Source organism: Mastacembelus armatus, chromosome 21, assembly GCF_900324485.2.
Source record: "Mastacembelus armatus chromosome 21, fMasArm1.2, whole genome shotgun sequence".
Taxonomy (NCBI): Eukaryota; Metazoa; Chordata; class Actinopteri; order Synbranchiformes; family Mastacembelidae; genus Mastacembelus; species Mastacembelus armatus.
The window spans coordinates 1,079,180-1,151,268 of NC_046653.1; the positions used below are offsets into that span (position 1 = coordinate 1,079,180).

The 72,089-nt window shown below is 41.1% G+C and overlaps 2 protein-coding genes across 2 annotated transcripts; both read left to right on the top strand.

Annotated features, from left to right (window-relative positions):
• The first annotated feature begins 18,544 nt into the window (after positions 1 to 18,544).
• arglu1a (arginine and glutamate rich 1a) lies at positions 18,545 to 28,758 on the top strand. Its single transcript, XM_026295231.1, has 4 exons — positions 18,545 to 19,113; positions 21,805 to 22,030; positions 26,645 to 26,728; positions 27,459 to 28,758. The coding sequence occupies exons 1-4, from the start codon at positions 18,782 to 18,784 to the stop codon at positions 27,621 to 27,623; spliced, it is 807 nt and encodes a 268-aa protein (XP_026151016.1). The 5' UTR covers positions 18,545 to 18,781; the 3' UTR covers positions 27,624 to 28,758.
• A 2,880-nt stretch (positions 28,759 to 31,638) lies between these two features.
• efnb2a (ephrin-B2a) lies at positions 31,639 to 56,280 on the top strand. Its single transcript, XM_026295999.1, has 5 exons — positions 31,639 to 32,454; positions 41,586 to 41,869; positions 49,602 to 49,694; positions 50,671 to 50,781; positions 52,346 to 56,280. Exons 1-5 carry the CDS (start codon positions 32,342 to 32,344, stop codon positions 52,750 to 52,752), a joined length of 1,008 nt encoding a protein of 335 aa, XP_026151784.1. The 5' UTR covers positions 31,639 to 32,341; the 3' UTR covers positions 52,753 to 56,280.
• The last annotated feature ends 15,809 nt before the right edge of the window (positions 56,281 to 72,089 follow it).

A 72,089-nucleotide genomic window follows, 5' to 3' on the forward strand; every position in this document is an offset into this window, starting at 1 on the left:
CACTGATTATTACACATCTGTACATCTATTACAACATCTGTATCATATATTAAGCCTAAAAGTGACTGTTTCTTAACATTTCATCTTTCACAGTGCTCATAGTTCCTTTTTTTCCATCTTTCCTCCTGCATTCTGCATTCTTATGGAACTCATTAGCCAGCCCTTCTCTCCACTCATGATTCCCAAACACACCAGGGTCACACACCTTTTAACAAATTATTTTTTACAGCATCAGGACAATGTGTGTGTGGTCCCTGCAAAATTGCCAAAAGGATTTTCAATTGCTTTCCTGCAATTGTCTTTATGCTCAACATATGCATTGTCTTGATTTTTCAGAGACCCTGCCCATCTGGCACCCCAGACAGGTCAAAGTAAGCACAAGAATGATGCAAACACAGCAAATATTATTTGACTTGAGCTCTTTTTATATTTTCTTTCCTCCTATTTATTTTATTTCCTCTGCTAAATCAGAAACTATCACCCAATAATAAGTCTTACATGTGAAGAAAGAATAACATTTGACAGGCACCTCACCACATTTATTTTTTATTGTTTCTTTGACAGGGACTATACACGGACATTGCGATACACAATGTTGGCAGATTATCTGGCTAAAGCTAATTTACAGACCCCATCCCTTAACAACATATAATTTTCTCCATGGGAATGCATGTTTGGCATTCACTGCATGGAATGAGATTCACTAACAGTAACAGATCATAGATTCTAATCCTAAAAACTAGCATAAAATTGGTTTTGACATTCAGCTGAGAACTGCCATAAAAGTTGTTTGTTGTAACTAGCCAGTCCACCAGTTTGCTCCAGACTGAACTGGTTCAACATCAATGGATGGATTGCTATGGAATGTGGGCTCGGCTTTCTCCCTCAGGTTGAATGTTAATAACTGGTGATTTGCTGATGTTGTCGCTAGCAGGTCAAGCTTTCACTTGGTCCAGGACTTTGATTTATGACCAAATAGCTTTAAGGCTAATCTCATTCCCACCATATTCAGGGGTACTTGGTATTTAAGGTTAATTATCAAATGCTATTATACTAACACACTGTGCATATTAGCATTATTACTGAGAACACCACTATGGTTGTAACTTCATTTGCCACCATATGATTAGCCAATTAACTTGCAGTCCATGTTTCCTTGCACCTTCATGTATTTCACCAAACCCAAAAAGAAATTACAATGTCACCCAATGTTGATACATTTTGTGTGTTGCTAATATTACCTGATGATAGGTAAGCCAAAAACAGCAATGCTTGCTTTCTGTTATTGCTGTTATCTTGAGCTTATGCGTTAAGTTTTTTTTTTTTATCTCAAGAAAACATAGTTAAAAGTTCAGACAACAGCACATTATCTCAAAAATCAAAATGTTGTTTTCCCAATTGTACCCTACAAGATATTTTACCAGGAGAACTTAATTTTCTCAAGATCCTGGAATGTTTAAGGTGAACTCACAGATGAATGCGATTCAGTAAACAAGGACTTGATAGTTGCTGTTTGATATAAATTCAGGTGCAATTCGTTTTCACGTCTTAGCTTTTCTCTTTTCCATGACTTTTGCATCAGGCACAGTGAAGGAATATTAATGTTTATTTATTTTTATGTAAAACTTAACTACTGAATGTTCTAGCTGTGCTAGACAATAACTATCTATGACAAAGTAAACTCATTGTCTTGGAGATTCATCAAGGGAGTGCACCCACATTCAATTGTGAATAAAGGAAATTAGAAAGACAAACTGCTTAAATCACATTTTCCAAATTCCACCACATCTGGTTCATATGAATACATCTCACTGTCTTGACTATTGGGAAGGATCCATAAATGAGGTAAACGTATTTATAATTGTCTCTATTTGAGCAGCTACTGCTTGAAACAGAGAGATGGGAGTTGGTCAACTTCTTATCTATAATATTATCTGTTGTTTTGTGTCACATGCAGCAAACAGACCACGCAAATTCAGTTTAAAGAACACAAATTTATTTAAAACAGGAACTAAGGACCTAAACGTATTGTGAGGGTCTGTTGGGAATGTTTGGCCAAACCCTCTGTCAGAGAGGTTTTCAGCTCCCATCTGTGAGATAGCTCCAACCAGATCCTGAGGGAGGTTGAGGAGATTGAGTCAGAATGGACCATGTTCTCCACTTCCATTGCTGACGCAGCAGCTCAGGGCTGTAGTCATAAGGTCTCTGGTGCCTGTTGTGGCAGCAACCCCCGAACCCAGTGGTGAACACAGGAGGTGAGGGGATGCTGTCAAGCTGAAGAAGGAGTCCTATCAAGTCTGTCTGGCTTATGGGATTCTAGAGGCAGCAGACGAGTACTGGCAGGCCAAGCATGCTGTGGCTTGAGTGGTGGTGGGGACAAAAACGCAGGTCTGTGAGGAGTTTGGTGAGGCCATTGAAGAGGACTATTGGTTGGCCTTGAGGAAATTCTGGCAAACTCTGGAGAGGGAAGCAGTGCTTTGCCAACACTGTTTACAGTGGAGGTGGGGAGCTGCTGACCTCAACTGGGGACAATGTCAGACAGTGGGAGGAATACTTCAAGGATCTCAGAACTGCATACTATTCATCACTAATAGAGGAAAATAAGAATAATCCCAAGTTTCTTTTCAGCACTGTAGCCAGGCTGACAAAAAGTCACAGCTCTGTTGAGCCCAGTGTTCCCTTAGCTCTCAGCAGTGATGAATTTATGAGTTTCTTTACAAATAAAATCACAACTATTAGAGATAAAATTCAGCAGATGCTTCCTATACCTGCAATAAATGAATCTTCTACTACAGTAGCTCTTGAATCATCTGTAAGACCTCAGTTATGTTTAGACTGCTTCTCTCCATAGATCTCTCTGAATTTACATCAGTAGTTGCTTCATCGAAATCATCAACGTGTCTCTTAGACCCCATCCCCTCTAGACTGCTTAAAGACACCCTGCCATTAATGAACTCATCTTTATTAGACTTGGTAAATTTATCTCTAGTATCAGGCTACGTACCACAGGCCTTTAAGACTGCAGTAATCAAACCTTTACTCAAAAAGCCTAGTCTTGATCCAGGAGTCTTGGCTAATTATAGAATCCAACCTGCCATTTATTTCTAAAATCCTAGAAAAAGCTGTTGCTAAGCAGCTATCAGACCACTTACACAGGAATGAACTATTTGAAGATTTTCAATCAGGATTTAGAGCACATCATAGTACAGAAACAGCACTGTTAAAAGTTACCAACGATCTTCTCTTAGCCTCAGATAATGGACTTGTTTCTATACTTGTCCTCCTAGACCTTAGTGCTGCATTCGACACCATTGACCACAACATCTTATTACAGAGACTGGAGCATGTGACTGGTATCAGAGGAACAGCGTTAAAATGGTTCCAATCCTATTTATCGGACAGATTCCAGTTTGTTCATGTCCATGATGAACCTTCCACACGTACAAAAGTTAGTTATGGAGTTCCACAAGTCTCTGAGCTTGGACCGATTCTGTTCACCCTGTACATGCTTCCTCTAGGCCAGGGGTGTCAAACTCATTTTCACCGAGGGCCACATCAGCATAATGGCTGTCCTCAAAGGGCCAGATTCAAGTTACAAGTATAACAGTTGCACAGAAAAAATATGTTTGCTCGTTCCTCTGTTATAACATAAATCCTTTTAATTTGTCAGGTTATGAAACCCAGATAACTCCATCAATCAAGGATCAAACTATCCAAGTGAATAAAGAAAAATAATATCAAACACAAGTTATGACATTAACTTTGTTCAAACATTCAACAGCTCCTCAGTGACAGAGAGATCCGACTTCACGCCTCTAATAAAAATTGATAACTGCGCTGTATCCGTGTTATCTGTGCTTTCATCAACAGCTAATGAAAAAGCTGTGTAGCTGCGTGTCTCCTCGGCCAGCTGTGTTACCAGGTTTTCTGCTAGTTCCGTAACTCGGTCCGCGATGGTGTTTCTTGATAAACTGACATTTTTAAAAGTCTGTATCTGGTTGGAACACACCTGCTCACAGACGTTCAGCATGCACTGCTTCAAAAACGCTCCCTGCCGTGTAGTGGCGGGGAGCCGTTACCTCGCGGGTATCACAGTCGACAGGCACTGTGGGAAATGTAGTTTTTGGTCAAAGCACACTTTTGACCTATTTTTTTTAGACACTCAGACCTTTTATGCTCTCGCGGGCCACATTAAATGACGTGGCGGGCCACATTTGGCCTGCGGGCTTGAGTTTGACACCCCTGCTCTAGGCTATGTCATTAGGAAGCATTCTATTAATTACCACTGCTATGCAGATGGCACTCAGTTGTATCTATCTATTAAACCTGTTAACACAAACCAGTTAACCAGACTTCAAGCCTGTCTAACTGACATAAAGGCCTGGATGACCAGTAACTTTTTACTTTTAAACTCAGAGAAAACAGAAGTCATTATATTTGGGCCAAAAAATCTCAGAAATAACTGTTCTAAAATTATAGCTACTCTAGATGGCATAGCCCTGGCCTCCAGCACTACTGTAAAAAACCTTGGAGTTATTTTTGACAAGGACATGTCCTTTAACTCACACACAAAACAAATCTCTAGAACTGCATTCTTTCACCTGCGCAACATTTCCAAAATTAGGAGCTTCCTGTCTCAAAATGATGCAGAAAAACTAGTCCATGCATTTGTTACCTCAAGGCTAGATTACTGTAACTCATTACTATCTGGATGTCCCAATATCTCCATAAAACGCCTCCAATTAATCCAGAATGCCGCAGCCAGAGTCCTGACAGGAACTAGCAAGAGAGATCATATTTCTCCTATATTGGCTTCTCTTCATTGGCTCCCTGTAAAATATAGAATAGAATTTAAAATCCTTCTTCTCACATACAAATCCCTTTATAATCAAGCTCCTTCATACCTTAAAGACCTCATAGTACCATATTATCCCAATAGACCACTTCGCTCTCAGAGTGCAGGTCTACTTGTGGTTCCCAGAGTTTCCAGAAGCAGACTGGGAGGCAGAGCCTTTAGTTATCAAGCTCCTCTCCTGTGGAACCAGCTCCCAGCCTGGGTTCAGGAGGCAGACACTCTGTACTTTTAAGGCTAGACTTAAAACCTTCCTCTTTGACAAAGCGTATAGTTAGGGCTGGCTTCAGGCAACCCTGAACCATCCCTTAGTTATGCTGCTATAGGCCTAGACTGCCCGAGGACCATCGGTGCACTGAGCTCCCCTACCCCTACTCCTGAGCCCGGTTCTGCTGGAGGTTTTTTCTTCCGTTAAAGGGAGTTTTTCCTCTCCACTGTCGCCAAGTGCTTGCTCATAAGGGAATTGATTTGTATTGTGATTTGGCGCTATACAAATAAAATTGAATTGAATTGAATTGAATTGAATTGAATTGAAAAAGGTGGCTTGGCATCTCTGAGTCAGAGGAGAGACACCCTTGCAACACACTGGGCGCTTCCTTAGAAATAGGGTGAGGAACTTGGTCATCCAGGAGGAGCTTGGAGTAGAGAGGCTGCTCCTCCACATCAAGAGGAGCCACCTGAGGTGGCTCGGGCATCTGTACTGGATGCCTCCTGGACGCCTCCCTAGGGAAGTATTCCAGACATGTCCCACTGGGAGGAGGCCCCAGGGGAAACCCAGGATACGCTGGAGCACTGGAACACCCAGCACTTTGCTGACCTGGGAATACCTTGGTGTCCCCTCAGAAGAGCTGGAGGAAGTGACCAGGAAGAAGGAAGTCTGGGCATCCCTGCTGAGAGGCACAGAGAGAGAGAGAGAGAGAGAGAGAGAGAGAGAGAGAGCGAGCACAAGGTTAGTGACATTCAATGGTGGAATGTACATGTGGGGGGGGAGTGGTAGGGTTAGGGTAGGGGAGCTCAGTGCACCAATGGTCCTCGGGCAGTCTAGGCCTATAGCGGCATAACTAAGGGATGGCTCAGGGTTGCCTGAGGCCAGCCCTAACTATACGCTTTGTCAAAGAGGAAGGTTTTAAGTCTAGCCTTAAAAGTACAGAGAGACAACAGGACTTGCTTTGTCTCATTTTCACCCATTTTCCTTATTAGAAAAAACATCAAATAAGGCAGAAAAAAAATAGATAAAAATTTGTGAAGTAGAAAATCTTCCTTGTGTCTTAAATATCAAGAACTGCAACACACTGGCATCTGAAGGGTATCTTTGGCATCCTTATGAGATGCCACTTGGTGTGGTGAAGGTAATTCACAAAAACTATCTGGTTAAGTTTAGGCACAAAATCTATGTTGTTATGTTGGGTTTAGTAACTCCATTTTACGTACAAAAAGACCTGGTTGAATTTAGGATAAAAACTCCATGGATAGGAATAGAAACAAAAGCTACTTGGTTAAGTTTAGGAACAAAGAAGGTACTTCACATCGCATCAGTGTTTGAGGCTTTGGTAATGAGAACAGGCTGAGAATTGCTTTCTGATGTACTATTCATAATGTATAGGCAAGATCATGTCATTGCGTTGTGACTGATCCCCATTGTGTCAACTAAACAGAAGGTTTTTGAATAAAATGAATAAATTCAAGGTTGAACATTTTTGTAATCATGCAATATATTTTACAATAGTTTCTGATGGTCATAATTGCAGACAGAAATGCAAAAAAATTGAAACATTATAATTACCAAATTTGATGCTTATTGTCATTTTTGTGATTAAGCCGACCTGATGTCCACTACAAGGGACATGTTATTATAAAAGAATAAAAAACTCTTTGGAAAACATGTCTTCCTCATGTTTCTTACCTCCTTAATACTTAAGTTATAATTAAAAAAAATCAAAATATTAAAACATTTTTTTCTAGTGTGTATACTGTGATATCTAAAATAACACAAAGTGAGAGGGTTATTTCATATTTCCTAGTTACTTAAACAGCACTAATTTGTATTAGTATCATTTAAAGCTCTGAAAAATGGGTGACCAATAGGTGCTAAAATATCTAGTACATAGCAGCTCAGTGCTTGTCCATATATTGTGGAATTCAACCCAGTGACAGTGGGGTGTCCTCCATAAGTTAGCCCATCTGTGAAGAGGCTTTCTCCTGTGAACAAGGCTTCCATACATAGCAGGCATGGCCACCTACTGTTAGCGGAGGACCCTGCAGGAGCGCTGAGGGAAGCTACTGTTTTTGCCACTGTCAGGGAGATGAATGAAGGAGGAAATGCAAAAGGAGGGAGAGTCTATTTAGGCCTAGTGACATCAGTGTTTGATATGTGAACACAAAATTTCACATCCCTCAATTTCACTTCTTCTGATACAATGAATATATGGTGTTCCCAAACACTTAAACACATATCACATACAAACACATACAAATTAGATTACCACTGATGGTGATGACCAAAATTAGGTTTGTCACACTCTCACATGGGGATAGAGAGTGCTTTGCACACGTATATGGCAGGAAATTAACATGAATGCACACACACACACACACACACACACACACACACACACACACACACACACACACACGTGGAGTACAAAGGTTAGAATTCTGCACAAAGAAGTAAAGTGATGATACCATACTGTGCCACTGACAGGCAGCATGATGGATATGATGGATCAATCACCCTCTCTTTTTAAGCAGGGAATCAGTCATGGGGATGGGGTGGTGGGTAATGTGGCAGTTGGGGTAAGAGTGAAAAAGAGAAAGAGGGGTAAAGCTAGAGGCTCTTTAGAGCCACGTTTAACTCCTGATGGAAATTTTTATGGGTTAATGGAATGAGGATGCCATATATTTAAAGTGGCAACAAGCAAACAGTGGTCTTGCAGAGTGCTCTTACTTAACACAGAGTGAACTCTCTGGGTCACAGAGAAGGACAACTTGTTGTAGATGCTAAGGACAAAAATAACATAATTCATAACTGTATTAGCATGCTTACATTTAGTATACTAGCACTAAATGCATAGTCGAAGCTGAGGAAAATATTATAACACTGAAGAATGTATTTGAGTAGTAGCTGAGGTATTGCAATGTCATAAATTATTTAAATTAGTTGCCTAACTAGTTAACTCTGTTGATTCTTTTGAATGTATTACAAGTCTTTTAAATGAATATTGATATCTGTACCACACATTATGCCAATCTGTCTAGTATATGTTGCAATTTTTTACTGGGTAAGTGAAAATCTGTATTCAGTCAATATGTTACTAATGATATGAGAATATGATTTTTTTGCAGAGCCAAAGGGTCCACTGGAAAACTTTTTTACATTAAATCCGTGGAATTGCAGTTAACTTCAATAACTGAGTGCATAAGATGGTCTTAGAAGTTTTTCCTGCTAAGTCTGTTTCTATGTTCATTTACGGGTTATATGCTAAGAAAAAAAAGACAAACAAATAAGATGTGGATAAGACAGAATTGATTTCTGCTCTTGGTATGTGAGGTGAACTGGCAAGAGTTACATTCCATCCCTTATCACCATCTCAACTGCCTCTCCAACTAACCAAATTAGCCCATCTCTGACCTCCATGCATTCCAACAGACGGGTGTAAATAAAAATTAACAACTGGCCAAACAATGGTAAAAAAAATTTAATTTATTTGTATAGCACCAAATCACAATAAAAAATATCTCAGGCCATTTTACATAGAAACCCAAGAAATCCCTTATGAGCTGCACTTGGTGACAGTGGAGAGGAAAAACTCCCTTTAACAGAAGAAAAAACCTCCAGCAGAACCAGGCTCAGTTTGGGCGGCCATCTGCCTCGACCGGTTGGGGTGAGTGGATAGAAGAGAGAGAAAAGAACAGCAACAATAAACAACAACTTGTTTTCATAGACCTGGTTTGCTTGTAAACCCCTCTTTATTCATACTAACCATCGCAGCTGTCAGTGCTTTGTAAGACTGACAGAAGAGCTTAGTTAATGCAGATGAGAGCCTGAAGGGCAATCTCATGTATTTTGTTGTTGCTCTAAAGGTATCAAACTAGTCTGAAGATGTCAGTGTTCGGTGCTTTCATATCTCTATGATTAATTATCCTTCTTCTAACCTGAGACTACTAATACCAGTCAGAATGAGGTGATTCCTGAACAGCAGCCAGAAAGTGCACATTTGAGGGTGAAGTTGTGAACAGATAAAAATCTACTGTTTCTATTGTGCTGATTAAACTGAGTCATGGAGCCACACCTACCATTGAGAAACGTTTGTCTAGTGTTGGAGTGTTGAGTGAGGAAATAGTGTACGAATATGAAAGCAATTCACTTGTGCGGACTGAAGACAAGTCTTGTGAGTGATGTGTGGATGTTGAATAAGACCTTGGCTCCTTCCTATTCGCCGGTTCTTAAGTTTTCACACACCAGCGTCACTGTGACCCAGTCTTCAGGAAACAGCCATTGTTAAAGTGCGAGCCAGTGGCAAGCAAGGAGAGTGTATTCTGCACTATGTGTGTTTGTTGTTGGGGGTAGGGCATGTCCTTGTGATGGATGTGTGTCTCATCCTGTTTGTTCGTTCTCAGGAGTGCTCTGAAGTGCATGGTGTGAATCGCACACACTCACTCACACACATGCTGTCTCTGTTTCTCTGTGCATACTGTGGAAGAAAATCAGGAATGAGAAGAAAGCAAGGAGAGAGATGAAAGAGTCACAACAGTAAATAACATTCTCTTCTGACCAAAGGATAGATCAAAGAAACACTGAGGAGAACTGGAGTGTCTTCTAAAATCAATTCTTAATCCCTCTGTCCAAGTTTTGACATGAATCAACAGCGTTCATACTAAACATGGTGCTCCAGCACACAGTGCTTCTCGTGCTCCTGTCAATCTTTTGCCCCTTTCATCATTTTTTTTTTAGTTGGGTACCCTTCTGCATTCAGCCACAGTTTTTAATATCAGCTGATAATTGCTTCAATACCAAACTGTGGCTCATTTCACCTCTGAATGGCAGGCAAGGGAATGAGCTTCAGGATGCTGTGCAAGATAAGAAGAAAGGCTGACTGCTTATCTAACATGAAGATAGAGACAAGAGCTTAAAGAGATCAGCTTCCCCGCTAGCCAATACTTCAAACCCAACCCTGACCTCCCTGTTTGGCCTGTCAATGTCCTCCTCTCTCTCTTCTGGTCTCTTCATCATCAAGAAAGATGATTCTTGACAGTCACCATTGTTTCTCACATATGGAGGTGATGGCAGCCAAATTCCCTCTGAATCTTTGTTGCAGAGGCCATCTCTGATGTCCTCTATTACTTTATCATGTACATCTCTTAAGAGGATGTGCACATAGTGTTCACGCAAGATGGGTTTAAGCTCTTCAATTGCCCAGACACAAACTAATTGTAAAAAAGGAATACGTTAGGCATATGGTGCTCATACTGAATGGGGAGTGTTACGCCCCAGCCTAGGTGTTGCCGGAGCGTAACACAATTGTTGAGTTTTCCTCCTAACCTCTTCCACTTTCAACAACCACGAACGATACGAACTACAATTAACAAGAAATTTTATTCTGTTGAAACACAGAATACAATACAGAATATTTATTCTGTCGAAACACAGAATACAATACAGAAGGTTCAAACAAACAAAACGCTCCGTGAGCCCTACGATATTACGAATAATGGAAAACAAACACAAACGCTAAAGATAGCCCTACTCAAACAAAAACGCTAGATTTAGCCCTACGGTATCAAACAAACGAAAATCAATAACAGAAAAGTTATAATAGCCCTACGATATCTAATCTAAGAGAAACAACACAAAATCACAGGTCGCTAGCCTGGAAACTCCTAAAACAAACAGGAGAAAACAAAACACAAATGTAGCCTAAATGTCTAAGTATTTCTAATCTAAATAATGAAAATCCTATCAATACTAAACCTACAAAATCGAAACAAAAATCTAATCTCTAACTAACTAATTGCGAAAACGAAGTCTTTATCAAAATCTTTGGAAGTGGCAAAGGTGGGAGAATAGCTCTCCTGAACAGTAGTCCGTGGGCTTCTTATAGTCCTTCCGGGAAGTGTTGGACCAATCCCGGAACACCAATCCAATTTGACTGGACCAATCCACGGGCTTCTAAAGTTCACGCCTACTCATTTCTCCATCTCACACACACACACATACACACACACGAAATGGGGAGGGGAGATCCAACAACACTAACCACACACATAATGACCTAGGGTCATAACAGGAGCTCTTTTAAGGATTAGTGATTCTGAATGGAGTGCATAGTCATGATTTTTGAGTAATGGTCATTCAAAGTGTGTCTCAACTGCTCTGTGATTCAGTGGAGGTGTTCAAGGTCACATGAACAGAAAGGGTGTGACAGTAAGTGGCAGAACAATTCAGTAGGTAGTGGCTCTAGAATGCTGACACTCGGCTTCACTGAAGCCGAGAAGTTCTTAATGCACAACAGAAATCTTGAGAAAATGAATCATGCCAGTGTATTTACCTACATTTGTGACTGATCATGGATGTAATGTATTTGTCACTTCTTATCAGATTTTAACCTAGCAGAAATATGTTTTGTTTAAGTGACATAATTTGTATTAAATGTATGAATAATAAAAGTATGGATCAGACTCCCAGGACCTGTACTGTTCATTCTGAGTAAAGGAACACAATAAAAAGCTTTAATGAGGAGGTAATGAGAGTAATGTTGCCACTGGTTAGTGCTCTATCAGACTCCCTGCAACTCCCCACTCCATTCACCACCTGAAGTACCTTCTCTTCTACACATTCTCACTTTCCTGGGTTTCCTAAAATCTCCACCTCCACCATCTTGCCACATTATCTCCCCATATCCAGCCTGAGATGAAAGAACTATTCCCATTCAGTGGTGGGGTGGTGACCTGTAGGGGGGGGGCACTTGAGGTCTCCTCAGTGGCTCTTTATACCAGGACTCCTGGGCTATCAACATGACAATGTGACAATGCGGGCAGGGCTTTTTAAAACATATCCTATTTTTTAAGCATTTTCTCCTTGAAGAAGAACCTCAGCACAGGGTCAAACCTGAAAAGTGTCTATGAAAGAAGGGGGCCAACTCTTATCACGCAGTGTGAAAGCAATTAACTTTTTGATTAACTTGAGCTGGGAGAGCTGGGTATTTGTTTGTTAGATTGGAGTGCATCCATCCATCCATCTTCTTCTGCTTATCCGGGACCGGGTCGCGGGGGCAGTACCCAAATCAGGGATACCCAGACTTCCTTCTCCCTGGACACTTCCTCCAGCTCTTCCTCCCCCTTCTTAAAAAGAGGAACCACCACCCCAGTCTGCCAATCCAGGGGTACTGTCCCTGAACGCCACGCGACGTTGCACAGGCATGTCAACCATGACAGCCCAACAACATCCAGAGACTTGAGGTACTCGGGGCGGATCTCATCCACCCCCGGTGCTTTGCCACCGAGGAGCTGCCGAACTACCTCAGTGACCTCCGCTTGGGTGATGGATGGATCAGCCTCCGAATCCCCAGCCCCTGCTTCCCTTATGGAACACGTGTTGACGGGATTGTGGAGATCCTCGAAGTATTCTGTCTGACAATATCCCCAGTTGAGGTCAGCAGCTCCCCACTTCCACTGTAAACAATGTTGGTAGGGCACTGTTTCCCCCTCCTGAGGCGCCGGACGGTTTGCCAGAATCTCTTCGGGGCCGACAGGTAGTCCTTCTCCATGGCCTCACTGAACTCCTCCTGTCACCACCTGGGCTGCAGCATGCTTGGCCCGACGGTACCTGTCAGCTGGTTCGGGAGTCCCACAAGCCACCCAAGTTCAGTAGGACTCCTTCTTCAGCTTGACTGCATCCCTTACCTCCGGTGTCCACCACCGGGTCCGGGGATTGCCGCCACAACAGGCACCCGAAACCTTACGGCCACAGCTCCTAGCCGCCGCATCGACAATGGAGGTGGAAAACATGATCCATTCGGACTCAATGTCCCCAGCCTCCCCCGGGATCTGTTAGAAGCTCTCTCCGAGGTATGAGTTAAAGACCCCTCTGACAGCGGGTTCGGCCAAACATTCCCAACAGACCCGCTCGACCTCCCTCACAAGCTCAGACTCCTTCCCTCCCAGTGAGGTGATATTCCATGTCCCTAGAGCCAGTTTCAGCATCCAGGGATCGGGTCGCCGAGGTCCCTGTCCTTGACCACTGACCGATCCACTAAGCACCGGCCCCTTATGGATCCTCCTGCGGGTGGTGGGTCCACAGAAGGGCGGCCCCACGCCGCTCTTTCGGGCTTTGCCCGGCTGGGCCCCATGGGGGAGACCCAGCCACCAGGCGATCGCCAATGTGCCCGAACCCCAGGCCTGGTTCCAGGGTGGGGCCCCAGCTTCGCCACACCGGGCGACGTCACAGTCCTCGGTTTTCGCTTCATAAGAGGTCATTGATTGGAGTGCAATTAGAATTAATCTGATTGTAAGGATAATAATTAATTCACTGGAATGTTTCAGGCTTAAACTTGAAATTATTAGAAGAGTTTACACTTAAAATATAAATGTTCCTAGAGGATCTTATAAAGAATGACTTAAAGTACACTGAAAACACTTTCAGGTTATTTGGTTTTAATATTCTCTAGACTCGTGACTGATGTGTGCAGTTTGAAATTATGTTGACTTGGGAGATTGATGAGTTTTATCTTAATTCATGGATGTCAAGGGGATCAGTAGAAGCTTCCCTTAGAAGCAGCAGCAGATACCATCTGTAGAACTACTGTTTCCACTGTTCATGCAGTAAGTACATGCAACCAGGAAGTGGTGTAATCCCATTTGATAGATTGTTATAAAATCTGTGAGTATAAAAAATACCTAAATTCCAACCTGTAGTTACAACCCGCTGTATAGTACCCAGGAGACAGTTACAATATGAAGAACATACATATAGTGTTAATGCAGTAGTTTACCTTTTTCACAGAGCCCCATTCTTGGCTAAGAACTTTTAAAAACACATCAATCAGCTACAGTGGGTGTATTTCTTCATTATCATGAACACACAAAATAGTTTATTTTGCCTTGATTCCAAAAACACTACTATGATGGTGGGAATACTCATTAGTGCACCAAATGTGGATAAATCTTACAGCTGAAAGTTCTCAACAAATGGCCTATTTTCTCTGTTTGAGTAAAGCCAGACAGGAAAGAATAGTCTTTATGCTGAAGAGAAAGATTTGAATACAGATTCTTTTAAATTCAAATTAAAAAATCATACATAGTACAAATACCTCCCCGGTAAATACTACACCTGAAATTACCTACCGAATTAACTTGCTATTTACATATAATTAACTTTCTATTTACATATTTGTACCTTAAAGAAGGCATCACGAAGGCTGGAAAGGAAGTAGCGTTCCATAAATTTAGGGGAAATTTTTCTAGCCTGGAAAAACAGTCTATTAATATATAAAAAAGCTCTCCGTGAAGCCAGAACTGCATACTATTCATCACTAATAGAGGAAAATAAGAACAATCCCAGGTTTCTTTTCAGCACTGTAGCCAGGCTGACAAAAAGTCAAAGCTCCGTTGAGCCCAGTGTTCCCTTAGCTCTCAGCAGTGATGAATTTATGAGCTTCTTTACAAATAAAGTCACAACTATTAGAGATCAAATTCAGCAGATGCTTCCTATACCTACAATAAATGAATCTGCTACTACAGTAGCTCTTGAATCATCTGTAAGACCTCAGTTATGTTTAGACTGCTTCTCTCCCATAGAGCTCTCTGAATTTACATCAGTAGTTGCTTCATCGAAATCATCAACGTGTCTCTTAGACCCCATCCCAACTAGACTGCTTAAAGACACTCTGCCATTAATTAACTCATCTTTATTAGACTTAGTAAATTTATCTGTAGTATCAGGCTATGTACCACAGGCCTTTAAGACTGCAATGATACAGCCCTTATTCAAAAAGCCTAGTCTTGATCCAGGAGTCTTGGCTAATTATAGACCAATATCCAACGTACCATTTATTTCTAAAATCCTAGAAAAAGCTGTTGTTAAGCAGCTATCAGACCACTTACACGGGAATGAACTATTTGAAGATTTTCAATCAGGATTTAGAGCACATCATAGTACAGAAAGAGCACTGTTAAAAGTTATCAGCGATCTTCTCTTAGCCTCAGATAATGGACTTGTTTCTATACTTGTCCTCCTAGACCTTAGTGCTGCATTCGACACCACTGACCACAACATCTTATTACAGAGACTGGAGCATGTGACTGGTATCAGAGGAACAGCGTTAAAATGGTTCCAATCCTATTTATCGGACAGATTCCAGTTTGTTCATGTCCATGATGAACCTTACACATGCACAAAAGTTAGTTATGGAGTTCCACAAGGCTCTGTGCCAGGACCGATTCTGTTTACCCTGTACATGCTTCCTTTAGGATATGTCATTAGGAAGCACTCTATTAATTACCACTGCTATGCAGATGACACTCAGTTGTATCTATCTATTAAACCTGTTAACACAAACCAGTTAACCAGACTTCAAGCATGTCTAACTGACATAAAGGCCTGGATGACCAGGAACTTTCTACTTTTAAATTCAGAGAAAACAGAAGTTATTGTATTTGGGTCTAAAAACCTCAGAAATAACTTTTCTCAAATTATAGCTACTTTAGATGGCATAGCCTTGGCCTCCAGCACTACTGTAAAAAACCTTGGAGTTATTTTTGACAAGGACATGTCCTTTAACTCACACACAAAACAAATCTCTAGAACTGCATTCTTTCACCTGCGCAACATTTCCAAAATTAGGAACATCCTGTCTCAAAATGATGCAGAAAAACTAGTCCATGCATTTGTTACCTCAAGGCTAGATTACTGTAACTCATTACTATCTGGATGTCCCAGTACCTCCATAAAAAGCCCCCAGTTAATCCAAAATGCTGCAGCCAGAGTCCTGACAGGAACTAGCAAGAGAGATCATATTTCTCCTATTAGCTTCTCTTCATTGGCTCCCTATAAAATACAGAATAGAATTTAAAATCCTTCTTCTCACATACAAATCCCTTCATGATCAAGCTCCTTCATACCTTAAAGACCTCATAGTACCATATTATCCCAATAGAGCACTTCGCTCTCAGAGTGCAGGTCTACCTGTGGTTCCCAGAGTTTCCAAAAGCAGAATGGGAGGCAGAGCCTTTAGTTATCAAGCTCCTCTCCTATGGAACCAGCTCCCAGCCTGGGTTCAGGAGGCAGACACTCTCTGTACTTTTAAGGCTAGACTTAAAACCTTCCTCTTTGACAAAGCGTATAGTTAGGGCTGGCTTCAGGCAACCCTGAACCATCCCTTAGTTATGCTGCTATAGGCCTTGACTGCCCGAGGACCATCGGTGCACTGAGCTCACCTACCCTAACCCCTCCCTTCCCCTCCCCTCTCTTCTCTCCTCCCACCTCATGTATATTCCACCATTGAATGTTACTAACCTTGTGCTCTCTCTCTCCCCTAGTTTGTGCTCTCTCCCTCTCTCTCTGTTCTCTCTGTACCTTCTGCAGGTGTCCCTGGTCCTGGAGCTGTATATCGCTGATGTGCAGTTACTGGTCCCACCAACCTGCAGTGTCTATTTGTTGTTTATTGTTGCTGTTCTTTTCTCTCTGCTCTATCCACTCACCCCAACCGGTCGAGGCAGATGGCCGCCCAAACTGAGCCCGGTTCTGCTGGAGGTTTTTTCTTCCGTTAAAGGGAGTTTTTCCTCTCCACTGTCGCCAAGTGCTTGCTCATAAGGGAATTGTTGGGTTTTTAGTTTTAGTTTTTGTAAAGTGCCTTGAGATGATTTGTATTGTGATTTGGCGCTATACGAATAAAATTGAATTGAATTGAATAGATGCTAAAAGCTGCAGAAGACACCAATTGACAAAAATTTAAGAGGTGTGACCTTACTAAAGCTGATCCACTATGAGTTTGAGTTATGCGTTTTTAAATATAGCAATGCTGGTTTATTTCAAGTGCAGTACTCTTGGGAGGATTATCACAATGGCTTCATTTTGCCAGAGTGGGATAAGTCTTTTCATGCTAGATTGTGTTATTGTCAAGTTGTGATTTTTTTTCTCCCTTGTTTTGTCTATTGGATGTTATCTGATGTTCTTGTTACATGTATTTATAAGCCCAGATAGGGTCTCATTTTAACCTCTGGCAGTGCATGAAAACATTTAACATGGACAGAGGCAAAGTTAAATACTGGTCTAATAGGTAGAAAAATTTTAATCAGTGTGAACTTCTGCTCTCCTTGCTGTCAAAGGCAGCTAAGCATTACATGAAATTAATCATTAGCCTACGGTTAACATTTTCCACCCAGATTTGTGATATTGACGCATGTAACATAATTAAGTAAGTAAGAAAACATGTACAGGAAAAAATAATTCTTCTGTACAATATTCAAATTAAATTTAAACGGTAGATATAAATTATGGTGTGCCCATTATCCCATATGGATTTGCCCAAATAAAAAAAATAAACTGCATTAAATTGGTTCATTTAGATTAGCCTGTGTACTGTGGTTGATATGGACTCTACGGCAGCCAAAGCTGGCCAGTGGGTTAAGAAACAATCTCCATTTTGGCATCACAAGTGAATATGATCAAGTGTAAAAAAATTGTTAAGGGGACATGTAGTATCCACATGTAACATTGTGATATCCTACATTATTACAAGTCACGAATATTGTATTTGTAGTCTTATCTAGAGATCGACCAATATGGGTTTTTCTATGATTTTTAAAATCCAGTTCAGCTGATGGCTGATAAAAAAAAAAGACGATTATTTGGAGCCGATATGCATGGCTGATTTTCTTAATTTTAGGAAAGAAAAACTATTTAATATAGACATTTGTTTAATGGATTAACTGTTAAAACACACATAGCTCTAAATGACAACATTTTAACCAGTGAATCTATTGAAGATATGGCACATTTCTACTTGAGCGTCAGCAATTGAAGCTGATATGCCTACTGTAGGCTTGGTACAAAGACTTTTGAGAATAGCCCAACGTAGCAGATTTACATTTCCTCTCAAAGAGTCATTCAATAGTGACACAATAGGAAGGAAGTGAAGTGTTATTATTTTCCTTTGAAAACTGAGCAGTCCTTGACTGACTGGCTTGCAGCTCTGTGCTGCTGGGGTCCGTCAGTCATGTAGTCTGTAGAAACTGGCTGCCCACACAAGTGCCTGAACAAAAATCAGCCTAAACGCTCCAGCTCCAGCCGGTTGTCTAAAAAAATGCAAATATCGGCCCGATATATCGGTCGACCTCTAGTCCTCTCAATACCAAAACATCTACCTGCTAGCATTGTGAGGTTCTTCTCTCTAACCTCACATTCCGCTGTAGTTTGTGTTTTCTTTGACGTGACATCTGATAAAATATTATTTTATCTATGTCATCTATGTCGCTGTGCCCACAGATTTACTGATTTGAAAGCAAAGATTGTGTACTGAACAATTTATTCATTTCGCTTTATTAATCAGGCTTTTAACTACTGCCTGGCTCAACTGGATTATTCACAGCTAACACCTGTAACCTTTAGGATGTTGTATTCTATCCCTTATGTTCAACAGTCCTATGATACACCACCGTCCACTGTGCTGCTTACTCGAAGACTGCCGGAAAATACCGAAAGCTGAGATGGATGCTGGGAAATGGTAAACTCGATAGGCCGCCATCTTTACAGGGAGTAAGGAAGGCAAAATAACAAGCAGTTTGGGATGACTAGTTTTGTAAAACGCAATCAAGCAATTGCACTTGGTCAGTTATTGTAAATAATACAAGTAGCAGCTGAAGCGAAATACCAGGTATTATACGCATAGTTAGTATTAGAATTTAGTGAGCGCTCGAACAGTAAAGGTGGTCAATATGGGCCGCTCTCGGAGTCGCAGCTCTTCCCGGTCCAAACACTCCAAAAGTAGCAAGCATAGTAAGAAACGGAGTCGGTCTCGGTCGCGGTCCAGAGACAGGGAGAGGTCAAAAAAACGATCCAAGTCCAGAGAATCGAAAAGGAATCGGCGCAGAGATTCACGTTCTCGTTCCAGGTCCACCACAGCCTCGTCCCGGAGAGACAGAGCAGCCTCACCGCCAGAGCGCATCGACATCTTCGGCAGGACCCTGAGCAAGAGAAATGCCCTGGACGAGAAGCAGAGGAAGGAGGAGGAAGAAAGGAAGGCAGAAATGGAAAGGCAAAGGAAGATGTGAGTATATTTTATTGAAAGACGTCCCTAAAACGTCACACGACAGCAGTATATGCTAAGCTAAATGCTAGGCTACCTACATACATTTGTATAGATCACGTTAACATTAGCTAACATGCTAATGTCAGTACGAGATCCCGCAGACAGCTGTACCGCACAGACCTGCTCACCTTTTCAACGAAACTGCGATCTGGGCTTTAATAAAAGCCGCTTCGAACAGACCACAAACGTTATGTTGGAGGTATTGTTCAGTTACTGTTTTAATACTCTCAAGCTTAACAGCACATTAACTGTAAACCTGGAGTTTTCCTACACAGTTCCTTTCATGCATTGCTTTAAAATTAGTGTGGTCTTGATTATGTTGAGGTGAAACACCGATACAGAGGTTAGAAAATGCAAGTTAGAGTTGTGATTTAGGAGGTTTAGGTTGGATCTGCTGCAGTGGTGTAGTTGTTGCTTCAAGAGGTGCTGATAGACCTGCAACACTGTCACCAAGATGTTCTTACTGCTCTGCATCTTAAAATACTTAATAGCTACCACACATTATAAATGACCCCTGCCCGTTTATTTGCTGCTGGCAGGTTCTGTCTGCCGCTATGGCAAACATGTGTATGGTTTCCAGAGGCATACAGGCACCTGAGATCTGGCCACTGTCCCACACCTGGTCTTCTGCCTAGTAGCCACAGGTTCAATTAACCAGACTTAGAAATGCAAATATCAGTAAATGAACAAGGATAGGGAAAAGATAGGACAGGACCTGGGTCTGGGCTGGGTAGGTTCTCTAGTTACCAGTAGCTGTAACAAGATGAAATTAAATCAAGGAAGGGTAGGTGGTGTGTTCACAGTTCTGTCAAAAGTGGTTTGACAACACATTTCCATAACTCTTAAAAGTTCCTGTTCGAAGTACAATTTGAGGGGAAAAAATAACAATTTAAAGTTATTTTTTGATAGGTAAATAGTTTTGTTTACTGGGAGTAGAAAAGGAGGCAGACGACCTTCATCTGTATTAACCCTTCAGTTCGCTGTTGAATTGGACGTACATATTCTCTCCTATAGTCTACGAGGCTCACAGTAGGGATTTCCACACATTTGGATCTTATTTTATCAGATCTTCATTTTCCACATGTGACACTGATGCTGTTAAATACATTTACTATATGTGAATTGTCAGTAGTATTTTCCTCCAGTAGTGATATAATACATGTGCATCAAATTTCAACATGGCTTAATATTTAATACTTTTTGTTTTTCTGGAGCTGACAGCCACTCTGTTATTTTAATGAATTTGTGGACATTGCTGTATGGCACTGAGAGACAGCAAAATCAGATGAACTATGCACTTTTCTACTGTGAACATTGGAATCACTACATATTTTATACACTAAACACTCACAACCAACCTAGACTTGGTAACAAGTAATGGCTGACACAGTCAGTCTAGATGCATATAATTTCTTAATGGACAGGAGTTAGCTAACCTTGATGTCAAATGCTATTTGCTGAAAAGCCAATTTTCATGTAGGACACACATCCAGTTTCTTTTACAAAACGCATTCAAAGCAATGCATATGTACAATGTCAGTAATGACACTAAAGTCACATAAGATATAAGCAGATAGCACAGAAAAGGAGAAAATAAATATGTAGACTTTTACATTTTGATTAAAGATAGAACAAAAATGGAGGAGTGAAACCATCTTAATTGAAGACCATTACAAGAGAGCAATAAACTCCTGCCAGCTTAACATAATGAAAGTTTGAGAAACAGCAATCACTGTTCAGTTTCCTTCTCAACCACACATTAAGCCAGTTTGTTTTGTAGACATGTAGCCTGGCCCTATCCCGAGGAAGGGTGTACTGATGAGGTCTTTAACTCACTGGGGTGTGACCGCAGTGACCAGCAATATTATGGCCCTGTGGTCATCCTTGCTGTGATGGTTTAGTAGAAATGCATATAAACTCTTTGAATGTGCTTTTACCAAGCCAGTGGAATAACAACCGGTTGGAATGTGGAAGAAAATCAAACATGTTTGTGCTAAGATAACATTTGATCAAAATACTGTGACAGAAATCATTGATTGGAGTGACATACCGTATTTTCGGGACTATAAGTCATGCTTTTTTTTTTTTTTTTTGCTCCTCTGGCTTTTCTTGTAACTCATATAGCGAAGCAACTTTTATGTGTATATTTACAGTCATTTTGTCAACTAGTCAGTGGTGTTAGATGGTACTCTTGACTCAATTGAATATAATAATCTACTGCCGAAAATCCCACCCAAAACAAAGAGCTATACTACAGACTTCTAAATACAGGTAATAAAGTGTGCAGCTGAAAGAAAGTTTGGAGTGAGTGTCAGTATTCAGGCAAGCTGAGAGAGGAAGAGGAGACGCTTTATCTCCCCCTACCCTGATGTTGGTGCAGTTGTTTAACGTTACCTGACACAGATGAATGAAATCTGTAATACACTTCTGATTGTTGTTATGCCTAGCCTACATTCTTCATAGGAAAATACGATAACTATTTTGCAGATAGATTTTGGGAGAGATATTTTTAGATTCCTCTTTTGGTGTTATTCTACTGTTGTGTTTGTGTGAGTGCAGATCAGGTTTGTATAAATCCATCCCCGATTTTCTAGACACTATCCTAGCTCTACTTCCTCCTTTTATCTTTTGTCCTGCTCTGTGCTCCAGCCGGCAGCAGGAGATTGAGGAGAAGCTAATTGAGGAGGAGACAGCACGGCGAGTGGAGGAGCTGGTAGCCAAGCGGGTGGAGGAGGAGCTGGAGAAGAGGAAGGACGAGATAGAGAGGGAGGTGCTGCGGCGTGTTGAGGAGGCAAAACGGATCATGGAACGGCAACTGCTAGAGGAGCTGGAGAGGCAGCGGCAGGCTGAGCTGGCAGCACAGAAGGCCAGAGAGGTAACGCTCGGTCGTTTGGAACGCAGCTCCTTTTCTCTCCATATATTTTCCAAACCCCTTACCTCCCTGTCCTCACCTGCTCTGACTGGGCCCTTTCTACAGGGCAAGTGAGGACGATGGAGGTGACGGGACCCCCAACCCCTACTATTCAGAACTTAACCCAGCCATGGTACAAGTTTCATTGCGGGGAGGGTAGATACAGTTCCTCCAGGTGGCCAGCCTACAGGGAAAATATGTATTTATGAGTAAAATTATTAACATTAATTTGTATGCATATGCCGTAAAGAACATAAAAGTTAGAGCAAGTAGAGACATGATATTTTAAAAGTCTCAGGTACTGCCCATAGTAGTGCTTATCAGCTAAGTTATAGTTGTAAAATTTCTCCTCACTAATCTTTGCATCAGTCCTGATGAACTATCAGTGTGACTGTTGATGTGCAACTGCTCCTTTCTTAAAATTTCCAATATAAGATTAGAAACAGGAATTGATGTGCTCCTGTTACTTCCTGGGGGAGCAATTTGGTACACATCTGTATGCGCTAATGTCTCCTGCTCTCTAAACTGTGGCTATATATATATATATATATATAGCTTGATACATACAGTGGGTACGGAAAGTATTCAGACCCCTTTAAATTTTTCACTCTTTGTGTCATTGCAGCCATTTGCCAAAATCAAAAAAGTTCATTTTATTTCTCATTAATGTACACTCAGCACCCCATCTTGACAGAAAAAAACAGAAATGTAGAAATTTTTGCAAATTTATTAAAAAAGAAAAACTGAAATATCACATGGGTCATAAGTATTCAGACTCTGTGCTCAGTATTGAGTAGAAGCACCCTTTTGAGCTAGTACAGCCATGAGTCTTCTTGGGAATGATGCAACAAGTTTTTCACACCTGGATTTGGGGATCCTCTGCCATTCTTCCTTGCAGATCCTCTCCAGTTCTGTCATGTTGGATGGTGAAGGTTGGTGGACAGCCATTTTCAGGTTTCTCCAGAGATGCTCAATTGGGTTTAGGTCAGGGCTCTGGCTGGGTCAGTCAAGAACGGTCACAGAGTTGTTCCGAAGCTACTCCTTTGTTATTTTAGCTGTGTGCTTATGGTCATTGTCCTGTTGAAAGGTGAACCTTCGGCCCAGTCTGAGGTCCTGAGCACTCTGGAAGAGGTTTTCTTCCAGGATATCTCTGTACTTGGCCGCATTCATCTTTCCTTCAATTGCAACCAGTCGTCCTGTCCCTGCAGCTGAAAAACACCCCCACAACATGATGCTCCCACCACCATGTTTCACTGTAGGGATTGTATTGGGCAGGTGATGAGCAGTGCCTGGTTTTCTCCACACATACCGCTTAGAATTAACGCCAAAAAGTTCAATCTTGGTCTCATCAGACCAGAGAATCTTATTTCTCATAGTCTGGGAGTCCTTCATGTGTTTTTTGGCAAACTCTATGCGGGCTTTCATGTGTCTTGCACTGAGGAGAGGCTTCCGTCGGGCCACTCTGCCATAAAGCCCCGACTGGTGGAGGGCTGCAGTGATAGTTGGCTTTGTGGAACTTTCTCCCATCTCCCTACTGCATCTCTGGAGCTCAGCCACAGTGATCTTTGGGTTCTTCTTTATCTCTCTCTCACCAAGGCTCTTCTCCCACAATTGCTCAGTTTGGCTGGACGGCCAGGTCTAGGAAGAGTTCTGGTCGTCCCAAACTTTTTCCATTTGAGGATTATGGAGGTCACTGTGCTCTTAGGATTCTTGAGTGCTGCAGAAATTCTTTTGTAACCTTGGCCAGTTCTGTGCCTTGCCACAATTCTGTCTCTGAGCTCCTTGGGAAGTTCCTTCGAGCTCATGATTCTCATTTGCTCTGACATGCACTGTGAGCTGTAAGGTCTTATATCGACAGGTGTGTGCCTTTCCTAATCAAGTCCAATCAGTTTAATTAAACACAGCTGGACTCCAATGAAGGAGCAGAACCATCTCAAGGAGGATCAGAAGAAATGGACAGCATGTGAGTTAAATATGAGTGTGATATTTCAGTTTTTCTTTTTTAATAAATTTGCAAAAATTTCTACATTTCTGTTTCTTTTCTGTCAAGATGGGGTGCTGAGTGTACATTAATGAGAAATAAAATGAACTTTTTTGATTTTGGCAAATGGCTGCAATGACACAGATTGAAAAATTTAAAGGGGTCTGAATACTTTCCATACCCACTGTATATGCCTTGTTTCCCTCAAAACACTTAAGGGTTTTTTACACAGAGAAGCTAGAAGTAGGGCAGTTTCTTATGGCAATGGCTTTGCTGGAACTGAGGTAGCAGTTTAGATGATAAAGGATGCTGATTTCCTGTTTAATACATGCGGTAGGTATGCAAATATTGCCACTGTTCATGTTCAAGGAGAGTACCTAACTTGCCAATGAGAGTTTTGCCATGGTATGGTTACAACAATGGACTGACTTTGATTCTTTTTCATTTTTGTCTTTTACTATTTTCATATTTGTAAGTATCTCTGTTAATGCTTGTAATGTTTGATCTCTTCTTTTAAAGATCTCACTGTCAGCTTTACAGTCTATAACATTTTTAAACTTTTTGGATTTCTAAAAACTTTCAACTAGCATACATCCAGTTGAAAAACCCTTAACCATATTTTTTCTGTATGGAGTTAGCCAGCTTTTAGTTGCGTAAGTAGAGTTGTACTAAAAAGAACAATCCTGTATTGACCTGTATAATACAGTTTTTAAGGAAACTTATCAGGGTTCCTTGAAATCTAAAGTCCCTTTGCATATTTATTTCCCCTTTTTTAGAGAATAAAGGTAGACAGATATTTGACAAATCCTGGGGCCACCCCTCACCAGTGTCATTGAGGAAGGGGTTTGATTACACTGCAATAATAGTGTCTTATGAATGGGAAGGGACAACTAAAGCATAGTGATCCTGACTTACACAGGGAGCATCCAGTGGCTCAGTACTAATAAAATGAGTTGTCTTAGCATGCCTCCTTTACTTAGCTCGACGTATTTAGCCATCTTTCTCCTGCCTTGTGCTCTGTCGCTCTGCTCTGTCTAAATCTCCCACTCTCAGTCCTAGATGGTGTTTACTGATGGGCTCGGTAGCTTTAACAAAGCTCTTCTGTATCCAAAAGGTCAAGGTCAGCCTTCAAGTATTTAGTTGGCTAAGAGTCAATAAGATGCCTACAGTGTGATCAACAAGTGACCAGATTTTAGATTAATGGGGGTTTTTGAAATGTGGAGATTTTCTGTCTCTCTTACTATCTCAATTAAGGAAATTGTACTGTGTAGAAATGTTAATCAGTTTGTCATGTACAGGTTTTTTACCACCCCATATCTTCTCTTTAACAGTCCATGTTCTGAAAATCTGTTAGACATCTTCTGCTTTAGGCTACATAATGATGGACCACCCTATTTCTTGTTTGAAAAGGTTAACTATCTCTGGTGTAACCTTTATCTATGTATATATATTTTTTCATAATATTAATTATTTTACACAATTTAAGAGGTTTTTCTCCCATGAAAAAAAAAAAAAATATTGTACTGTGTGTTGTACTCATGCATTGCTTCTCCCATAGGGCTGCTGCTAAGTTTGAAATTGTTATTTGTAAATACATTTGTGTTGTTTTTATTTTGGAAACACAACTCACCACTTTCCTAACTAGCACTTGACCTGAGCTGGCCTGCAGCCTTTCAGCTCACCTGTGACTTGTCCTGTACTGTAAGTGTACCGTGGTCCGGGCATCCTCGAACACACACAGACACCACTTTGTACTCTCCTTCACTCTGCTATCGTCTCAGTGGGAGCTGAGCCACTGTAAAGCTGTGGAAAAACAAAAAAAAATAATAATGTGAGCTTTGGCTGCAGGCACAAGTTAAGCAGTGCAGAGATCAGTTAAAAAGAGGAATGCCATGGGCGCAGTATGGCAGAAACCCCCATACCTACCTACCCATCCACCCACCCACCCACCCCAGGAGCGCTTCTCTGTCTCTGCAGGGGCCACACAGTCCGGACGAGACAGTAAATATTCAACCGTTTAATGCCGAATGCTTTCACCAGTTGTGTAGGTACACAGGCAAGGAAAATGCGTAGGTATGCGTGCATTGGTGAGCCAAAACTATTCCCTCCTTTATTTGTATCCTTTTTTCTCTAGCATATAATGATGCTAAAAAAGAGCAATTTGTTTTTCTTCTCGATTGTATTGTCATTTTTATCTGTTCTATTTATGAGTGTGATGAATGATTCTCCCCTTTTTTGAATTCTTGTTTAAATTTTAATGTCTTTCACAATAAGGCAATGAGTGCCCTAGGTGTGTCTTAGCTCTTAATTTTTCTAGGAGGGTAATAACTAGTGGGTTCATCCCCCCAGTTTCTTTCTGGTTTTAGCCCCCTCTATATATTTTTAAAACAATTCAAGCTGACTGCAAAAAATTCCACAGTGTGGTCATGTACGAGAGGCTAAACAACCTGTGGTGTCATACATTGTGTGTGTGTGCACGTGTTCGTGTGCCAGTGGTATGTGTGACAATTATTGCAAGTGTGTGTATGTGTGTACATGAAGTGCTTTGTGGCTGTTGCCTGTTCGTGCGCTAACATGGCCCCGTGTCGCCCATCTAGGAGGAAGAAAAATCTAAACGGGAGGAGCTGGAAAAAATCCTGGAGGAGAATAACCGCAAGATCGCTGAGGCTCAGGCCAAACTGGTATGCCCTGCTCTGTAAACAGCAAAGTGGCTGCTGTCCGGCCTCTTTCTGGATACATTTGTCAAATTCATAACCCTGAGTTTAATTTTTTTTTGCATGCTGTCTTGATCATATGCTTAATGACTAGTGCTGTTCTTCCTCTTCACCACTCAGTGCAACACATCAGAAACCCTGAACACCAATTATGCAATTGTAACAATGTAGCAGAAGGACAGACCTACTTTCTTCACCGTTTTTATGTCATGTTCATACATAACACATATTTGGGGAAATGATTAGTGATACATAAGTAAGTGTGGTAACTGTATGTGCTTTTAATGACACATGTTTAATCACAAAGCTCTCTCCACTGAAACCTCAAGGCTGTCACACCACAACCTGCCCAAATAACAGTCAAATATCAGTGCTGTGCAAAGGACCACTTCTATTAAGTAGCTTTGAATTGATGGTTATCAGCCATGGTTAGTAGTTCCTGTTTCCTGTAAGCTGAGGAAGGTCTTGACTAATTTGTAAAGCATTGTTTATTTGACTCAGACTTGAATTGGACAAGCTGTGGTTGTAGCAAAGTGCTGTGTATGAACAATGAAAAGCAGAGACTGAATTGCTGGATCTTAAGGGGGATAAAAAAAAAAACAATGCCAGAAGCTTGTGGGCACTTTGATGGCTTTGGTTTTCTGTCCTTGTCTGACCTTATTGTTTCTGTTGTGTCTTTCCTTTTCCTTTCTTCCAGGCTGAAGAGCAGTTGCGTATTGTGGAGGAGCAGAGAAAGATTCATGAGGAGCGCATGAAACTGGAGCAGGACCGTCAGAGGCAGCAGAAGGAGGAGCAGAAAATCATCCTTGGCAAGGGCAAGTCTAGGCCCAAGCTCTCCTTCTCCCTCAAGGCTGCTGAATGAGACTGCTCCCCATCTATCCTGTGTCAATCCCTGCCTTCATCCCCATCCAGCTGCCGGCCCCCTCATCAATCCCACTCCTCCTCTGTGGAACACGGAACACTCACTTCATTTTGGAAGTAATAAAGATAGGCCGGGGAAGGTGGCGCAATCCAGTGCGTTGACTTGCTTGTCCCTGTGAACGCCTTTGTCCCTTCCCGGCCTTGAAGAGGAGGCAGCTCTTCACCCTCAAAGGACCTGACTGCTCCCTTCATCCTTCTTGACCTTAACACACACGACTCTTGTTTGCTTTTTTGTTTTATTTTCATTTTTAGGGAACTTGGAACTTTTGATGTAGAATGCTGTAACATGTCCCTTGCCCTGTACGTCTTAACTCTGGTGTAACAGTGAGTACCAGTGCACCTGTGCTCTTCTTATATATGTCTTTACAGTGAGCATTCTCCAATGGCACGCCAGTCCCTGACACAGAAGATTACATATGACTTGTAGTTCAGCTTGCTGTAACAGCTCATGTGTAGCTTGGGAGTTGGTGTGTAGTATTCGTTTCCATTTCTTTGAAAAAAGATTCCTTTTGTGGCTGACATGATGGTAACAAGTCACAGCACAGCCTTTACAAAGCACAATCCACTTCCCGTCCAGCTAGTCCAGTCTTCCACTTTCCTTATTTCCATGGCCCATACGTGCTGCTCACCATATAGATCTAGAGCTTCTTTTCTTTAGGTCACCACCCTCTGCTACGTATAGACGTCTATCAGCAGCATGCTTTTCAGACAGGAAGCCTAAAACTTGTTTAAATTTGAAGTTGCTGCAGCATAGGTGAACAGAACCTCCGCTCCCAAGCTGCTCATGACTGAATGACAAACCTTAAACAGGATACATGTCTCACTTATAATCAGGGGGCCTTTAGGCAGTGGAGGACAGAGAACATTTCCTGTATGATGTAATGTTATTAGCTTGCTGTGATGTGCTGATTCCCAACCTCGTCTTACCCCAGTTAATTTTGTTATGAAAAGGTTCATGATTACAAAACCGAAAGTTACAGTAATGCTAAATGCTTGAGCTGTGATATATCACACTCTTTGATAAATGATTTGTACAACATCCAAAAATACAGCCAGTATACTTTTGTTGTAGTGAATTGGCAAGCTGCTTCACTTGGTAAGTCTTGATTCCTATGGATGGACAAGTTCAGGTAAGATAAGGCTTGAGGTGTGTGTGTGTGTGTGTGTGTGTGTGTGTGTGTGTGTGTGTGTGTGTGTGTGTGTGTGTGCGACCTCAGGTGGGGTATGCCTTTTCATTATGTTGCGGGATTTTGACGTTATCATGTAATCTCCCTTCCCGTCCCCCAATTTGTGAAGGGACTGAACATTTCAATAAATCCATTGAATGCTTACACTGCCTTGAGTGATGCCTTGGCTTTCATTAGATCTAGTTATTTATTAACAAAGAAGCGAGGGCATGTTGAAGCTAGCCTGCACTATACTTGGTATGTCGATATTAAACTGAAGATTCTTCACTGTCATTTTTGGGAACTGATTGTTTGACCTAGTCAATGCCGAATTTGAATGGCACCTCTCTACAATACATTATCTACCCCTGAGCCGTGCAGAACCAATACATCAACGTCAAGTTAACTAAATCCCTTTAATAACCGCGCATAATAAGTTGTCAGCTCCAGATTAAAGACTTTTTCAGCCGCTGCTTTGTGTCCAGCATGTGAAGGCTGGTGAAGGCTGGTGAAGGCTGATGAAGGCTGCAGATCGCAAACCGCTGGTGAGGACGCGGAGATGCACCCAGACTAGAGCAGCAAAACTTGACTGTTTCTCTTATTAAACATGATTCCTTTATCACCGTCTGTGGCCCTCATTCAGAATAAAACAGCACGGACCACCACCAGACACCACCATCCATAAAAATATTCGTTTAACGGCAGTTGAGCTCCCGCTCCCAGGGAGCCACACGGAGACTGGCCGCTCCGGCTATTCACGGCCTGTGAGCTGAGCTCCGCTGCTGCCAGCCTCGTTCCGCAGCTCAGCCGCACGTCGTTTAAACGGTGACGAGTTTTAATGCGTAAAACTTTGGTCAATTTTAAAGAAAAATAAATCTGACTGCCATTTGAGAATTTAATGAAGTTCGTCTTGGCTTTTTTTACTCTGAGTTGAACAAATAAAGTGGTGGTAAATTAATTTGATCCATTATAACTATACAGGCATATTATTATTATTATTATTATTATGTTGTTGTTGTTGTTAACCTACATTTATTTTTTTATGCAAACTGATTTTGTTAAATTGATTTGACTGCAATTCTGAAATCTCAATCTAATCGTCATCTTTTAACATTGTAGGAGCAACAATGGTTAAATCCTGTCCAAATTGCTTTCCTGTTTGCAAGTGTCAAACGCAAAGATTCATAGTTGAGTGTGTGTTTTCTTTTGTCAGCCGGGCTGAACCAGGAGGAAGAGGCTCCGACGGACGGGCTGTCTGAATAGTTTTAGCCGCGCAGAGGCAGAAAGGAAGACCTGTAAAAATAAAGAAAATTTACTTGCCTGTCATCTACATGTTTGCACTAAAAACTCAAAATGGGAAAGCAGGCTATAACTTATGAAATGGAAATAGAGGTGGGCTACTCTGAGCTTACACGGCCGGACACACTTCGATGACTACAAACATTTTACAGTCGAAAAATTAAAAACGCTAAAGTGCGTTTTCGGGCACTTTCAGACAATTTAACTTAATAGTCCTCGCACCACACACACACACACACCCAACAAAAACTACCATTCCAGTCTTTGTGAAAAACTATTGCATATATTGGAAGTCCCTATAGAGGGATCTGAAAACCACACACTTACGGTTGGAGAAGCGGTCCGTGCACAGAGCCTCACACTTCAGTCTTGTTAGTCTAATACACTGTCTTTGAAGGAAACGAAAGTCATGTCTGCGCAGCTGTAATAAACATCCACTCTGTGAGAGCCTAATATACGGCTATGTGTTTATTACAGGCCAGGGAAGGAGAGGAGAAGGCCGGGCTCCTCAATTATCTGCCCGGTGTTAGATCAGCCTGATGATCAGCTAAGCAAACACAATCCACAGCGACCGGCTGCACAGCAACAACCTGATCGAATTAAATCGTTAAAAGGTGCCAAAAGTTGGCACCTTTCACAAGAAGAGCTGTTGTCTGCTGCTGACCGAGGTGTGTGTGTGCGGGTGTGTGTGTGTTTCAAATCAAATTAAAGGCCACTTACTAAAATTCAGTGTGAATGTGTACCATTGCATTTCGGTTATTAGTAAAACCAGATTTTATCATTTCAGAGAGCAATTACAATGCTTAATACTGAGCCTAATAATCGAAATTGTTGTAGAAAAATCTAATTTAAAAACTGTTTTAAAGTGAGTTTTAAAGAACTTGTGAATTTAACTTGAAACTTAAAATTCGTCATTACATTGTTTTATTCGACTCCTTTTGTGATGTTTAAGTTTCATTTAAATGGAAAAACAATATATTTCGTTTTGTTTGGGACTTTCCCCAGCTTTCTCTGCAGCGGGTTTTCCGCTAGTGGGCGCTCTTGCCTTTCGAAAGAAGCTGAAGTGCAGAGACACATTGTGGCTCAGGAGTCTTGTGTACGAGCCTTATGGGAGCAAATGTTTCCTCATCTTTTTAATTACGTTGCATTTACATTGTGCTCTGGTTAGTTAAGCTGCTGTGATGTGTTCAGAGGTAACAAAAGGGCTGTTACTCCCGTATATCGTTTTTAATTCGTGTGGCATTTACCTTTACTAATATTATTATTTGTATTATTGGGATATAATGTAATTCATCCACTTGACTGTTAACAAAACTCCGGTGTTATTTCTCCCCACACCGCCCAGCACCACTCTGAACCAGTTGCACTTGTGACTGACAGCCGAAGTCTGATTGACTTCAACGCCGAGGGACCAATCAGCGGCGGCGCGGGCGGGGCTTGGGCAAAACCAGCTCCACCAAATATTCTCAGACGCTGTCCTTTGCAGTTACTTTGCATCCAGGTTTCCGTGCAGCGTTGTGGCATCATCCCTGCGTGTCTGCTGCCGTTTGGGCACGGATCTGCAGGATTCAGCCGCAGCACTTGTTTTGGGGACCTCTAGTATGAGAAGCTCCATTCCAGCTCCTTTGATTTTTTTCATTCTCATATTTGATCATTTTCTTAATTTTGACCATCTGACCACGTTGTTTCGCCTTTCTCATTTTTCTGCTGCTGCCACCCACAGTTTGTTACTCACCACCACCAGCTGAAGGGGGATATTTTACTATTCCACCACCAGCCATCACTGACCTTTTCTCTGCTGCTGCTGTCGATGCTGCCTGCACTGGATTTTTGCGTGCTCTGCTGGACTATAACGCAGGGGGATTTATATTTGTATTGATTTTCAACAGCGGTCCCCACCGCTCTTTCTCTCTGAGGAATGTATTACTGCGCTCTGAACAGGGGAGCATTTTAACGCACTGTTTGCTGAATGAACTACTGCCGTGCGCATTTGGTTTTTGGATCGGGTCTCTCATCTGGAGATGCTCTAATCGGGGTTTCGTGCGCATCCCCACTGGATCGGGATATAAGGTGAAGAATTTGCCGCTGTCAGCCATTTCTGGAGCGCCAGTCCTCTGTTTTATTTTTTGTGCACGTACACATTTGGTTATTTTGAGACGGATTGTGCATCCACCCATAAACACGCGGGCTAACAATGGGGGACTCTGTGCGGAGATATTGTTTTGGAGTTTTGCTTATTGCCTTCAAAGTGGACGTTTGCCGGGCGCTCATCCTCGAGTCCATCTACTGGAACACAACGAATACCAAGTAAGTGGAGCACAAGCCGCGCCGATTATTGGCCCCCGTAGTGCCGTACGCTCTCCCGTGTGGAGACGATTTCATGCCAGACTCCGTTGAAAAATCAGGCAGTTTTATGTTGGCTTGCTCGTCGTTTATATGCGAAAAATAACAACAGTTAAGAGTGATATCGTTTTACAGACACAACTCCTGTTCTCACTATACATTGCGCAGAACAAAGTGTTATTAGTGCAGTCCTTTACATCAATGCACCGTGGTGCTCTTCTGTAGTCGAGTCAGGAAATTAAGACTTTGTCAAAATAAAAACAATTTGGCTGGTAGTCTGTGTGCCGAGTTTCCCAGGTAACACAATAATAATAACAGATAATAATAAGATTCGTAAAAATCCCAAATCAATTTCTGCATGCACACTCCCACTTTCTGAACTGAATTTGTTTTTATTACTGAGAAGTATCAGTATATTCAGTGCACAGAATTATACGCATACAAGATAAATCCATCTTATTCCTACAGATAAGGATGAAAGGGGAAAGTACGTAGCTTCATTACTTTAGTGATGCATTTACGTTAGTGATGCATTTATTGTGTGTGTGCCATGTCACCATTTGGAGAATATTTACACGCAGTGGACAGCCAGGGCCCGCTTGACTGTGCGTTATGGTGGCACTCAGCAGTAGACAAAACAGCCTCAGAAGCAAACAGCTTAGTAGTTTGTATGATTCATTATTTATTTGGTTTTGGGCAATTAAAAAAAAAAAAAATTCGCTTGGTGTTGTGTTCGGCCAGGCGTCTCGTATAATTCAGAATCGACTGATTCTCTCAGTTGTGTTTGAATAGCATCTGATGTTAGAATGAGATGTTTTTTTCCTCCGTAATGAGGACAGTAATGCGAGAAGCAGAGAAGAAGCGAGTCCTTGTTCGTAGTCTGACCAGACGAGGCGGAGGCTTTGCGGAGCTGGTGGGACGCTCCACCGGCCCTCGGATGCTCTGTTGCGCTTTGTAGAATTAAACAATCAGTTCAACGATACGCAACCATTTACGGCGAGATATACTAGAAATATGGTTTGTGAGTTGAAAACTTAGTAATGGCCTTTTCCTGCCGTAATTTGATTATTAGGGACAGGGCGAACATACACAGGCCTGCACCGTCCCGTTCCCCCTCCTTTGTTCTATATCACATCCACCAGTATAAGTATCCGTTCGCCTACTAAATATTCATACAGGCCAAGAAACGCGGTTAAACACTTTTCTTCAAGTAAGAAAAGGTGACTTTCTCCTCCCCTTTACCCCTCGTGTAAGCCCGGCGGGGGGCGCCCCACTTTGTGGCCGTTTCGTCATGGCCAAACTCCAACTCGTTCAGTAATTTAGCTTTTGGCTCTGATACAAAGAGCCCCGCGCCCTCACGGTCTCCAGTTTTTTATCAGCTCATCACAAAGTCTCGTGTATTTCTCTAACAGCTGCACATTGTTGCAGGGTTTTTAGTTGCGGAAAATTAACATTCATGTCTACGTAACTGTGCACTCCGGGCCTTGTATGTTTGTTATGCAGTGTTTTCTACTATATTTAGAGAGAGTGAGATTTGCTGCTTTGGCTGCTGGACTGAACCCCGGTTTCTATGTGCAGCACCTTCTTGACTGCCAGGACTATTTGTGTCACAATGCGTCTACGCTGCACATAATGCACCAACGTATAATCTAATTTTCCCTAATATTTGTGCGGAAAACACGTTTTAAGTTTAATCTCACTTACTTCTTTAGTGTGCCATTTTATGACCATTTGTTCTTAACAAATAAACTATCCAGAAACAACTTTAGGAGATGTCTGAAAGCTGATGTAAGGACACTGTAAATTGGCAGGTCACATCAAAAATAAACAAAATAATATAGATTTTAAAATCATCCTATAGAGATATTCTACAGCTTCTTTTCTGGCAAAGCCTTCTTTCTAAATAGGGATCACCCATTGTGTACTTTTAAAATACTTTTTACAGCCATAACACAAAAGCTTCTTCAGCTACTTCATTGCAGCTTAGTCATTTCACTTGACAAAGAATTACCTATTTTCTGAGTAAGTATAGGCTATCACAAAACTAGCGGACATCCCACAGAATTAGTGTGCCCATTCTTTGCGTCCTGTGTGGGTGACGAGTGTAGTGAGGTACGGCTGCACTGTGTGTCAGACACCGCTTCTGTTTGGCCAAAAACCCCTTTGTGAGCACAGGCTGCACCTTTTTTTTGTTGCAGAATAGTTTTTGCTGTTCACGTTCTTTGACGGAAATAATACCTCAACACTATAATGTGTCTATAGTAATACTGCACACTGCAAGTATTTCAGATTAGGCAGTCTGTTGATTTTGGTGTTGGTGGGATGGTCACAGACATGTCTGTAGAAGTCCTCAAACTGCAGACACATTGATGTGAAATGTTCCTCTCATTTTCCACATTCACTGTATCCCTGATAAATAACTTTCCGGTGAATGTGGGCTCAACAAGGACACCTGTTTTTTACCTTTTTTTACATTTTCCCTTTTTACAGCTTAATAAAAGTCCTCATGCCTGCGTGCCAGTTATTCCTCCCCAATAACAGTGAACTCCAGAGCAGAATGTCTTACTTCAGCAGGGCAATAATAGGCTCAGCAGACCAAACTGTAACTTCCTCTGTGCCTCTCTTCCAGTTTGGGTTAGCCCTGGTAAGGGTAGGATCCAGGCGAGTGTGATGGTTTTGTGTGTATGAAGGCTGGAAGAGAGGATAAAGCACCAGCTAGGGTCTCTTCTGTGAGTGTGAGAGTATAAAGTATGTGTGCATCCATCAAACAAACAAACAAACAAATAATATCCATCCATGGTACCCACAGCTGGGTTGATTAAAAGTCAGTGTTTGCATGTTCCTAAGTTTCTGGCCTTATGCATAAGGAAAAAAAAATATAGTAGGAGTATGACCCTCACTACCTCCTCCTCTTCATACAAGGCTCCCCAACACCCATGCACACACACACACACACACACACACACATACACAACTCCTACTTCTGGTAATCCATTTTGTAGTTGGGAGAGAGAAACAAAAGAGGGGGCCTGCTTTACATGGTTTATGTAAAAGGAACACTCCCTCTCCTCCACTGCAGTTCATTAAGAGATTACATAGAAGTCCAGAGGACCTTTGTGACCAGGCAGTGATGGGGGCACCTCTCTGGCTCTTTTTATGAATGTGTGTGTGGCAGAGCAGGTATAGAGATGCAAGTACATCATTAATGACTGACGAATGACTTGTGCTGAATGTCCTAACTGTGCCCTCCTTCTTCCTCCTAATCATCCCTGCTTCCAGAGCCATGGAGCGTCTTTAATTTCACCATTTCCCTTCTCTCTGATTATTTTTTGAATTAAGAGGAAAAAACAGCAGTTATTTTAATGTAGTTATATTGACCAGCGATAAAGGATAGGGGAAAAGTGGAAGGAGAGAGTGTGAAATCTTACCATGTTCAACATGGAGTTCACACTGCAGAAGTTACAGTGGTTGACAGGGCTTTTTGACAGTTGACAGGGATTTGTTGAGTTTTTAGTTTTTGTAAAGTGCCTTGAGATGATTTGTATTGTGATTTGGCGCTATACAAATAAATTGAATTTATAATTACTGCCAGGAGAGAAGATGATGATTAAAATTGTGTAGTAAAATAAAAAAGGCACGAAAACATAGGAAGAAAATGAGAGAAATGAAACAGAGGGACAGAAGAAAGCATCAGGTCCCTTTGGGGTGATGTGGGTAATTATGTCTAGGCCTGCTCAGATCCCATAGGACTGGATTACTGGATGAAACATAGGGCTGAAGGCACGGAGCACAGAGAGAAGCAGGCAGGGAATGAAGAGTGACAGTCGGCGAAAAGACCGCCGTCCCCTCAGCCGAGTGAGGGGCCGAAAGCCAGGGCACTGCATAGAATTGTGGGTGGATTAGCCACATTATGTCTCAGCTTGGCCTCTTTGCTGCTATAATGAATCCTTGTCTTGTAGCTGGGATTCGGAGTCAAACAGTTGCTCTTGATCTGCAGTAAATAGTCACCCTCCCCTCGCTTCACTTTGTTTTTTGATAACTTCAGGGCCACAGAAGGGGAATGGGATTACACCAGCGCAGCCACAGTGGCTCTGTTTTATGACACACAAATTGAACTATACAGTAGTTTTAGTATAAAGTCTCAAAAAAGACAGGGAGCTGGGTGCAGTGGTGGGAATAACAGAGAGAAGGGGAAAGAAAAGGAGTAAAAAGGGTATTTTTCTTTTTGATTTTTTTCACTAGCAACAGATGCAGAGGTCATAAGCTCAGGAAGTATTTCTGCAGTCCTCCTCCTACTTCTTTATTTTCTTCGCTTCACTTGCCACAAACTCTGCGTTTGACCTCCACACTCACACCCACCCTAAAAAACACACCAAACCCAAAGGTGAGAATAAGTGGTTAGAAGATAAATGAGGAAAACAGATGTCACTACAGTAAATTGACTTTTAGGTCACCAGATCTCACCCTGTGAGTGTCATCCAGCTGTGCACTTGAAACAGCAGGGTTTGCCATATATGGTAACTTCATTTGAAAAGTACCCTCAAACGCAGTAGAATGCATTTCTATGTTGGTTACTTTTTGACTTTTAACTGCTTTCAGTGGCTGTATTATCCCTACTTCAGTGACACTGAAGAGCAATTACAGGCAAAGTCGCTGCTTTGATTCCTTTGTAAGAAAAGCAATGGGGGTTTTTTGTTAGCTGAAAATTGCAGTTTCTGATTTTATAAAAATATTGTTAGAAGTAAAAGTGATTTTTTTATTTTTATTTATTTTCTCAAACTGATAGAAAAATGAAGATTGTGTGGAAAGAGTTCAGGTCCTTGTGCTGTTTTCACCCTCCCACCAAAAGGCTTGGCACTGAGGTTAGAGGAGGGAAATGAGGTCAGCTGATTGAGCCAACAGTGTTGCTCAATTGCTCTGTTACATTTTCTCCAAGCTTGTATGTTGCAGCTAGAAGTTGATGTGTGTGTGTTTGTAGGAAAAGGGGAGGGGGGCAGATAGAGGGGCAAACAGACAAATGGTAATGAGAGGGGGAAGAAGAAGATTGCTACTGTATGCCTCTCATTTTTCTTCCTTCTTTCTTCTTTCTGCTGTTGTCACCTTTTGTGCATGGTTACACTTTTCGGCAAATGTTATACTCTGTGGGAAAGGACAAATGGTGGGTGACATGACAGAAAATTGGAAAAAATAGGACTGCTGTAGGGCTGCACTCACAATAATTATTATTTTTTTAAACTTTAGGTTTAATGATTATTACTTTAAATATTAAGTACTTATTTACTTATAAACAGTCATTTTATAAAGAGGCATCGGCACCTCTGAGCTGTTGACCTCTCTCTTTCAGTTTCAGACAGGCTTCAGGTAAATGCATTATGCCATGCAGTACTTTTAGCTGTAATTCACAATGTGTGCACAACACTTTCATAGTCATGTAATTTTATTCTGTAGTAGCAGCAATCAATAACTTCTTTTCATAGTGCTAGTAGTGTTATATATATAAATAGTAACAATGACCTATATTCATAAGACTAAAGCCAAGTGCTTGGTCATAAGGGATTTGTTGGGTTTTTAGTTTTAGTTTTTGTAAAGTGCCTTGAGATGATTTGTATTGTGATTTGGCGCTATACAAATAAAATTGAATTGAATTGAATTGAATGACACCCTGTTACTCTGTATTTCTTTATATTTCCCAACAACTGTTGTTATTGTTATTGAGCTACCTGTAATGTCTAGCACAAGACTTCTGAGCTATTTAGTTCAGGCATATTTATGGTGGGAGTGGTTGGGCTTACTACAAAAGGTGGGGGTAAAGTGGTGAAGGGCCAAGTGTGCCTTAAAGCAGGGTGAGTGGGTGGTGGGCTGCTGTGGACTGTAGTCAAATGCATGAGATGGCATGACAGGTTTTGATCAGTCTTGCAGTCCTTTCTCAGCTCTTCCTCATTGTCTGTGCCTATGCAGCAGCAATAGCAGGCTTCTCAGCCTGTCTGTGTCCCTTTGTGTACCTCGTGTTGTTTTAATGGCTGCCACTAAGCCAGGTATCTGGTGTCTGCCACACAGGTTTGCTCACTGCAAAATGCAGGCAGGGGAGGTGGAAAGGGTGCAGAGCTAATCAACCTGTGTCCAACCTTACAGAGCCTCTATCTGCATTCATTCCTCACCTTTCTCTGACGTTTTGCTGTTTTTGTCTATGAGAGAGACCAGAATTCTTTTTATTTTTATTATGCTGTTAATCAGCCTCTAATAAAGTGTTTTATTCTTTTGATTTTTTGCACCAGCGTTATGCAGCACTTTGTTATTCTAAAATAATTACTAAAATAATGATAATGATAACACTAAAATAATGGTGCAGTAGAGGGGATGGTGTGTGTTAGGCAGATGTTGAATTATAATACAAAGTGTAAATGTGTGCAAGAGGAACATGATGAGGATCACATTTCCTTCAGCTCTTGTAGGCCTTTACCCTGTGTGTACGTGTGTGTGTTATGCAATGCGCTGCATATGTTCATTTTGTATGTTTGACCTCTTCCTGTAGAGGTAGCAGGACTCCCCATACCCACTCTCTAAAGGTGTGTATAAGTGGGCTCTGAGTTTCAGTTTAAGACGCAGCAAATACTTTAACCAAACCATACCCTACACTTTGGAAAGAGCCTGGCTAGCTGTTTCCTTATGCCATGACACTAAACTTTTTTTGTCATTTGACTGAAAGTTTTTTATTTCACTATGGGAACAGAAGTATTTTATGTATGTTACTAATTCTGTAAATGTAATAGCTTCCAAACATAAGAGCCCAGTTTTTTAAGGAGGAAATAAACAGTAGAGTTTAGGTAATCATAAATGCTGGATCCACCCAAGCATGTCAGTACTAGGGTGTGGAGTTGTAGGGCAGGGATCTGCTGTGCACCTTTGTATTGTCATTGTAGAGTACTCTTAGATCAGCCACTTTAGGTAATATAATAATAATGATGTCCACTATGATACACTACAAACACTGACTTGTTTACATACACATACATTAAGACATTTAAAATAAGCTCATGCGTGTATGCATGCATGCACCCATGTATAAACACACATACCCACTTGTACTTGAGAGTGCTTCCAGTATATGCAAGTATAACTACTCAGCATGTGAGCAGAAGTGACAATCTGAAGGCTTTTCTAAAGACCTTTCCTCCGTCTCTCATTGTTGCTCTTTCTCTTGATCTTTGTGCTCCACTCCTTCCTCTCACCCCTCTTCCTTTCCAGACACACACACACAGATGATAAGATGATTCCAGATGGCGCCGCAATCTATCTATCTATCTATCTATCTATCTATCTATATAAATATATATATATATATATATAGTACACACCCACACATACATATATAGATATATATATATATATCTATATATGTACTTCCGGTCTTTCACGCTCTCTCACTGTGTCCAACGCTGCCTTCATTGGACTTACTGTACAACTGCTGAGTGTGTTACCCAGGGGGTGGAAAAAATATGCACTCGGCCTAGTTAGCTGCTGTCTTTGTGTTTGTGTGTTCACTTGGTTGCATGCTCAGGCAACATCAAAAGAGATGATGAAGGCTGTTGGAAAGGGATGTTTGAAAGACAGAAAGAGAAGTCTTAAAAATGTTTCTGTTGTACACAGACATAGAAATATATATATAAATATATGTATATATGTATGTATGTATAAAACCAGTAACAGCCTTACTGTATGCTGGTATTCAGTCCTCACTGGGAGATGTGAAGACTGTTGTTTTCTGTCATATTGCTTTTGAAATAGGCTGATCAGAGGCTTTCCTGTACTTTCTTCCAGGAAAAGAGGCCAAAGTTCACTCAGAGATGGTGGGCCTGTCCACTTAAAGACATTTCTATGTACACCATATAATTTTTCTGTACATGAATGGTTCTAGATTTTTATTTATGTAATTGCAAGTGGAATATCTTTGTGTTTTAACCTTTTAGCCAGACTAAACTGTGGATGCTACCTTTCACTTAGCAAAACTGTGACAGTTTTATGACACATTTACATACAAACTGATTGGCTGATAATTTGAAAAGTGAATCAAGTGTTCAATAGGGGTGTAATTCAAATACAAATACTTTGTTGATTAGTATGGGGATATTTTATTTATCAGTAAATTATTTTGTTTGTGTGATGTTACAATGGAAATGAATGCCCATCAAAATTCTTAAAAAATCTAAAGTGATGTTTGTTGAGGACATGTTTTATCTGCACCAAAATACATCCTTGGCCATCCTTGGCTAGAAATCCATCTGCACCCACATCCACGACTGCATATGATTGACCTGTCAAACTTAAATGGTCTCTTTACATGTTCCCTTTATTTTCATTAGTATTTAGAAAGCATTCCTGTCTTTTTGCTTCTGGGCATCCATGATTAACATTTTAAATTGTATTCAAGCATGGGGTAAATTAGTTTAGCAGATAACCTCTAACTCAAGCTCTAGCTGTGAATGTGTGTGTGTGCGAGTGTCTGCAATCACAGGAATGTTTTGCGGGCTCAGTACTTGGAGATTAACTGGCAACATTATTTTACCTTTGGGAATAATTCAGGCAAACTCAACTACACTCCCAGACAAACCTCTCCAGGCTGTCTGGCTATGTGTGTGCGTTGTCTCTGCTGCTGTTCCTGAATTGTGAATTTGCCTCATCGACTTGGGCCTTTATTGTTTTTTCATTCTCTGTTTTGTATGCCAACAATGTTTTGCCATTGCCTTCTTATGCAGCAAGCTCCTAATTCGCCTGGTTCATTATTTGCTCCTTCCATCGTTGCTACAAGAAAGCTCTGAGATTTTAACTTCAGATATTGGGATCTAGTTTGCACCACACACACACACACACACATCATAGATTCTGCCGTTATCTAAATTTAATGGATAAAATTAATAATAACCACATCAATAATTAAGCCGACTTACCTTTTTTTTTTTTTTTTGCAAGATGTGGAGAGGCTCAATGGCAAACACTTTATTCCACAATGCATGATGAATGACTTCTCATCAGTTTTTCTGTAGCTATCTATTATCCTTGTTTCTCTCCACTTACTTCTCTACTGCCTCTCATTTCAGATTCGTGCCAGGCCAGGGCGTGATATTGTATCCCCAGATTGGGGATAAGTTGGACATTGTGTGCCCCCGTGTGGACGGTGGGGTGGGTGATGGTGTGGAGTATTACAAGGTGTACATGGTGCCCAGGGAGCAGCTGGAGAGCTGCACCATCACCAAGGCCGACACACCACTCCTCAACTGTGTCAAGCCTGACCAGGATGTCAAGTTTACTCTGAAGTTTCAAGAGTTCAGCCCCAATCTGTGGGGCCTAGAGTTCTTCAGGGGGAAGGACTACTACATCATCTGTAAGTATTTGTTCTCTCCCTCCCTAAATGGTTAATAAATGAGACCTTGCATATTTTAAGGAGTTAAAGCAGCCTTAAGAAGTATGTCCAATTTGAAGAACCAACTGTTGGTGATATACTGTGACTATTGGAGTCTAGTCTGTTGTGTTGTTGTGCATTTTTAATTTTCCTGTCAGCAGTTGGTGAAAAGAGCTGGTGAATTGTTTTGCTGAGATACTCCTAAACACATACATAGGAGTTTCATCTAACATGGTAACATCTGTCTAGGGTATTGTTCTGCAGTTTGTACTGTCAGTCAATTGCTCATACTTTGCAGTGCATGTTGCATTTAAAGTTGAAGACAAACTTTGAATGGTGTGACAAACAGTTCTGATGTTTCTGTACAGTCAGTATACTTCAAACAATGCTCATCAGATAACCCACACCATTCTAACATAGGCCTGTAGACTGTATAGCAACCACTTTAATTGAAGCATAGAGAATCCCCTCCTGAGTTGAGAACCTTTGCATACACTTCAGAACCATCCTCCATCCTTTTGACTTAGCAGTAATTCACCATGCAGTCCCATGGTGCAGGTGTGCCACTCCTCTTCGCTGATTGCCTGTAATGCTCTAATGCCATCCTAGGAGGGAGTTCTGATGTGGTTTAGTGATGGCCCCCTGGTCTGAAACATTGGAGGTGGACTGAACCATCTGTGTGGCACTGATGGGGGGTTTGTTGCAGATAGGACCATCTGTGAGGCTCTGCCACAGCCATCTGTGAGCTGTCACAGTATGGGAAGGCCATATTTTTGAGTGAGTAGAAGGCAGGGAAAAAGGGAGAGTGAGGAGAGGAGGAAAGAAGAGAAGCAGGGGATACTGCATCTTATCTTATCTCTTAAATTAAGGTAGAATAAATTTTGCAAACCAAATATGCAAGATAACATCTATTTATAATGTACTGTATACTGTAGGCCCCACTTTAAGGTGCCCGGAGGAACAGACTTCTATGATTTTAAATTTACATCTGAGCTTCACTGTACTCAGAAACCCCGCAGAGAGATTTGCGAAGCAGCTGTTTTAGAAAAAACATAACATGCTCATTGAGTTCTAAGTCAGTTTATATCCTAATAGTGACTGCTCTGTCACTAATGTGTCATAGCTGCAGGATATTTGCATGGCAGAGCATGTCTTGCTGTGTTAAGAGTCTAACCAGTAATGTTTTGGTCTTACAGGTGAGACATTTATTCCAGACAATATGCTGCAGTGGATAAAGCCAGTTAAATACTTGATGACGATGGTGGCAAATAAGCCATATGAGAATACCTGACTGGGCTGGAGTCATACAAAAATGTAATTGTGCAAGCATGCATGTTCACGAAAATCCACAGCAGCAGAAGAGCAGACCATTAGATGTGGTTTGTGTGTGTGCTGAAGGACTACAAAAGTTTCTGTCTGAAGAGACACAGACACGAAATCTCCTGCTCAACTCCCTCCAACCAAACGCTGCACTTAATTATTGATAAGCTGATGGTGGTGTTTACCTACTCTGGTTCTGCTAGAACTCTGCCTCTGCTACTCCTGGTGATCACGTTTTGCAGGGGAACAGACTCTGGAAGATGGGGTTAAGTTCAGATTAATGTAGAGCATGAAAGAGAATGTGCAGCATCGACCACTGATACACATAGGTGTACATGTGGTATGGACAGACAAGTAGAAACATGCTTGCGAGGTCAAACATGCACATAGACATATTGTCCCTGCTCCAAGTTGCAGCTCCAGCAGCTTTTCTGTAAACTCAGAACCTGTGCATACACTAAGTGACAACAAAACCAGTCCTCATTTTATCTGTCTATGTATTTCTCTCTGTGGCTCTACCACGGCTGGAGCAGACCAAGACCAGTCTATTCAATTTCCCACCACTGCACGCTAAGCACCCTACTCTTCATCAGCCTGTCAACTTGGAACGGAAAGAGTGGCGGGAAAGTTCAATTTGGAACTTTTAAAAGAGGGGTTGGAAAATCCAGTTGTGCAGTTTTTGCAAATTCCCCTCCACTGACATCCCCATTTCTCCAACTCCCTTCCCCTGATGCCCCATTCCCCCCTACTCAAAATGCTAATATGTAGCCTAAAGAGGAGAGAGAGGGAGCTGTTTCTCCCCTGAAGTGTGTCATGTTTGCTGTTAATTGGCCTTTCTTGGCTAGCTCTGGCCTCGGGTTCTGCAACTTTAATAGACTACTGCAGTTGCATTGAGGCACTGTGCTATATACTAAATATGCTGTTACTTATAGTTAGTTTGTTTTAACCAGGAATTGCACACCTAGAGAAGCTTTAGCTTGGCATGGATACTAGGAGTAAAGGACAAATAGGAAAAAAAAAACAGAGACAGAATGAGAGGAATGCACAGAGGTGTGGATGGGTGGAGTCAGATTTATGGCTGTTTTTACCTTGCAGTGTTGGAGCAAGCTTGTGTGTGAATCTTTACTAGGCGCTTGTTTACTTTATGTGTGTGTTTGTGTCTTGGCTAAATAAGGTACAGAAATAAACACAGAAATGTAACTACATGACTTGCATGCGCACGCACGCACACACACATACACACAGGCACACACACACACACATTCCCTACTGCAGTGCTGCAAGTGGGATAGATACTGTCTCAGAAAGTTCACTGCAAAGATTTCATTAGTCTTTTGGAGTGAGCACTTGAGACGTAATTAATTAACCAGTGTTTAATCCTCCATTTCTCCTCACAATTGCCCAAGCCTCCACATCAGTACTATGGATCTGAGTTTCAACCAATTGGATTAGCACTGCCTTGTGTTGTGTGTGTGTGTGTGACTATTGCCAAGGACAGATCTAGAAATACATTAGATGGGTTTGCTAAACAATACTTTTACATTCAAATAACTGCCATCAGGCCTCAACATTCAATGCTCTACTGCATTAAGTAGTACTGCTCTAAGACTAAGAAGTGGTTAGATCTGTTTACAGTGCATCTAAAATATACCTTGCTAGTTTGTGTTACATTGCCTGCTTATATGTTCATTTACATGTATTGAATATGCAGAGTCTTGTGCTTGCTGTATACATGCAGGTTTGTCACAATGCTTAACAAGTGTCCACGTTTGAGTATCTGTATGTGCATATGTGTATTAGTGTGTGTGTTTCTGTGCGCCTTTCTAAAGCAGTCACGCACAATGCTGCTCCACATGAGAGCAGATGAGTTTGATGTGATTGTGTGCGGCAGTATGGCCTGCAGCCGAGAACCTAGTGAGCTTGATGATTACAAGCTAAAAGGCAGAGAGAGAAAAGGAGGGAGGGAGATGAAAGAGGAGGGGTAGGGGACAGAAGGAGTGATGAGAATGGAGAGTTAATAAGGAAAAGAAGGAAAGGAGGGAGAAAAAGAGGGAAAGAGCTAAGGAGAGGAAAGGAGAGAGGGAATCGAGAGAGCAGAGAAATAGAGCTAAAGAGAACGGGTGCATTGCAAGGGACAGAAAGATAGAGATGAGCTAAAGAGGGCAGTAGAAGGGCAAGACTGAATTTACAGTCACAGCAGGCAGACATTTCATTGAGACTTTTAATCACCTATTGCTTCAGCCACAACAGAAAATAGTTCAGCTTTCAGGTTTTTGTGTGGTTGAACTTCAGTTTTTTTTTAACCCCAACTGAGCCAATTTCATAGTATTAAACTGCCACCACCAGTTTATCACATTAGAAAAATAGTTTTTATGAATAATTAGCAGTAGTCAATGCTAGAAATGTTTACATATTTTGGAGGGTCTGCGTTGGTGATTGGTAGTGCTTCTTCTCATCAGTTTTTGGTATTTGAGGTGACCAACCTCTGCGTGTCTGTTTTTGAGTGTCATCGGAGTCTCCTAAACGCAAAGGCAGCCCCTGTCATGAGTGATCAGGGCACATGGCTGTGATGGGCATTAACCAGCCCATAACACCAGCACTGTGATGATGGCTTCATGCTCCACTGCAGCCTGACGGATGGCAATTACGCTCAGAGTTCAGATCATAGCTGTCTTCGACTCTTCTTCTCTTTCAGTCTCTCTGGGACACATCCTTATTCTAGCCATCCATTCATTCTCTCTGTGAAAGGCATTTGCTCTCCCTTCCTATTTTTCTTTTTGAGATGCCTGTTTAGCTTCTTGTTGCTATGCCTTTTCTCTGTTCCACCATTTATAGACAGTCCAGCATTGTGTTTTGGCAGTCCATTGTGTATTAATTATACCCACGGAATTTGGCAATGTTATAAGCAGCTTTCAAAGTGTAGTTCTGCAAATGTTAACAAGGCTTTTCATGCTAGTACAGATAGTTCACTTTTCAACCCACAGTTATGTAATGTAGAAATGTACTAATCATTTGTACTAATCAAATGTATCTAAAATGTCATAAAAAGGATATTTTTTTACTTGAAGTCAAATGAAACTACATTAACTTATAGCTCAAATGTCAAAATGACTAAATGCTGTTAACCTTTAACATGCTGGTAACACGCTAATCTAAATACGCTACTCTAAAGCTTCAAATGCTAGCACAGTATTAGACTGTTTTGTTGCTATTTGCCAGTTACACTAGAAGAAAGAAGGAGATGGCATTAAAAGATAGCAGTTTTTGTTGAATTAAAAGAGTGAAAAATCACCACATGTTTAATGAGACAGTCGACTGTGTGCTGCAATCCATATAAACGAGAAAATGAAGTTAAGGAGGGTAAATTAACTTAAGGAAGGTGAGGAAGGGTTAGGGTGTGAGTTGTGGTGTGTTTATGATGTATGTGTGTGTCGGGGGATTCTGGTTGGACAGCTGTGTGCCTCTTGTATGCACTGATTTTACATGTGGCTCTGACACTGCCACTCAAACTGAGGACACCTTTTGACACTTCTACCATTTGTTTGAGACTACATGTGGCCTGTGTGCAAAAGAAGGTGTGCATGTGTGTGTGTGAGGCAGATTTTTTAGAGACCCACTCCAGCTGTCACTTTGGTCTCAAGCAATACTTTGTCACAGCCAGTGAGTGATTTTTTCTGATGGCGTTTTCCCCCTGGTGCAGGGGGCTGTTTTTGAATTTGTGTCTGTTCAGTGTCTGTTTGTGAATGGAAGTAGGCATTTTCAACCCAAAATGCCCATATGAAAATTCAGTTTGAAAAAACAGACCCTGTAATCCACAGTGAAGATGGAGTGAATGGTGAAAGAATATCAGATGTAGTTTTTCTTGTCTTTTTTGTTTTTCATCTCTCACTCATTGTTTCTCATTTCCAGAAGGTCACACACAAGCAGCAATTTTTTTTTCTCATCTTGTACTCCTCTACTCCCTTTTTCTCTTCTGTATCTCCTCACTGTAATGTCAGTAGTAATTGGTGTCTATTTCCATTTGTGAGGCTATTCTAGCCCCTCCACCCCCTTCTTCCTGCAGTATTCACCCAGCATTATGGATTAGCTGGGTAACTTTAGCCAGCTATAGTCTGTCAGCCAGTGTTGCCCGGCCTTGTCTGGATGTGTCAAGGAGGGCCGACCCCTTCAGCTAGCCTTAGCCAATTCCACAATTAAATTCGGTTTAAATCCAAGTCAGGCTTGCCTGGATTGCAGCCTTGGCATAGAGAGTATGTGTTTACTTCGTATTTAAAGGAGAGGAAAAATTTCCAAAGTGACTTCAGATTGAAGGATTTTTTCTTATTTGTTTTAAATGTCAAGGAAATGTTACAGGCAAGTTTACAAAAAACCTTTTTGGAGGCTTGACATAAAGGATGTTTTATCTCTAGTGCAGACAGTTATTGGTGTGTAGTAGGGCAACGAAAAGATGGAAAGAAGTGCAGTTCAATGCAACCTTTAGCTCACAAATGACTTTGCACATGCAGGTGTCTAAACATCCCATGTACCTCACATCTTAAACATGTTCCAGTCACTCCATAAGATGAATTTGTGCTGTGGTAACACACTTATGAAGTGAACGTGCACATTTGCATACACACATGTGCACAAGGCTCTAAGGAGCTTTTTGGTGCTTTTTGGGCTCCACTGAAAAGCCAGAGGTCAGCGAGAGAAGGACATGGGAAGAGAGGAGGCAAGCTGGAGGGTGGGAAGGGGAGAGGCGGGAAGGGAGGGAGTCCTTGTTAACATGCTCTTAGTGTCTGCTCCCATCACCATCTCATTGGAGCAAGAGGATTGAGACCAAAATGATTGGTAACTAGGCGAGAGGAAAACAAGTGAGAAAAGACAGACAACAGGGATGAAGGAAAATCAGAAAGCACCAAACTAAGCAACTGGGGATCTCAGTGAGGTACCTGCCTTTCAATGTCCTTATTGTTGGTAGAAAAGCTTTGTACGTGGTAAGAATTGGTGAGGGAGATATGTTGAGGCAATGATAGGGAGGGGTGCTGAACATGTTCAGGGGTAAAGTAGTTTAGGATAGAGGATGGAGGCTGCAAGGTGGCTGCCCTAAAACACTGGAGATGATGAGGTGTTGGTCCAGGGAGGGGGAAAAGGATGAGAAACTGGAGAGGAAGTTGGGTCGGGAGGGGTGGGGCAGTTGTAGTGAATACGGGCCAGTGTGCGTTGGCAGGAAGCCAAGCTACTAAGCCCTGGCAGCTCGTTAGCCTCTGTGTTACTGACCTGATAGACCGCAAGCCCTCTCACCCCCATCACCCTCTCTCTCTCTCTCTCTCTCTCTTTGCCAGTTCACGGCTCATAAGGCAGGCCAGCTGCAGTTCCGCCCAGCAGCCTGCAGAGGCAGCACACATAGAAGCAGACTTGCATAAGCGGTGGAAGCATGCAGCTGACTGCAAACTGCCAGGGCAGCTTGCTCTGGCCTTTGCATTTATTCATTAATAAGTGTGGACCACTTCTGTACAATTTCAGCACAAGTACAGATTTCTTTTACAAAAATATGCAGTTTCCATTTTTAAAAGTCTGTTACAGCATCTGTTACAGGAGCCATTTTTTTTCTGCTTTCACATGTGGACCATCTTGCACCAATATGAAGACAGTGTTTAGCAGTGCACTTTTGTTCTCTCCTGTGTTTAAACAAATCCTTTAAGCTCTTTTCATCTAAGGCCCATTGAGGTATTTATTGCCTCCATGTGTTTTCTTAATTTTCCTGGCTCTCCTGGAAAAATGCCCTATTTTATAAAAAAGCATGTCTCATCTCCTCCTATTTACATCCCTAAATATAATTTTTCATGTACTGTAAGCAGATCTATCTTTTTTCAAGCCTGGCAGCAAGTTTATCATTTGGACCTGAGCATTTGAGGACCTAAAAGCGTGTTCTTTAATAACTGGCTATCATTCTCTTGTGTGTTGTTAGTGGTAATGCACAATGAGCTGCAGAATTTTCTGTGATTTGCCAAGAGGGCCAATGTCATTGTAGCCATCATCGTCTCTCCTCTCTCATCACGTCCCCCGTAACTGCCCCTTTCATGAGGCCCAACAGCACAGTTAGAGATATTACAGTCACAATTACTCAAGCTAATTGACTTTGGGGATGTGAAATATACCGGAGTGGAGCGACTGAGGTGATGAAGGGGTGAATTGTGATTTTATTAAAGAGAGCATGAGTCATATCCTTCCTGAGTGGAAGGCTTTCAGTGCTTTTGTTGTCTTTGGGAACTGGCTGTTTTTCTGAGATAGGCTTAAAGCATACATGACAACACACTTTCCCCAGCACATTTTTTAATTTAATTGTTTTTGTTTTTAACACGATGCTGACAGTCAATTCTAACCTTGTTTCTCTTTTTCTTATCTGCTGTAGCTACATCAAATGGCACCATGGAGGGCATTGACAACCAGGAGGGGGGGGTGTGCAAGACCAAGTCCATGAAGATAATCATGAAAGTGGGGCAAAGTGAGTATTGTATGATTGAATTATGGTTGTTGCCTGCTGCCATGTGTGGACAGCCATCATACATTGTGCAAAACTGTGTGAAACTGTGAGACTGTGAGCCCTAGTAATGTCATAGGAGGCTGTGCAACATATAGCTTCATTGTCTCCATGACACCTGGGGCTGGGGGGAGGAGATATTATCTAGTGGAAGCCTAATGTGCTCAAACACACACACAGTTACAAATGTTTGCACACACGCATGCAAGATCCATGAACCTGCAACTGTGGTATCATACACCCAATGTGCCTGTGTGAGCATTCACATGGGCTCTGAAGTCTTCACATGCATAGTAGATCCCACACACACTCATACCAGACAAGTCAGTCCTTATTCTTAATTATAGAAATAATTATTCATAAATTATTTGCCTGGTTGCCACCGAGAGTGGTGATTTCCTGGGATTGACTGCGCTGTCAATCAGCCATTCTCAATTGCGCTGTAAGTGCTATTGAGAATGGCTGAAGGTCAGGGAATTAACTGAAGCTGCTACAAGAACAGGACAGATGCTAAATATGTTTGAAAACTGAATCTGCCACTTAATAGTACTGGAGCAGTTGCTTATAAATCAGTGGCTTTATGATACGAAATCTATTGCTAATGTGATTCTTGTTAGGTTGAGGTTTGCCATGAACAGCCTGTGATTATAACAGCAGATGCTCAGTAAATTACTCCAACATGTAATGTGACTATTTTGGAGTCTGTTTGTATTTAGAACCAAAAAAGACATAGTGGCATACATTTCAGCAGCATTTAGAAACATCGATTGCTCTCTATGGCTGATGACAGTAATATGGCCATGAAATGGTTTGCTTTTATGGGGATCCAGTTGAAGGTGTCAAGGAAGATTTTGTTGCGTTATGAGTTTCTAGGTGTACTGCTGGAACATTTAGAGGTTCAAGGCATAAATGTAACTCCCCATTAATTCTTGTTTTTCAGATCCCTCTGACCCTATTTCACCCAAAGATAACCCCACAAGAGTACCCTATTCTCCCAAACACTCAGATGGGAAGGATAATTACAACCCTAATGACGTGCTGGAAAAACCAGGTAAGATCAACTATTGTGAACTTAAATCCTGGGAAAGTGGGAAATGAGTGGAGGATTTATTGAAACCATTTGGCATTTGTGCAGCACAGTTGGCCAGCTAAGAGCAGATAGCATTAAGTAAGTGAGTGTGTGTGGGACGCACAGAACTGTTTGTGTGAAAGTGAAGGAAAGAAAGGTCAGCGATTCATCAGCCAGTAATTGAATGTTGCCTGTAAAAGTGATAGGCATCTCTGGCTTCTGAAGGACTTACTAGGTATCTCCATGTTAGCTCCATTCCAGCCTTAACCCACTGTTTAAGTGACATTTTCTGAAAAACGATCTGATTGTTGTCATCTTTTGAACAAATTGTTCTTAGCAAATATACACACTTCTTTCTGGAGCAAATCACGACTCAGGACTCAGCAATGTACAGTCTGCTCTTATCTCTGTTATCATATTGCAGTTAAATTAGACTGGCAATTTCCTCAGCAAACTGCATTCAGAAAAAAGAAACAGGAAGGGCCCAAGAACAAAAACAAGTCGGCCTATATAAACAGTCCTCCAGTCCTTCCCCTTGTGTCCTGGTTCATTGAGTGTGTAGTGTTGCTTGACTGTTTTCACTCCCAAATCCATCCGGTCGAGCATGCAGATCTGCCATCCTATTCTACATGTCCATGCTGGCACTCAGGTCTACACACATCAGCATCTTGTTCTCTCTGTTGTCCTATCCCCTCTCATGCTTTTTCATATCTCATCCCTCCAACCCCGTAGCTATAAGGAGCATATGGGCAACAGAGCACTATGGGCGGAAGATCTCAGGCAGCATAATCCCTTTGTAAAACAACGAAAGGGTCCTTGTTTTGGGCTGCCTGCCATTCCATATTCACTCCCCCTACCACAGCAGAAGCACATTTAGGCTTTCATGAGAACACTGGTGGAGAGAGAGACACACTAATCCTGCCTGCTAAGGGAACGCACTCCTATCCCAGAGAGAACACACCCGCCCTTCAGTGTTGGATTTGAACCAGAGTGGTCATAGCTGGGAGTCAGATCACAGCTTGGCTTTCATAATTGATGTCTCATGATGACAGCAAACATTTCTTTCCCTTTTTACTCCCTATGGGGCTGTTAGGTAAAAAAAGAAGTTACTTTTTATCTCTTTGAAAATGTTATTTATCTAAGTGCCATTTGCCTATATCTCCCCAACCATTGTTTCTTCTATCAGACTTGCCCTAGTTTCAGTCTTTACCAGCTGAATATGAATAGCCACTGATCGAATGTGACCTTTATACAAAAGCTTCTATAGGCAAGCTTCAATCTCAGTCACCATGCCGATGGCCTGTTACTTACACCTTTTAGTGTGCCATGTTGAAAACAATAATAAAAGGCAGGAAAAGACAAAGAAACCCTGCTAACTTCACAGCTTTTACTTCAAACAACACAACAGCCACAAAAACTAGTGCTTTCATATCATTGGAACTTGTTGATGTTTTGCCTTTTGCTTGACTTCTGAAAAATTAGCCTGCAAACATAGGCCTTATTTTGCCATGTTACTCATTTTTGCTTTTCTCTATCCCTGTTGTAGATGTAGCACACAGAGAAAGCAACGACAATGACAGCAGTGGCAAGTCCTCCAGCATTATCGGCTCTGAGGTGGCCATCTTCATCGGCATTGCCTCAGGCAGCGTCATTTTCATCATCATCATTATCATGCTGGTCCTGCTGCTGCTCAAATATCGACGGCGGCACCGTAAACACTCACCACAGCATGCAGCCACGCTGTCTCTAAGCACCCTGGCCACACCCAAACGGAGTGGAGGTGGTGGGAACAATAACGGCTCAGAGCCCAGTGATATCATCATCCCGCTCAGGACTGCTGACAGCGTCTTCTGCCCGCACTACGAGAAGGTCAGTGGCGATTATGGCCACCCAGTCTACATAGTGCAGGAGATGCCACCTCAGAGTCCAGCCAATATTTATTACAAGGTCTGAGGTAGAACTTTTCAAAATAAGCAATGAACTGGAACACTCCCCGGGTAAAGCAGGTCTTTGGTTTTTGGCTGGCACCGCCGTCACACCCGCTAACAGACACTCTCACTCTTTCTCTCTCTGTATCTCACTCTGTCAGCTCATCCTCCTCTTATCTGATGTTTTGTCAGTACCTTTGTTATTTCTCAAAGTTTTGCTAATACCTTGTTGCCTGGTTTGGTCAAAGTTGGTGCAGATGGGATGGGTGGATGGCCAGAGAGGAGGGTGTTGCTGCCACCACTGCTCTCCAGGGCTTGTGGAAAATAGAGAGGATGAGCTTGTCTTTTCCCAGTGTTACTTTCTGTTTTTTTGTTTTTTTTGTGCACTGCAGCCAGCATTTGAGGAAACTCAAAGTTGTGGAATCAGAAAATTAAACAGATGCACAGTATGTTTTTTCTTTAGAACGGACAAAATGGATGTATGGACGTGAAGGAAAAAAAGCTGTTTTAGACCTTACCTTACCTGCTTGGAATATGAGAGGGAAAGACGAAAGACTGAATGAGGAGGAGAGATAAAGGAGAATATGGGCTGACCATGAACTCAAACAAAATGGCTGCCCTTTCTTGAAACCCTCACTAACCAGAGAGACTGGCTCTACCAGACAGATGAGGAAAAAAGAGAGAGATCCCCTCACTGATCCTCTCTGAGACTTTCCTGACTGACTCATGGAGATCACTTATTCACCCCACCACCCACATACCCACCATCACAGCAACACTACACCCACATGCATATACACACTGTCTCTTCAGTCATTGTGAACTGTTTGGGTTTAAGCGTTGGATTGAACCATTTTGCCTCAATCCCAGATATGTTTTTAGCAGATCTGTCAGATTCAGATGTTACTTGAAGGATTTAAGGAAAAAATAGATCGACTTTATTTGTACTGTCAATATTCACCTATCCTTTTGGTCCCATGTGATTTTCATATTTTGGTGTAGTTCAAGTGCAGATTACTTTACTGAAATATCATATTTGATAATCGAACCCAAATGACCCACACCGGTCGCTGGGAGAGGCTACAGCATGAAAGAACCCTACAAAGGGTGCAAAAACATCAGGTCTGCCCAGGCGGACTTTCCAATACAGGGAGCAGCACTTTTTAACTCCCTTTTCGTACCTCCACTCTCTCAGCAGTCCTCAGAGAGAGAGAGGCACAGTGATAGCTGGAGATGGGAGAGCAGCTATATCATCAGATTTGCTGTAGTAGCAAGCGCTCACTTCACCTTCTCTGGAACCTAGGCACTGTAAAGTGTTAGGGGCAATATGAAATCCAATTTGTCTTACTGCCATTTTTTTTCACATGAGATGAAGAAGAGGCCCAATATCTAGTTGAGGTTAGCATAGCTGGCTGAAGCCACTCTAGGTACTGTAATGTTTACCCCCAGGGGGCAAAGATGTTGCCCTAAGGGCCTAAAATCAGCATGACCGGTGCTCTTCTATTCTCATTTAAATAAAGCACAGGGACATCTACTTACCTTGTCACTGTTTGTCAGTCTCCATTAGCATTTCCATATAGTGAGTTTTGATTTACTCATTTTTTTGTTACAACATAGATGTACATTTTTTTAAAAGAACATTACGAACATAAGATCAAAAATTTAAAAATAACATAAAAAGCAGAATTTATTTATGATAGATAAATAGAGCACAGTTGTTGTCAGGCCGTATTGAGAAGCAGAAGAAAAACTAATGTTAATATATTATGGTAAGTGCACATTATGCAATGTAGTTTTTTGATTACTTGATATCTCTTGACCCTTGAGTCCTGTATTTTCATGAGCTCTCAGACATTGGGCTCAGTCCTGGGATGGAGGACCAACGGAGGGTGGCCTGGTCTCCAGCCTGTGTCCCTGTGGGAGTAAAATTATTTTACCCAGAATAGCTCACATTGGTGTACACAAATACAGAGTAGCTGTGTCTCCCACACTCACTCGGTGTAGCATCTTCCAAAGGATATTTCCCATGAACACCCAGGGCCCCCAATTCTTCTCATGTTCATCATTCATGTTCTGTGCATGTGTGTACACATATGTGTGCACATGTTGAGTTCATATTTCAGTGAGTTCACATTCATTAATATCTCTGGCTTAGGATCATAATGGCGACTTAGGCTGTTTCCTATACATATATCAGGCCATCATTAACATTGTCATTTGTTCATGAAGAACATCAAATTTCACCGAAAAGCCAAGCCTTGTATGATCTGAGGTTTGTGCCTCTAAGAGGCTACAAAATCTGCAAATATGCAATTCTTATTTATTTTTTTAATCAATTCTGAGAAAAAAAAACACCTATGGAAAGTGTTCTTAACCACTGAAAGATGTAACAACAAATAAATGACACAAAACTAGCAAGTATGTCACACAAGCCTGCCGTTAGTTTTGGTTTCCTGCATTGTTTGTAGTATTATTTGAACCTTTTCTGTTTTAACTATGTGCCGTAGTGCAAAGGTAAACTGTGAAAAATGAAACCATTTAAAAGCATATATATCACGCCTGAACAGATATTTAAGAAAAGGTAAATAAAGACACAACAAAGAAATGGCTGTTTAGTTGCTGTCTGACTACGGCAGAATATGACAATCTTATTAGTTTCTTTTAATCTGATGCCCTTTTCTTAGCTGCCACTCGACTAATACTCTCCCAACATTGACCAGGAATGATTCAACCTGTTACGAAATATGGTAGCGATGCTGTGAGAGTCTTAGCACCCAAGCTAGGAGAAGCACCTCAGGCTACTGTAAAATGCCTTGCTCGTATGGTCAGCCCTTGGTCACTTGACTCAGTAATTTTGCACCGTACTTCTGTAGGTAAGAAACTGTAAATACATTAATGTTTGTATTGTATATGGATCCTGGGTTGTTACAATAGCCTTATTCACCTTTTTAGGAAAGTAAATGGGAAAAAAGTACCAAAAAAATGGAATACACTTCAGCAAAAGAGAGTATACTACTTTTTTGGTAAATAGCTTATGTAAATATTGACCAGAACCCAATAAAACATTTTTATAAACTCTTAAAAGTAAGATGTTTTGTATAAAATTTGAATTTTTTGCTATGTATTTTAGCTAGCGCTCAATGGAAAGCCCGTGTTCCCCCCACTCCCTCCTCTTCTGCACTGTTTCCATAGTCATTTGGTTACAAAACAGAAAAAAGTTGCCAAACCAACTGCTGCATATTTGTGCCATAAATGTGTACCATAAATATTTATTGAATTAGTTTTTTTTTTTTTTCATTTTTGATTTAGTTTATGATTTAATTTCAGTCCCGTTTGTAAGTGACACAGTATTATATTTGCATTGTTTGTTTGTCTACACCTGGTTTTCTTTATTCATGTCATGGGTGGCTGTAGCCCTTTTCTCCCCTTCCTTGCATTGTCAGATGGCCAGCTTGTGAAAAATGGTTTTAACATTCAACTGAGGATAAATGACACACATTCCACCAGTCTGTTACAAAAAGAAAATGTTTTTCAATAAAATGTTTTTCCTATGGATGCGCTGTCTGCCTGTGTTGCTTTGTTGGTCTGCTTTCACAATGCATAAATAAATTGTGTTGTTTTCATGTTGTTTTCACACAACTTAATGGTGAAAGAGTTTATATATCAGCTTCATGTATTTATTTCTGCTGTGATTGCTCTTGGTGTAGACACTCTAGGGTAAAAAAAACTATACATATTTTAACTGTTTGGTCTATTTTACGAAAAAAACACATGCATGAGCAAGTAAACTTCAGGACATGCAAATTTATCTGTAATTCGCAAGTAACAGTTGTCCATGAAACGGCACACTAGTGCTCTTTGTGAGCTAAGTAGGCAGATTGCAGTGGGTATGCAAATCAGTTTTGCTTATGGTTCAGAGTTTTGCATCCAATATCAGGCTTAAGTTGATTCATTTTCTATTTTATGTATTATTTTAATATAAGAATGTGTTGTACTTCTTTCTCTAACAATAATATGTTATTGAGTATTATTGTGTATGTAGATGGACAGTACTGAATGGGAAGTGTGGCAAGATAACAGTTAGTTATAGATGAAAGAGAGGAACAAAAATATGGTTCTAGGTATCAGGTCAAATGTAGGCTTCATATTTGGCAGCGCCTGTCAGGGTTAAAAGAATGAGACAAAAGTATGGGACACTGAATTGTAATCTCATGGTGTCTAATTTCACCAATTTTCACCAGCCCCCAGTTTCAGACCACCAGGAGCCTTGTTGCATGTTATTTCCTGTGAACTATATTTTCAAAATTAATAAATTTTCAGTTTTAGGTACAAGAAGCACTATAGTACTGTATGTGACATGCTTTCCATTGAAAATTCAGTCTCAAAATAATTAGTATTCCCCATATTGAATATATCGAAAGGGAACACTAGTGTAATATTCCTTTAATTTTTTTCTGAAATGCTGCGCTGAGTCCAAACAATGCCAAACTGACACAAACCGAAGTTAGGGACTGATGGTGTCAACTGTTTAGGTATAAGGAATGAGATTAATATGGGCAGCTAGCACAGTGGTGCAGTGGTTAGAGTTTCTGTGTGGCGTTTACATGTTCTCCCTATGTCTGAGTGGGTTTCTTCCAGGTGCTCCAGTTTCCTCCCACAATTAAAACACATAAAGTTTTGGGGTTACGTTAATCAATGAATCTAGATTGCCCATAGGTGTTAATATGATGTGAGTGATGGTTTCAATGTGTCAGGTCTGTGGGTGTACATTGCCTCTCACCTAGTGTAAGCTGGGCTTGGCTCCAGCCTCCTCATAACACCTTACAGAACAGGTGGTGTAGAGATGGATCAATGGACAGAAAAGATTAATATAGTTAACAGAGCAAGGATCAAGGGCACAGAGTATTGAATTTGTATCTGCTATGTGTGGGGTGGCTCACTCTTTGTTGATGTAATATGGAAAAAGTGATTAAGGGATCCTGTTTCTTATCAGTGGGATGCTGGTTGCACTCTGAAACAGAACCAGTGCCAAATTGGCACTAAACTAGTGAGTCAGTCCTGTTCTTTCATCAGCCAGTATATCCAGGCAACAAGCCTGTATAACCAGCTATGCAGCCAATGTGTCAGAAGAATGTGCCAAAATATAGACAGACAAAGTGAGAGACACAGCAAGCCTGCCATCCCTTCTACTATAGTTGACTACTACAGTCAGCCAACCACCACATACAGCTCATATAGCCCATCAGCTTGTCACCATAGCTCCATCCAAACTCTTCAGTCCAGGATACAAAGCAACAGGCAAGATTATAGTTATGACAGCCAGGCATCAAGTTATCAATATTTCTTTGCCAAGCTGAGATTAAGTATTCATTTTTATTAGCTCCATGTTGCAGTTCACACAATTCAAAAAATTTTTTATTTTATGTATATTTGTCTCCTGTTTGTTTTGGTGTACGGCACTTTGTGTCAGCTCTTGCTGTTCTTAAAGCGCTGTATAAATAAAAGTGTTACGTGTTGGGGTGCTGCAAGGAGGAAGGAGAGACAGGACCCAAATGCAGGACAGCTAGTTTAATTATTTCCCTGGATGTCCCAGGGCTCGGGAAAACACAAGTTTCAACCGTAGTGGTTACAAAACAATCGCTGGCGTCACGGCGGAACCTGCCACGTAAGGCATATAACAAAAATATACTTTTTAGCGTCAACACAGGTTAACACACTTTAAACAGGTTAACATAGATTAAACAGGTTAACATAGATGAACATAGGTCAACACACGTTAACACTTCTGCAAAGAAACAAAGAACACAAGGGGTACTTATAGTAAGGCAGAAACATAATTGAACTCAGGTGCAAATGATTGACAAACGTAAAGCTTCCGAGGACCGATGCAGGGGGAAAACAGGAAGTCCTTTCAGCATAAAGGTCCCCGGCAGGAAGTCCCAAAAGGGCACTCATAACAAAAAGTATTATTATTATTATTATTATTATTGTTATCCATGCCTTAAAGCAGGAATCACAAAAGGGGTTCCACAAACTTAAAGGGATTATACCTAGCCTGTAAAAACTGTCTATTAACATATAAAAAGCTCTCCGTAAAGCCAGAACTGCATACTATTCATCACTAATAGAGGAAAATAAGAACAATCCCAGGTTTCTTTTCAGCACTGTAGCCAGGCTGACAAAAAGTCACAGCACTGTTGAGCCCAGTGTTCCCTTAGCTCTCAGCAGTGATGAGTTTATGAGTTTCTTTATAAATAAAATCACAACTATTAGAGATCATATTCAGCAGATGCTTCCTATAACTGCAATAAATGAATTTTCTACTACAGTAGCTCTTGAACTATCTGTAAGACCTCAGCTATGTTTAGACTGCTTCTCTCCCATAGATCTCTCTGAATTTACATCAGTAGTTGCTTCATCTAAATCATCAATGTGTCTCTTAGACCCCATCCCGACTAGACTGCTTAAAGGACACCCTGCCATTAATTAACTCATCTTTATTAGACTTGGTAAATTTATCTCTAGTATCAGGCTACGTACCACAGGCCTTTATGACTGCAGTAATCAAACCGTTACTCAAAAAGCCTAGTCTTGATCCAGGAGTCTTGGCTAATTATAGACCAATATCCAATCTGCCATTTATTTCTAAAATCCTAGAAAAAGCTGTTGCTAAGCAGCTATCAGACCACTTACACAGGAATGAACTATTTGAAGATTTTCAATCAGGATTTAGAGCACATCATAGTACAGAAACAGCACTGTTGAAAGTTACCAACGATCTTCTCTTAGCCTCAGATAATGGACTTGTTTCAATACTTGTCCTCCTAGACCTTAGTGCTGCATTTGACACTATTAACCACAGCATCCTATTACAGAGACTGGAGCATGTGATTGGGATTGAAGGAACAGCACTAAATTGGTTTTAATCTTATTTATCAGACAGGTTCCAATTTGTTCATGTCCATGATGAACTTTTCACAGACAGAAGTTAGATATTTAGATAATTCCACAAGTTTCTGTACTAGGACCGATTCTCTTCATCTTACACATGCTTCCTTTAGGCAATATTATTAGGAAGTACTCTATTAATTACTACTGCTATGCAGATGACAGCTGTATCCATCTATGAAAGCTGATGAAACAAACCTCTTCTTTTCGATCGATGGACACTGCGATGAAGGATTCATTGTGCTGCAGTTCCTCCAGACTGGCTCCCTGTAAAATCCAGAATAGAATTTTAAATCCTTCTTCTCACAAACAAATCCCTTCATGATCAAGCTCCCTCATACCTTAAAGACCTCATAGTACCATATTCTACTTGTGGTTCCCAGGGTTAGGGCTGGTTTAGGTGATCCTGAACCATCCCTTAGTTATGCTGCTATAGGCCTAGACTGCCAGAGGACCATCAGTGCACTGAGCCATTTTTATATATTTTTGATTTTATATATCAACACTTTGAACCTTGAGCCATGCAACATCCATAAACAGTGACATCAAGACAACAAAATTACAGAACCCCTCAACAATAGAATGCAAGCGACACAAACATACAAAACACACTGAAATCACTTGTCTCTAGGGAAACAGACTTGCCTGTGAAAGTGAATATATGCATTTACCAAATTGTTGGGTACGGGTGTTACTCAACAGCTACATTACACTGCTGCTTTTCCGGTCTTCTGTATTTTGGCAACGCCAGTATTTAACATTTAGTACCCTGAAACTGTTAGGCTTGCATATTATTCTTGAGAGAATCAAAGCTGAAGTAAAATATTTCCTACTGGAGTGTAAACCTGAGTTGAAAAGTACCCTCTGTCTTTTCCTTCTATTTCATCCTTATCCAATACACCATGCTATTCTCTGCCATATCTGCGGTGAGTATTAAAGATATTAAAGCCACTGGTTATATATTCATCATTTCTAATCACATTGTCTTTCACGGCTCTGTGTTTATGAGGCAGCAGCTGAAAATGAAAATATCTCCATGGCAGTGGAGCTCAGCTCTTCTGTTTATCAGAAAAAAAAACTGCCTGAGAAGCCAAGATGAAAAAAAAGCAGGAAACAAGAAGAGAAAACAAATTGTGAGCCTCCCATTGCATGCTCTCTCTTAGTGGTCTGTCATCTGCTCGCATCTCCTTTACACACTTTGGTGGAGAAGAGGAGAGAGAGGGATGGGGAGAGAAAACTTTCTGATGTTTTTTCCATTTAATGTTTCCATTTTATCTTCCTTGCTTTCATGCTTTGGACGGTGGAGAGAGGCGACGAGGCATTGCAGGTTTTTAATGAGTTTTTCGTTTTGAGGATGCTGAAGAGTTTATCATTGGCGGGTAGTCAGGTTTTGAGGCCCTTAACCTCTCTCCATATCTCTGTAATTCAACACTGTTCAGAACCTGAGAGCCAGTGTCTTAAATACCCAGGAGGCTGCTGTGGCGATGATGATTATGTTATTGGTAGTAAGACAACTGCTGGGACTTAGCTTGCAGTTATTTGAGTAGGAAGAAATCTCTCTTGAGGGGGACTTGTGTGTGTTGGTATACTGTAGAGATCATGCTTTTGGGGAGGGAAATAAAGAAAAAAACAGAACTGAGAATGTTATGCTCATTTTTTGCATACCAGGATAACTTCAAAATACTGTGAAGAAAATTCCTGTGTGATCTGAGATACCCACTGCATTTGGTGTTCAGTGTGTGCACTGCAGCATGTGCAGCAATATGAGCCAAACAGTACAGTACAGACTGTACAGGTAAGCTCCAGTCTTAATTACTCAGTCATAGAGTTAGAGTTAACATAGAGTTGTGTCATGAGTGTGGAATTTCATCTTGGTTTCTGACGTGTGGAGGGAGTAAACAAATAACTCATCAGGGTTCAGCATCTTACAATGACTAGATAATCCAGACCGAAACTCCTAATTCCAGCAGTGAAATTTCGCTGCATACTTTCATGTCTCTACATGTTAGTCCGATGCTCCTTTTTAAGAAGTCAGCATTGCAGAAGTATCATTTAAACATACACAATGAAAAGATGAGTCCAAAGTTTAATTTAATTGAAAAAAGTATTGATTAGTGCAGCTTTAATAGTATTACAACAACAAAAATATAGACTACCACCAGCGTTGTAGTGATTTAGGTTAGTTAGTATGTTGTCCTGGTGATCTGCATGAATCATACACATTACACAGAGTGTTTCAGTTGCTGGACTATAACAAACATCACTCTTGAACCTTTGGGTGGTGCCTTCCCTGACATGTTGCAGAGCTATGTAAATACAGCCAACACCTTCAGCTAACCAGAGAGTAACCAAACCGCATCTACACACTTTTCAAAAATGTGTTTCTGTTCTCTACATGGAGAGCCTCCCTCACCTGTGTTGTTATGCTCTGGAATTGTACAGACACCCCGCTCCACCCATTCTATTTTTCTATTGTGTGGATGAATGGGGTGGTTAGTAACTGTAGCTCACAAATGATACATGTAAAAAAAAAAAAGATTTGAAATAACCTAATCCTTTTACCATTCCTACCTTCTCGTAGGCGTTATTTTGATAATACATATCACAACCCTAAATCATCATCCCACTTTAATTAAGTTTCAGATGTTACTCATACAACTGAAATGTGCAACAGTGAAGCTCTCCAGGAAAGAACACTCCCAGATTTTCCAAGTGATTGACTTCCATTCAAAAATCAGCGCCAATGACTAAGTCACTATTCTTGTTACAGTAATCATTGTTGCTTTGTCATCTTAGTTTGAACATGCTCTTAATATTATTTGCCGTGGGAGTTACCGGGCCACATATTTTCTTCTTATCAGTTACTTTGTCTATTATTTGATGAAACAACTTTATTTGGCAATGAACCAGGGAAACACATTAAAACCTTTATTTATGAAGACCTGAAATGAACTGGAAAATCTGCATTTCTGCTAAATGCCTGGCAAACATTCGATTATGATGAGACTCCATTCACTGTGCAGTGTTCACTGTAGGGAAGGGACATGCTCTCTAGTGCAGCAGTGTGGCTCAGTGATGTGTGTAGTTTTCAAACAGTATAGTTGTATGGCACTGAGGAATAACACACTGCAGGTCATTGCTTGTTGTTAGTGTCAGTTCACTGTTGGTTTTGGTTTAAGCCAACTTACTACGGTGTACTAACATGAGAGTGGCATCAAGGGAATATCCCTTCCATCTCCTCTTGCGACCTACTTTTTCCAATTCTTTTTTCATCCCCTTCCCATAAAATCATCAGTTGAGGGTGACAGTTTGCAATGACTTTTACTTCTAGTTATTGGATGCTTGTATTGTGGTACTTGGAAATTAAACTTCCGGTGATGTCTTCTCTCAGATGATAATTTTCTTCCATCAGGTATCTAAAAGGTAAAAGCTACCATTTCTTGAAAATTATACTGTGTAAGAGAAAGGTTTAAGTTTTTAAAAACTGGAATGAACATACGGTGAGCCTTTCAGGACATGTGGACAGTGGTTTCCTTCTAATGTGATTGGAACAAAACCAATCCAACAATTAATTTAAAACCTTATCAATAACCACTGGTTTCTTGGAGTCCAGGTTCCAATGAGTCTCAACAAATATAAAAAATATCTCCAGTGTTATTCAATTCAATTCAATTCAATTTTATTTGTATAGCGCCAAATCACAATACAAATCATCTCAAGGCACTTTACAAAAACTAAAACTAAAAACCCAACAATTCCCTTATGAGCAAGCACTTGGCGACAGTGGAGAGGAAAAACTCCCTTTAATGGAAGAAAAAACCTCCAGCAGAACCGGGCTCAGTTTGGGCGGCCATCTGCCTTGACCGGTTGGGGTGAGTGGATAGAGCAGAGAGAAAAGAACAGCAACAATAAACAACAAATAGACACTGCAGGTTGGTGGGACCAGTAACTGCACATCAGCGATATACAGCTCCAGGACCAGGGACACCTGCAGAAGGTACAGAGAGTACAGAGAAAGAGGGAGAGAGCACAAACTAGGGGAGAGAGAGAGCACAAGGTTAGTGACATCTTTAAGGTATGAAGGAGCTTGATTATGATTGATTGATTTGTATGTGAGAAGAAGGATTTTAAATTAAACTTAAATTAAACGATGTGGGCTTCATAGACAATTGGGCCACTTTCTGGGGAAAACCCGGTCTGATAGCGAGAGACGGCATCCATCCCACTTTGAATGGTGCAGCTCTCATCTCTAGGAATTTGGCCGAGTTTCTTAGCCGACCTAAAGCCTGACAATCCAGGGTGGGGACCGGGATGCAGAGACTCAGTCTAAAACGCTTCTCTGCAGTTTCCTTAGAGCCGCCGCCCCCTTCAAACCACATAGAGACTGTGTCTGCCCCTCGAACATATAAATCAAATAAATCAGAAGTTAACAGAAGAGGAGTTATTCATAAAAACTTAATAAAAATTAAGACCACTCCTCTTATTGAACAGAAAAACAGAACTGTCAAATGTCGATTATTAAATATTAGGTCCCTTTCTTCTAAATCTCTGTTAGTAAATGATTTGATAACTGATCACCAAATTGACCTACTTTATCTTACTGAAACCTAGTTACAGCAGGATGAATATGTCAGTCTGAATGAATCAACCCCCCTCAGTCATAAAAATTATCATGTTCCTCGAAGTACAGGTCGAGGTGGAGGAGTAGCTGCAATCTTCCAGTCAAGCTTATTATTAAACTTTCATCCTCAGAACAGTTATAACTCATTTGAGAGCCTCACTCTTAGTCTCTCACATACAAACTGGAAAACACAAAAACCAGTTCTACTTGTCATTTTGTACCGTCCACCTGTTCCTTACTCAGAGTTTTTAACTGAATTCCCTGACTTCCTGTCTGATTTAGTGCTTAGATCAGATAAAGTCATTATAGTGGGAGATTTTAACATTCATGTAGATGTTGAAAATAACAGCCTCAGCATTGCATTTAATTCTATATTAGATTCAATTGGTTTCATTCAAAACGTTAATAAACCCACCCACTGTTTTAATCACACCCTTGATCTTGTTCTGACCTATGGCATCGAAATTGAACATCTAATAATTTTTCCCCCAAATCCTGTTTTGTCAGATCATTCTTTAATAACTTTCGAATTTAAAATGATGGATCATGCAGCGTTTGGAAGAAAATTCCACTACAGCAGATGTTTATCCGACAACGCTGTTAATAAATTTAAGAAAATGATTCCATCTCTATTTGCATCTATGCCAAGTATAAACATAGTGGCGGGCAGCTGCCTTAATCCTACTCCCTACCAAATTGATCATGTTGTTGACAGTGCTGTAACCTCACTGCGTGAAACGCTTGATTCTGTAGCCCCTCTGAAAAAGAAGTTAGTGATTCAGAGAAGACTAGCCCCATGGTATAATTTACATGTTCGTACCTTAAAGCAGGCATCACGAAGGCTGGAAAGGAAGTGGCGTTCCACAAACTTAGAGGAAATTTTTCTAGCCTGGAAAAACAGTCTACTAACATATAAAAAAGCTCTCCGTAAAGCCAGAACTGCATACTATTCATCACTAATAGAGGAAAATAAGAACAATCCCAGGTTTCTTTTCAGCACTGTAGCCAGGCTGACAAAAAGTCACAGCTCCGTTGAGCCCAGTGTTCCCTTGCTCTCAGCAGTGATGAATTTATGAGTTTCTTTACAAATAAAATCACAACTATTAGAGATAAAATTCAGCAGATGCTTCCTATACCTGCAATAAATGAATCTTTTACTACAGTAGCTCTTGAATCATCTGTAGGACCTCAGTTATGTTTAGACTGCTTCTCTCCTATAGATCTCTCTGAATTTACATCAGTAGTTGCTTCATCGAAATCATCAACGTGTCTCTTGGACCCCATCCCGACTAGACTGCTTAAAGGCACCCTGCCATTAATGAACTCATCTTTATTGGACTTGGTAAATTTATCTCTAGTATCAGGCTACGTACCACAGGCCTTTAAGACTGCAGTAATCAAACCTTTACTCAAAAAGCCTAGTCTTGATCCAGGAGTCTTGGCTAATTATAGACCAATATCCAACCTGCCATTTATTTCTAAAATCCTAGAAAAAGCTGTTGCTAAGCAGCTATCAGACCACTTACACAGGAATGAACTATTTGAAGATTTCCAATCAGGATTTAGAGCACATCATAGTACAGAAACAGCAATGTTGAAAGTTACCAACGATCTTCTCTTAGCCTCAGATAATGGACTTGTTTCGATACTTGTCCTCCTAGACCTTAGTGCAGCATTCGACACCATTGACCACAACATCTTATTACAGAGACTGGAGCATGTGATTGGTATCAGAGGAACAGCGTTAAAGTGGTTCCAATCCTATTTATCGGACAGATTCCAGTTTGTTCATGTCCATGATGAACCTTCCACACGAACAAAAGTTAGTTATGGAGTTCCACAAGGTTCTGTGCTAGGACCGATTCTGTTCACCCTGTACATGCTTCCTTTAGGATATATCATTAGGAAGCACTCTATTAATTACCACTGCTATGCGGATGACACTCAGTTATATCTATCTATTAAACCTGTTAACACAAACCAGTTAACCAGACTTCAAGCCTGTCTAACTGACATAAAAGCCTGGATGACCAGTAACTTTTTACTTTTAAACTCGGAGAAAACAGAAGCCATTATATTTGGGCCTAAAAATCTCAGAAATAACTTTTCTAAAATTATAGCTACTCTAGATGGCATAGCCCTGGCCTCCAGCACTACTGTAAAAAACCTTGGAGTTATTTTTGACCAGGACATGTCCTTTAACTCACACATAAAACAAATTTCTAGAACTGCATTCTTTCACCTGCGCAACATTTCCAAAATTAGGAACATCCTGTCTCAAAATGATGCAGAAAAACTAGTCCATGCATTTGTTTCCTCAAGGCTAGATTACTGTAACTCATTACTATCTGGATGTCCTAATATCTTAATAAAAAGCCTCCAATTAATCCAGAATGCCGCAGCCAGAGTCCTGACAGGAACTAGCAAGAGAGATCATATTTCTCCTATATTGGCTTCTCTTCATTGGCTCCCTGTAAAATATAGAATAGAATTTAAAATCCTTCTTCTCACATACAAATCCCTTCATAATCAAGCTCCTTCATACCTTAAAGACCTCATAGTACCATATTATCCCAATAGACCACTTCGCTCTCAGAGTGCAGGCCTACTTGTGGTTCCCAGAGTTCTCAAAAGCAGAATGGGAGGCAGAGCCTTTAGCTATCAAGCTCCTCTCCTGTGGAACCAGCTCTCAGCCTGGGTTCAGGAGGCAGACACTCTCTGTACTTTTAAGGCTAGACTTAAAACCTTCCTCTTTGACAAAGCATATAGTTAGGGCTGGCTTCAGGCAACCCTGAACCATCCCTTAGTTAGTTATGCTGCTATAGGCCTAGACTGCCCGAGGACCATCGGTGCACTGAGCTCCCCTACCCTAACCCCCCCCTCTTCTCTCCCACCTCATGTATATTCCACCATTGAATGTTACTAACCTTGTGCTCTCTCTCTCCCCTAGTTTGTGCTCTCTCCCTCCCTCTCTCTCTCTCTCTCTCTGTACCTTCTGCAGGTGTCCCTGGTCCTGGAGCTGTTTATCGCTGATGTGCAGTTACTGGCCCCACCAACTTGCAGTGTCTATTTGTTGTTTATTGTTGCTGTTCTTTTCTCTCTGCTCTATCCACTCACCCCAACCGGTCGAGGCAGATGGCCGCCCAAATTGAGTCCGGTTCTGCTGGAGGTTTTTTTCTTCCGTTAAAGGGAGTTTTTTCCTCTCCACTGTCGCCAAGTGCTTGCTCATAAGGGAATTGTTGGGTTTTTAGTTTTAGTTTTTGTAAAGTGCCTTGAGATGATTTGTATTGTGATTTGGCGCTATACAAATAAAATTGAATTGAATTGAATTGAATTAAATTCTATTCGATATTTTACAGGGAGCTAATGAAGAGACGCCAATATAGGAAAAATATGATCTCTCTTGACCTGTCCAGGGTGTACCCCTGCCTTCCACCCGAGAGAGAGCTGGGATAAGCTCCAGCAGATCCCCGTGACCCTGAGCCAGGAAAAGCGGGTATAGAAAATGGATGGATGGATGGATGATCTCTCTTGCTAGTTCCTGTCAGGACTCTGGCTGCGGCATTCTGGATTAATTGGAGGCTTTTTATGGAGATATTGGGACATCCAGATAGTAATGAGTTACAGTAATCTAGCCTTGAGGTAACAAATGCATGGACTAGTTTTTCTGCATCATTTTGTTATCAGGGTAATCCAAATAGGAGTTGAACTCCTAACATAAACTCTGTACATTGTCTGTTCAGGAGAAACACACTCAGTTCAGAAGTGTAATTCTTCAAATCAACTCCAGTTAAATTTAAATAAAATAAAGTTAGTTGGAGCTGTTAGCCACAAACACAAGTCTTTTTTACACAGATCAACCTTGACATCATGGTCTATATACTGCTTCAAAGGGCTTTAAAGGAGGAAATGCAATTTGCAATGACCAGAGTGATACAAATAATTTATTTGTAATATAGTTGTTCTTGTCTAGCCAAAAAGCCAAGTAAAGAAATTCATTATTACTATTTCATTCGTGGCACACTCTTTGATCCAATTAGCTTACTTGTTTCGTTTCTCATGAAAAATAGCTAATGGATTATATCTAGAGCATTGACGTGATTACAACTTTTAATTGCTGATACAGGCTAATGTAATAAATTAGGTCTTATAAAACACCTCATCAGGCTGAATGGGAGATTTCAGACCTCAGAATTTTTACTACCCCAAAACAGTTTTGATGTTACCCAAGTTCTGTGTCAATCCCCCTTTTTACGCTCACCTTTCTCTGGTAATAACAGTCTTTTCTTTGTCTCTGATGCTGAGATAATGGACTCCTTTTGTCATTCCCGCAGAGTTTTGTTATTTCCTCATGTTCTGTGATGCATGTCTGGAGCATAAAAGGTTCAGATCAGCACCTGTGAGGATTTGGACGATGCAGAAAAAGAGCGAAATTAACAAAGCAATTCAGTTTCATTTGCATTGTTTTAATGGCAGAGTGGTTGGGTTTTGCATACATAAATATAAATGGATGAATTAGCTCTTTTGGCTCAAGTAGTAAAAGCTTCAATTACAGGCATGGTCCATTATGATGGAGTTAGAGAAATGAAGAGTGAGTCCAGAAACAATAGCTTGCTTTCTTTCCTTATGCCCCAGTCAGATCGTCTAAACCGATCTGTATGATTGGCTGACGATAAGGGCATCTCACATGCACACACATACAGTACATGATGCAGTACTAATCACAAGCAGGGTGACAGAAAATTGCAAATGATGGCAGAATAAAGAGAAAATATGGCATTCATGGTCGTAAATCATTGATGTTTCAATTCAATTCAATTCAGTTTTATTTATATAACAAATCTCTTATGAGCAGCACTTAGTTACAGTGAAAAGGAAAAACTCCCTTTAACGGAAGAAAAAACCTCCAGCAGAACCAGGCTCAGTTTGGGCAGCCACCTGCCTCAACCGGCTGCGGTGAGTGGATAGAGGAGAGAGAAAAGAACAACAACAACTAGACTTGGGATTGCTGACCGCTGCAAAAAGCTTGAGGCAAACCGCGTCGCCCTACGCTAAACAGCTGAAGCACATTTTGAATCGCCTGACGCAGTTGGAATAATCGAGAGCTATGAATTGTAGCGAGGGGGCTTTTATTTTGAAAGGACAAAGAGCTACAGGAGACTCACGGGACCTTATACTACAATCTGGACTGTATTTTGAATATTCCTTATACTTTTCAAAAATGTAATATTGTCCTATAAATAACTGTAGACATTTATTGTGAAAGTTTCACTATGTCCTGGGAGCAGACACCATGGCTGACATTAAAAATGACCTCAATTGGTGCCTGAAGCTGTGTACGACCATTTTAAGATCATGTTGCTGTTTCAGGGATTGTGAGAAAATGCTATAAAAAGGCTTTTATTTTGAAAGGACAAAGTGCTGCAGAAGACTCATGGCACCTTATACTAGAATCTGGAGTTTGTGTTGAATATTCCTTGTACTTCAAAAAAATTTAATATCTTCCTATAAATAACTGTAGACTTTTATTGTGAAAGTCTGACCATGTCAGAAACAATAGCTGACATTGAAAATGGCCTCACTTGGTGCCTGAAGCTGTATGCCAATAACCAACCTCCATTTTAATATTGACTTGCTGTTTCAGGGCTTTTATTCTGAAAGGAAAAAGTCCTATAGGAGACACATGGGACCTTAAAAATTTTCCCATAAATGGTTGTAGACTTTTATTATAAAAGTCCGACCATGTCTTGGGAGCAGACACCATGGCTGACATTAAAAACAGCCTCAATTGGTGCCTGAAGCTGTGTACGTTCATTTTAAGATCATGTTGCTGTTTCAGGGCTTCTATTTTGAGGAAAATGCTATAAAAAGACTTTTATTTTTAAAGGACAAATGCTGCAGGAGACTCATGGGACCATATACTAGAATCTGGACTTTATTTTAAATATTCCTTATAGTTTACAAAAATGTAATATCTTCCTATAAATAACTGTAGACTTTTATTGTGAAAGTCTGACCATGTCCTGGTAGTAGAAATGATGGTTGACATTGAAAATGGCCTCACTTGATGCCAGAGCTTTTCTGTTGAGAAAATGCGATTTCAGGGCTTTTATTTTGAAAGGACAAAGTGCTGCAGGAGACTCTTGGGACCTTTTACTAGAATCAGGACTTTATTTTGACTTAATATCTTCCTATTAATGACTAGACTTTTATTGTGCAGTCCGAGCATGGCCTGCTGGGAGACAACACCATGGCTGACATTTAAAACAGCCACAGAGTCACTTGCTCTAAATAACTGAGAATGGTCCCCATGTGTAACAGCTGTGACTGGCTGCCTAATGTCCGGCAGCCAGTCATTCTTAATTACCAACCACAGACAGCTTTGACCTCTGCCACTGCTTTGTGAGCTGTTGCTATGGTGACCTTAGCCCAGAGTGGGAGGTCAGTGACAGTCACAGCGCTTTACACATGCAGAATAGAGAAGCTGAGAAAACTTCATCTCACAAAATGGAGGACTACAGAAAAACTATAAGACCTATCGAAATAATTCTTTCACTAACAGTGCCAGGAGGCTTCAATAAAGAGACTGACCACTTTTTGTGAAGATCTTCTAAAAATGAAGGATTGGTAGACCCAGCAGTTACATAAAATTTCCATTATTATCAGTTTGTTCACAACAACTAAAATTAGCATAATGAGCACCGTGTGACAGCGTGAAGGAGACAGTGAGTTGACTGCAGGCAAAGAAATTGATGCAGACCTTAAATTTCTGCAAGTTTGTGTTCTGCAGGTGTTTGATTCTATTCTGTCTTCATTACTATTGGCTTTTTGCATATATAATTAACAACATATGATCAATATATACAAATATTTTTCATGATTTCAGATCTTTTCATTCCTTGATCCCCCAATCTAAACAAATATAGGCTTTTATTTATCGGTTTGTGTGATGATCGGCAGCTTCACTTCCTGTTTCATGCTCTTATTTTGAAAACACATGCCTGGTTTGGTCACCCACTCATCTACAGCTACTTGATTATGTAATTGAATTCACCTGTTCTCTCTCCTCTGGTCACAGCATATATACCTCCCCACAGCCACAGACAAGCTGCCAGATTGTCTGTAATTCACTCAGCCAAGGTGTCTACAGCGAAGTTGATTCATCTTGCACCGATCCAGTCTAAGTGGCCTGGCCCCTGTAAGCTGCTGTTCACGAAAACCTTTATCTTGTTCTACCCATGCCAAGCTATGTAAGTTTGCTTCTTGTTTCATGATTGCAGAAAGAGGAATGTTTTTGTTCGAGGAATTTGTTTGAATCAAGTTAAAGACCAAGAATCCCATGTCAAGCTAAATAGACTTGTTTGTTTCATGATTGGAGAAAGAGGAGTGTTTTTTTCCCCAAGAGGAAATCTTTGATCCCAGGTTACCTTGCAGTAGGGTGCCATCTTGTACTTAGTTTTTTCCCTCTATGGATATTTAGTTTGCTCTTTTCTGTTGGAGTTTTCTGTTAATAATCGCAGTCTCTGGATTTTCTGAGTTGTGTTGTACCAGGTTACCTGGGAACCTTTGATCAAGGAAACTACACCCCCCAGATCTTGCTCTGTGGAACTACAACCTGGACTCCAGTTCCCATCTGCCTCTGCTCCTTTGGTGTTATCAGATCCAGGCCGGGGTAGTAATCAACCCTCCAATAAACACTTCCACCTCCTGGTTACTCTATCAGCTGCACCCAATACCCTTTCCATAAAGAAAGAATAAAAATTTTTACATCTGAGTTGTGGTGTTTGGCAATT

What these genes read in the sequence shown, in the direction of transcription:
- arglu1a (XM_026295231.1), top strand. Translation starts at nt 18,782, where the DNA reads ATGGGCCGCTCTCGGAGTCGCAGCTCTTCCCGGTCCAAACACTCCAAA. An exon ending in ATGGAAAGGCAAAGGAAGAT is followed by an intron (nt 19,114 to 21,804) that starts GTGAGTATATTT and finishes TCTGTGCTCCAG; the next exon opens with CCGGCAGCAGGAGATTGAGG. An exon ending in CAGCACAGAAGGCCAGAGAG is followed by an intron (nt 22,031 to 26,644) that starts GTAACGCTCGGT and finishes TCGCCCATCTAG; the next exon opens with GAGGAAGAAAAATCTAAACG.
- efnb2a (XM_026295999.1), top strand. Translation starts at nt 32,342, where the DNA reads ATGGGGGACTCTGTGCGGAGATATTGTTTTGGAGTTTTGCTTATTGCC. An exon ending in TGGAACACAACGAATACCAA is followed by an intron (nt 32,455 to 41,585) that starts GTAAGTGGAGCA and finishes CTCTCATTTCAG; the next exon opens with ATTCGTGCCAGGCCAGGGCG. An exon ending in TGACGTGCTGGAAAAACCAG is followed by an intron (nt 50,782 to 52,345) that starts GTAAGATCAACT and finishes TCCCTGTTGTAG; the next exon opens with ATGTAGCACACAGAGAAAGC.